This window comes from Euprymna scolopes, chromosome 34 (genome assembly GCF_053919585.1).
Source record: "Euprymna scolopes isolate OS-2025 chromosome 34, ASM5391958v1, whole genome shotgun sequence".
Taxonomy (NCBI): domain Eukaryota; kingdom Metazoa; phylum Mollusca; class Cephalopoda; order Sepiida; family Sepiolidae; genus Euprymna; species Euprymna scolopes.
The window spans coordinates 15,108,791-15,180,879 of record NC_136515.1 but is presented as its reverse complement, the minus strand read 5'-3'; positions in this window follow the sequence as shown (position 1 = coordinate 15,180,879).

Here is a 72,089-nt window from a genome sequence, read left to right as displayed (position 1 = left end):
GATGGTGGTGGTGGTGGTGGTGGTGGTGGTGGTGGTGGTGGTGGGAGAGTCATTACTTAATAATGATCGAAAAGAGACAGTTCTTTTAAGCTTAGAGACAAAAACACATTTATATCTTCCTTTTTGTGGAATGACGACAGACGAAGACAACAGATTACAAATATAGATCATTATTCATTCATACCATCTGGATGATTGATGATGGTCAGAGATTCAAGGCTTTACGAGTACATAGTCTCCTATTCCTCTATTCGCTTCCCAGGGATACCAGCTCTCACTAAGTCGCTCTCTGACCTTTTCCCACCAATTGACCCGAACCCATCTAAATATATGGTGAATCTCCTTTCTTAATGACGTTAGAGGTGTGTCCAAACAATGTGGCTCCTTCACGTTTCAAATTACACGCGCACTTTGAACATGCATCTACACACCTCTGGTTAACAAAGATATTCCTAAATAGAAGTGTATCTTTTTTGACCTATTTTGTAAATCATTATTTCTAAACTTGTATTGCCCTTTCTTTTAAATGAAATATTTAATAGCCAGTTATTTCTAAAAGAATGAATAATCAACTACATTCCTAAATTAAAGACCTATTTTATTTTAACATTTACCTAGTTAGCTCTATTCTAATGTTTTCCAAATATCATTTTGAAACTTATCCAGTCTGCCCCTTTTTACATACCAATGATAGTTTTACAAACTTGTTATTTTTTTTTCCTTTTCTGTACTACACAGGTTTGCATTGATTAATCGTGTACCACTCGACGATCAAAAGACAAAACACCAACAAAAAGAAAACATTTCCTGTTGATCAATGACAGCTGTCATTACTGTCCGTTTTCACTCTCATCTCACAAAATATAGAATAATTAAAGATCCCGGCCGCTTTTATTTAAAACTAGCCATTGTGCCCGGCGTTGCCCGGGTGTTGTAAGGTGTGTGTTTAGCCAAAGAAAAAAAAATGTTAGTATGCAGGCAGGCTCGAACCCGTGCCGCGAATGAGGAGAAGAACGTGAAAAATATGTGACGTCTTTGCTGTTTCGTCTATCGCCAAACCGAAAGTGGCGAATGTAAAAATTAAGGCTAGGCAATCGAAAAGGGGAGATAACTTTGGGAAATATCGGCGAAGAAAGCGACCTATCATTGTAGAAAAATGCCTTGTTGACTGCGAAGAGATTAATGTTTTAGCTAATTTCCAATATTTGGCTTCAAAACGATGCCAACCTACTAAAAATCTGTTGTCTATCTCAAAATCTGAAGGCAGACATGCATAATACATACACACATCCGTACATACATTTAAACAGACAGGTGCCATTTATATTATAGAAGGCATACATTTCAATAGCTTCCTCTTCTCGAATTATAGGATAATAAAAAAATCCAGACCGTGCTGATATAATAACGCTTTTATTTCAACAAAAGGCATACTTAAAAACAAATCAGTTGTTTTCAAACTCCTGTTCTCTTACATAATAATTTAATTTATAAAGGTAACCGTTAAATGTAATTTCACTATCCCAAAATTATAAACCCGTATGTATTCTGCATAAGTATATTCTGTGTCGTATTAAAGTTAAAATCAATTAATTGTTAGGAAAGCTGCAAGAGAGAGAGATATATATATAGAGAGAGAGCGAGAGAGAGAGAGAGAGGAGGCCTAAATCGTAAATTTAAAACCATTTTTTTTTTCAATTTAACTTGAAAAATACTTGAAATTAGCAGGAGTATCTGGCGTTGCCAAGTCATAAAATAAGCTTTAATATAAATATACACAACTTTCGAATTTTTATCATAGAATCGATTATATCATATTACATTATACCCAATATATAGTCAAAAGTTGAAAAAAAAAAGAATATTTCAGTGCTATCAGCGAAAAATGAAATCGAAAGCACAATCCAACAAAACATCTTTTCATGATCGCAGCAATGTGTTCAACTTACGCACAGACTGCGGTTTATTTGTCTTCAGTATAGTCGGGCACTTGTAAGAGGTTTGAAGTTTATTAAATATAAGCTGGTTTCCATGACAACAATGTTTTCGATAGACAAGATGCAACAAAGGTGGTTGGGTGGTCAAGATTTTTTTAAAATAATATTACAGAGTAGTTGGTTGAAAATACAAGCATAGAATAGACATAGGTTTACTCTCTTAGTATAATAACTTTAAAAAAAGGTAGGATCTTCGGATCCAATTGAGTTGCTTTTAAAACAAATATTGCCCACATTGTTATTCACGCATTTGCCCCTCTTGCTGCTCCTTCTTTCGCCCTGCACTGGAGAATTATCTTCATCAGAACACTAGCCCTCGTAACATGCCGATGTCTTTGAAATGTTGCTTCTTGATTACTAGCGGGGGTTCCCGGCGTTGCCCGGGTGTTTGCAGGTGGCTGTGGTTTTGGGTAAATCAAAACACCCGGGTGTTTGTGTCGGGAGGGGGTACATTTAAAAAAAAGTTGGTAGGTACGTGGGAGGGTCAAACCCGAACTGTTGAGGCGAAGTTGGAAAGTAAAGTGTGAAAGAAAACGTGCGACGTTAACCATTGGACCATCGCGAAATACTAACAGAAACACGTTGGAATTTATTTAACTATTTAGAAATTGCAGGTGCATGTTTTAATGACTTCATGAGGTCAACTTTGACCGCGGCACAGTATTTTATTTACTACGGGAACGCTTTTTTATTTTAATTTTCCAAGACATTGGGAGGGGGGAGCTCCCCATATCAAGGAGATTGACAACATTGAATAGTAATTGTCTGATATAAGGAAAATTTCACGATTGATCAAAGCTGATCGCTTTCGGACATTTCCGGCTATCGCGACCGGAAAAAATACCGCCACCATTAGTGTCGCTTTTATTATACTAAAAAGCCTAATCCACAAGCAGCGACCGAAAATGTTGAATATTTATCTTTTCAAAATCGAGAAAATTAAATAGACAGGCGACCTTCGTTGTAAACTTGTAGATATTATGATTTATATGTGATATAAAAAGTTTTAAGAAGTTGTGAGCCGACCGACCGCTTCTCGGAAAAAAAAAACAACCTTTCTTAGACATACACAAAAAGCGAACATACATGCAAGCATTTTCGCTTTTATACATATATATATATATATATATATATATATATATATATATATATATATATATATATATATATATATATGTGTGTGTGTGTGTGTGTGTGTGTGTGTGTGTAGCTGGTCGGCAGTTTATTAAAACGTTGAAGAGCTACGAAAACAGGAGATATATCATAAAAACGCAGCTAATTGTTTGCAAAATGATCGGTTGCACGACGTCAGGATAACACACATGTCTCTCTTTAGTCTTAAAGGATACCTCATGTAAGGGCAGCTGTGTGTGTAATTGTGCGGCAAGGGTTGCGCAATCCCCAATCTCACGTCTCCTGAATCGGCTCTGTTTGAGTCCAGTGCCGAGGAGAAGTCCAGGACGACTGGGTACAATGCCGAGATTAGCGGAGAGTACATACAGCGCCTGCAAGTACCAAATGGGGTACCTATCTGGTAATGGTCAGGTTCCTCGTTGCTTAACTTCAGTAATATGATGATAACCGGTGTGTTAAACGGTATTATGTCCTATTATGTGGTTCATATATGAGGCGCAAACCATTGTAAAATGGACACGAGAGAGCTTTTATATGAGCCAAGACCTTGTCCATGACAATAGTGACAGAGAGCAACTGATGCGACGTTCAGCAATGCAACGCCCCTACGATCTCTAAGGATTAAATAGTAATACATAATTAGAATATATAATTAAAATAATGATTAATAATGTAAATGCATAGTGTTAATACAAATGTGTCAGCTTCGGAATTTTCCCGCCAAAATTTAAAATTTCGTAGTTGATAAAACAAATGACATTTTTTTTTAAATAAATAGGAACGTATATTTATAATAGCTATGTTCAAAGATCTGTGTGGTGTTAAACTAATACATTTTTTACTAAAAAAAAATAACTGCCTAATTAAGGCCCTATGGCATATCAGAACAATAGCTAATGGGTTGCCTTAAATGAGGGTAAGAGAACCACATTCATCACTGCAGACCATGATTGGATTCTTTTCGAAAATTAATGAGCTGTATCCGAAGGAATTGAACACAAATGCGTTATAGTCAACCTGGAAGCAGCCCCAAAATAATTCATAACCCAGACGAACACTTCTTGGAATGAAAGTCTTCTTATGATAGTTCCGTAGCTGGACGGGTTTACCTGTAGATGTTGTATTATAGTGGGAAGAGAACGATTAAAGAATAAAGATTAGCGCTCGTCTGATCACATCTCCTGCATATAATGATGCCTTCAAAATAAACAAAAGCTTCAAACACTTTGCAATAAGAATATAAAAAGAAAACAATGTTGAAAAAATAATTGGAGCCAGCATTGTCTTAAAATATATTTTTTAAACTAGCGGGGGTACCCGGCGTTGCCCGAGTGTTTGTTTCCGGGACGGGGGGAGTTTTAAAAAATGTTATGGTAGGTAAGTAGGAAGGATCAAACCCGGAGTCATGAGTAAAAGTAGGAAAATAAAGTGTGAAAAAAACAAACATCTGCAACGTTAACAGTTCGGCCACCAAGAAAAGTCCATTCCAGTTGTTTAGGAAAAAAAAAACCCGACTACGGTAGGTCGGCGCGAACGTGAAAATATAATGTGAATTGTCCAGCACGCTAACCACTACGCCACAGAGCACTGCAGCTTAGTTTAGTGATTTTAAATAACTTCACATGAAAGAACTACGAAGCCAAACCGGTGTTCTCTTCTCAACTGTTCCTTGTGAACGATCCCCAAACGGTGTTAAGTGGTGGCAGGGGGAGGAGGAATTTATTAGAGAGAAAATATTTTACCACTTCCATTGATCTTAACCGATTTTGGCCGTGAGTTCTGAGCAGAAAAAAGTATAGAAATCTAAGATTATCGAGGAATTTGAGAAATAATAAGCCTATAATACACCTCAGATATTGTTCTGCCGTTTGTGCATATTATATTTGCATGAAATATCTTGATTTTAATCCTATTAATGCCAAAATCAGACGGGGAAAAATGAGTTCATTTTATTTATATAGATAGAAGAAGATAGATAGAAGAAGATAGAGAAAGAAGAAGAGAAGAGACAAAGTGTAATTCATTAGATATTTCTGTTAGTCGACAATGCACCTAATAACCTTGAAACTCACGTGAAGATTCTGAGAGAGATAAACGTTGCATCTATTATACAGCTAATTTGTCAAGCATGAATTTTTACTTTGAAGCTCCGACATTTAATAGATGTATTTCACTGTGGTAAAGATCATCCTGTAGGCCATTGAAAATTGGCAGAATTACAAAGATAGTTATCTTTAACGGGAAAGTTAATTCAGTTTTCTTATACAATACCGAAAAGGAAAAGTACATATCAAAATGTTTTACATATAAGACTATTGCTAGTAAAGTTAGTAACAAAGATTTCCCACAAAGCGGGTAATTTTTTTCCTTTCGCTGGATATAGAACTGGTAAAAATGCTCGGGTCGTTCAAAAAGTAAGACCATCTATGTTTAAACTAAAACAAAAAAACAAGAAAGGCTTATAAATGCTATGAAGACAAAAGTGAGACCATTTACACAACCGAACTTGTATATATTATCTAATTGGATTTCATTATTGATATGAGTATTATTTATCAATTTATTCATCGCGGACTATTAACCTCATTTTTCTTAGTTGTTGTTTCACGGCGTTTCGGCCAACTATTCCTCTGGCCTTCGTCAGGAGGTGACCGCGACGGGATAGGAACTCCGAATCTCTTAACTGCATTCTCAGCAATTACTGCCATCCATAGTTGTTGTCGTCTGACTACTATTTGGCCAGTAAACCTGTGTACGGCTGTGTATAGGATTGAAACCACTATCTTCAGACAATTATCACCTGATACCGTAGTGATTCAACGTCTCTATTCACTGCGCCACGGGTCCCGAAGGGCGATCAATGTTGAATCACTTATAAATCCAGGTATCTTTATTCTCTGATCTTCCATGGTCATGTCCGTCCCGAATGGTGTATACATTATTCAATTGGAATTCATTATTGAGATGAGTATTATTTATTAATTTATTTATTGCGGACTATTATCATCATCTTTATTAGTTGTTGTTTCAATACGTTTTGGCCAACTATTCCTCTGGCCTTCGTCACGTAATAACCGCGACGGGACAGAAACTCTGAATCTTCTAACTGCATTCTCAGCAATTTCTGCCATACATAGTTATTGTTGTTTCACTACCTTTGGCTAAGTAAACCTCTGCCGGCCTTGGGTAGGATTGAAACAATTACCTTCAGACAACTCTCACATGGAGCCGTAGTGATTCACAAAAATTGACCGAGTTTTTGTTCTACTGAATTCATATTTCTACATAGTCACTACCATATTCAAGGCACCTTTGCCAACGATAAAAGATTTCTCGGTTGTAAAAGTCCGACTACCTTTTTGTCAATTACATCTCTTTCGTCACTCTGAAATAGACGAACCCATCTCCAAACTGAGATAAGATCAACGGCATCAGTGTCATAGGCGTTAAACAGCCACTGATAAATGTTTATTAGTTCATTTTTTATGCCTACAGGAATTCATTGACACATCTCTGATTCTAAAGCACGTTAATGACAGATGTTATAGTCCTGCACTGGCAAAATATAGAAATTGGGGAACATTTCGTTTTAATTGTTATCATTATTGAGCTCACGTATTAATAACCAGAATGTGTCATTTCTCTGTTACAGATATTGAGGTGTAAGACCCCTGTAATAAAACCGCTGCCATGTATGGGTGCAAAGGTGTGTACTAGAATTCTTAAGGTAGGTGTATCGAGAATGGTGGTGACTATGTAGAAAATTATATGTGAAGCACTAAATGTCCCATGTTTTAGTACTCTACAGTTCTTGCCGTACTTAGATTCCATGAACAAATCTTCTTTCTTAGAACTGCACGCCTGTGGAATTGTCTTCCATTTTCCTGCTTTCCGGCTAACTACAATATGTTTGTCATCAAGTCTAACGTAAATAAGTTCTTCATAAGCCGTTCCATATAAGTTATCAAATTTACCAAATTTTAATTACTAATGATTACTATATTGTCCACTTTCTACTGCACACTCTTTAACCCTTATCCTTGAGTGGCCTCTTGGCCTTGATAATGTGGTGATGTCTATGTAAAAAAAAACCTTAAAAATATTGAGAAAGTATAAAACGGGTTTTTACTTGTTGGAACGAACATTGTATGGAAATATAAAATGTAAAATAAGTAGTAAAAAAAGATGTGTTTTCAATTCTAAATGTATTTAAATTTTTCTTTTTTATGCATAGCATGTTGGCATAACGGGAAAGAAGTACAGAATTGGAAAAAAAATTCTGGAGCAATTGTAATCGATGCACATGCCGTCGTACCGGACTATTTAGTTGCACCAACAAATACTGTCCGTTAATCGGTAAATAAACTTTTTTTTCCATATATTGACAAAAAAAAAAAAGAAAAAAAGAAACGTATTTCTAATGTTGTACTACAAGATAGTTTAGATTATAAAAGTCTGCGATTAATTGTCGAGTTTTTAATATTATAATATTTTAAAAATGATATTTACAGAAAAAAAAATACTCATGGAGTTACACTATTTATTAAACTAAAAAAAAAAAACGAAACGTATTCATTATTTCCCCATTGTTTTCTACGCATATATTGAGAAAGAATAACACGGGCGGTTTTCTTGTTGGAACGAACCTACGTTGTACGTTGGAAATGAAAGTGACTTAATAGTAGCAAAATAAACTCTGGAGCACACCATATCGCTCGTTATAATAGTAATACTCTTGTCTTTGCATATCTTCAACTGTTGAGCTTAAAATAGAAGAATTTGCTGCTTTTTTCATATATTGTAATCTCTCATTCGTATTCTTACATTTAATCGGACTATCATCTCATCTTGGGTTTCGTTTTTACAACGTTTCGGTCGATGTAACCACCAATCCTCTTAAGGTTAATCTGGATGAACTCGGAACTGTCAACTTTTTATTCGCCCACACTGACAAGATAACCTGGCGCAGTTGGAAAAAATCAATTGTAAAAATGATATTCTCCGAAAGGTTGAAGCTTCAATTCTTACCATGGCCGAACGAAAAGTGCAATTGTGTATTACGTATGAGCTTTATCCGTCATGGCTGACGGAACAATAACACGCTAGCATCATGAAGTAAATAAAAGGTTCCGTAAGAAAATCCGTTCAAATACACAAGTTCTAGAGAAACATTCCCTAGTTTGAAAGATACGCCTGAAGAAGGTCGGAGGTTACATCGAACGAAGCGGTGTGAAATTGAGACTCAAAATTAGAACAGTTGTGCGATGAATCCAAATAATAAGAATAACTAATCCTCATCTAACAAAAAATGAGAAAAGTATATTTTTACGCTGGGATCACCACTTATCAAGACCCGAAGGCCACTTGAGGATAAGGGGGTAATGGGTATAAATTATTCAGTGTGATCATTGCGTAATAAGCATAAGTAATGAGAATTTTGTAAATTGTATTACTTAGGGGGATGGTTCATCCAGAATTGTTTACATTGGACTTGAAGATCATCAGACTGTAGTCAGCTGCAAATGCAGGCAATCGAAAGAGAGTTCCACAATCGTGCAGTTCTAAGAAAGAAGCTTTATCATGGAATCTACATTTAGGCTTAGGCACAGATAAAGTGTGTGGGAAATTATTGATAGTAGTTTTGGTTAGACGTGAAAGTTTTGCGAGGGGGGACATATATTGAAACTCAGACAAGCACTTGCTATGAAAATAAAAATAAGACAGAGACAGGCTCGCAACATCTCTTCTGTGCGAAAGAGGTTGCAGAGAAGAGAAAAGGACATCACCCACTAAGTTACGAAATCTATTTTGAACTTTGTCAAGACAGGATAAGCTGCGTCTGGCAGCTCCTACCCAGATGTGGTAACAGTACTCCATCGTTGGCAGAACCTTGCTTTTATATAGATAGAGAATTGCATAAGGAGTGAGATATCTCCTGGAGCGGTAGAAGGATCCCACCATTTTTCCAGCGACCTTGGCAATGGATTAGATATACGTGTTTCATTTCAGGTCAGGATTAAAGGTCAAGTCCAGAAGCTTGTCTAAACATAAAGCCTCCCCAAGACTGGAGTCATTCATGTCAACCGATGCTAGATTAGCATCAGAGCGTGGATGATGTAGAGATAGAAGCTTGGTTTTAGAGGCATTAAAGGTAACCAGCCCCGAATGCTCATTTCTTTAATAAGTGGAGTGTGGATGGCTGTGTATGCTCATGGATAACCTGGAGGATACAAATATAAGCCTGGGAAATATTATGAGAAATGTAAATAAGTTTAATGTGATTAAATTGTTTTAAGATTTTCAGCTGATCCAAGGATTTGGATGGAATTTTGATTTTACGGCTTATACTCGTGTTTGATTTGCTACCTTTCTGGAGCAGCCTTTTCAGGAATTCTTGTTCCCTCTTTGTATATGCGGTGCTAAAAGCTCAACAATTTTGCTTTTACAACTGTAACTTTGTTTGTGGATCAAGACAAGCTGTGTGCAGTTTAAGTCGAAAATAAGACCAAAACAGATAGTAGAAAATACTGCAATCCAAACAACCACAGATGAATTTTTATTTTATGTTCATTTTTTTTTCTACCTAGAGGAATTCAATGACGCATCTCTGCTTCTGAAGCACGTTAATGACAGATGTTTATAACATCAATTTTTGTAGTAAAACTATGTATTTCCTCACTCTCTCTCAGGTGATCTTCTTCTTGAATGTCTTTTCTACCTCGCACCTGGTTCCGAACATTAGTCACGTCTCTCAAAAGATCTCGAACGTTATCTCGCCTCCTTTGTGCTCGTTCTATTCCTCTTTCTTTATAGTTTATTTCCCCAACGATGACGTCACTTTGCATACATTTACATTCGCGTTTCTGCATTATATACACGAGGATGGACAGAACGTTTTATGCTTCTCTAGAAACATTATATAAACTATTAATACCTTCAGTAAATTTCTTAATTTTTTGTTACGGAATTTACAATAGTCGCCGCCCCTTAAAAATGTAGTATATTATTGCTATACATCTTATAAGATGACTGACTAACTTTTATGATTTCAGGTTGAAAAGAACAGCTACAGCAGGAATAAGAATTCACCCTATTACATTCTGATTGTCACCGCTGGTTAATTTTAAAAAATGCAACGTGAGGACACTATAAGAGAATGATATGTAATGAAATCATGTTTTATATTTAAAAAATTGAAATGCATGGAATGCATGGAATGCTTTAGGCTGGTTTTGGACCATCTTGCATGAATCGATCATCGTTTGAGTAGCGTAAGAGATTAAAAGAAGACAGCAATATGTGAGAGATGATGAAAGGTGTGGGAAAAGTAAGGAAGATGGAACACCAGAGTTGATCGAGTAATTATGGAATTTCATGGATATAAACCGCCGTATGTCACTAGAGACAATATGTGCACAGTTTGATGTGCGTGGTGGAAATGTATACCCATTTATTCCCAAGGAACTAAATATATTGAAGATTTGCGTGAAGTTTGTCTCTGGATTGCTCATAAAAGATGTTGTGATGATCAACGTACGTACTGTCTTGGGTCATATAATATCCATCCCTCAGCAGAACTTTAGAATTGGATGTCAGTTAGCTCACCCACTCTACTTCTGTGTAGCTAAACATGCACTTGTTGTCATTGTTTAGGCTACTCAGTTATTATAAAGCACTGGGCTTCTGAGTGTATAACTATGTGTTCAGTTAAAAGTCAAAGACTACATAATGAACACTTACAAACTCTACATCATTGGTTCAGTATGACGTCACTCCAGTAATGGACGAGCCTTCAATATAAATAAGCATTTAAGAAAATCATTGCATATTTTGTTGACTTTGCTCTGGTTAGAACATTATAGTAACAGATAGTACGAACGCCTAATATATGCATAATTATGAAACTGACAGAAATAGAAAGTTAAAAGCTGACTTCTCGGTCCGTGTTGTTAAGCAGGATTTTTTTTAAATTAGTTTTACTCACCTTCACTCCTTACTTTGCATATCAATACTTAGATGTAATGGATTACTAAAGTAAAGGGCATGCATAAGAAATATTAACAAGCTGTTTCTGTATGTTACATTTAAACTTCTGCACATCAGTGCAGTCAGAGAATCAGGTAACATGAAGGGAATTCCAAAGTCTAGCTTTAGAAAGCGTTTTGACATTTAGGGGCCTTAATATTTACGGTCTGTGATTTTGTTGCTAAGCGAGGTTGTCGGGGATATTACCTCGGGGCACAGATACTTGTAAAACAGACACAGAGATGCAACATGGCATCAATAGGAAAAGGGGTCATTGTAATCTATTATAACATTTTGTATCAGAAAATCCTTCACAATGCTAACTATCCCAAATATATCAATCCGATCTAAGGATAAAAAGACCTATAGAAAGTTCCATGAACAAACAAATGTCACAATATAAACAGCAGTATATATTCATTACAAGGGATGTTACAAAATTAATGACTCCCATTTTTATTACTCCCGAATAGATCAGAAGGGGCTGCTTGTTGCATGGTTCTGATGACTGAACTTGTGCATTCATGACATGAAAGTTTCATGGCTTTTTCGGAGATAAGATATTAGCGGTGACATACGGTTGATAAATAATGCGAGGAAGCGCCATGCGCCTGCTCTCGGCCTGCCAGCAAGACGTATGATATAATTTCCTTATACTGTCATTTGTTTCGAAATTAAATAATATCAGTAAACTTATATTTTTTTATATTCCTTAATTGTTATAATCAGTAGACATTCCCCCTTTTGTTGTCGGAAATGCTTGGGATTAAGTCGAGCGCTTTCTTTTCATTGGGTAATACATCAGTTGATTGTTAATAGTAATCCACATACCTTTGCCTCCATCAAGTTTCGAGTATTTACCAAGGCAGTGTAAAGTACTATTTTTTGATGGTATGATCCGGTTATAGATAAAACATTGGTTTCTCAAGGAGATACATAAACATTTAGACGAGTCCGCTAAATAGTAAAATTAAAATATACTGGGTGTGTTTCAAAACAACGCCATTAATTTTTTTTATTTCTTCTCTCAAATGTATCGAATGTATCAAAAATTGAAATATGATGATTACATAACTTATGCATTCATGGCTTGAAAATTTCATCATTCTGTTGCAAGTATTTACGTTGTGAGCTTATCAAGAAACCCCGGTCATTGACTTTCAGTTAGAAGAAGAGAAGCACCACTCAAATCCTCTATGCAGAAAAAAAAATGATCCGATCACCATTCATCGGTGCCTGTTGTTTTACAAAGGTGTGCAGTTGATGACATCACACTCAGGTTATGATTTCGTTGATTTCAGAGTAACGAGGGAGATATATGGCTGACAAAGACCAGTGCACATCATAGTTTCTTGTAAAAACAGTACGTTGCAATTTTTTGTCCGTGCAGTGCCCATACTGGGCTATTGTCCTGACCATCAAATAAACTTCTGCTTACCACAACGAGGTATGAAACCATGAACAAAATTTTTCTGGTTGATTTCATATTACATCAGTAATCTGCTTTCTATCTTACATGACCTACATCTAAGGAGGCAGGCTTAAGTGGGTACTCGAACTTGCCTAGGGGGTTATCTACAAAGGAATATAAACGCCTAACATTTCCTGTGACAGTAGTGCTGTCTCGCCACCATATACAATACCAATTATTTAAATGTTCGCCCACCTCGTATTAGCCAGGTTCATAGTTGCTTTACTTCGGAAATATGGCGGGGACCTTTGTGCCAACGCGATGCTGCCGTATATAAAGAAATCATGTAAGATGATTAAAACTATGAAATGTGTAAATAAATACGTGTTTTTTTATGTTCTTTAGAAATCGTTATGTAATCCCAACATATTGGAATTCTGTTTGTCCCGTGCAGAAATTAATCAAACAAGCCGGTGTATGTAAACTCCACTTTGAAAATTCCGTGTCTTTGAAGGGAATCTATTAAATGATTCATCGAAAATGGGCACACTGGCAGACAAAACGTTTCGACAGAATTGCTCATGGAGAAAGATTCAAAGCATTCAGGTAAATCTTGCCTCTTGTTCCAAACTCGGAGAGAGAGAGAGAGAGAGAGAGAGAGGGACCCACACGTACTCACAAATACGCGATAAGTATAACTATGGCTGAGAGGCAGGCAATGTTAACTGTAAATAACTTCTAGGATAGAGTTTTTAATCAAGTGTAATTGAACAGGTGTAGATAGTTTTATTGTAAATTTTACTATCGGTTAACACTTCCCTTTGGTTCACACGTACACACCTGCTTACCGATACATACATGTCACATTAAAATAAACATCGCTGGGCGATAGACAATGTTAATATCTCCGCAATAGTTTGTAGATTATTTTGAACTAGCCAGCATTGCCCAAACGTTTATATGTGTGTTGGGCAAAATTTAAAAAAAAAAAACAATTGTAGGCAAGTAGGCTCGAACCCGTGACGCGAATCGGAAACAAAAGAAAATGATAACCCCACGTCTTACCGCTATCCAATGATGGTATTCCCTACGCAGAATGTTCAACTTAGAGAAAGTTAATCCAACCGATACGATGAATTTCAAAAATGGGTCGCAAACTTAGACCCCTCCTAGTAGACTACTCCCCAGTTGAGGGTGAAGAAATTAATGTATTTAGCTAATTTTTCGATATTTGTCGTCCGAACAGTCAGACTTCAAACTGATACCGATAGCCTGAAAATCTATTTCCTCTGTCCAAAGTTTTAGGCAGCCATACAAACATACATATAAACATACATACATACATAAAAAGGGCAGGTGAGATTTATATAATAGATTTTGAAGGCTATAATCTGTTTAGTATAATTTATCGTTGTCGTTAGCTCAATATTCTATGAGTCATATGCACACATACGTGCCCACAAATGCATGTTTCACCATCAATTCGTTATACAGGGTAGAACAATAACATTGCCGTCACAAAAGAGACGACACAATTCTATTTCCGTTTGATGAAAACCGATATTCTTTTTATTTTGTTGCAGACTATATACTAGTTGGCTTGCTCTGTACTAATCTTTAGCGCAATCGGAGCCTGTGATGTCTGAAAGTGAAACAATGTTCATCGAGCGAAATCGGAGATACACTGTTATACAACCCATGATCTCTTCCGACCCAAGTTATAAGAACGAGACCCTTGCCAGCACCTTAGAATGCATTGCTTGATTGTCAGGAATGAGGGGGACGTTCCCAGGATGGTGCAAACAATGTTTCTGCCACGGTTATGGTCTTTGATTTGGTTTTAAGTTAGTGAAACATCATTCCACCTCGCATCTTCGAAATCAGCTTGAAAGTCAACACCAAAGTGTACCTAAATATGTTCCGGATAATAGTAGTGATAATTGAGGTTTAAAGCGGCTATCTATATATATAAATGCGAACAGGTATGTTCACTTTTTGTGTATGTTCAAGAAAGGCTTTTTTTCAGAGAAGCGGTCGGTCGCCTAACAAGCAGGTTAGGCCTTTTCCTATAATGTTGCTCCCTACCCCCAACGTATTGGGGGGGGGGAAAGCATTCCCGCACTAAATGAAATGCTACCCCGCAGTCAAAAGTTGACCTCATTAAGTCATTAAAACGTGCCCCTGCCAAATCCAAGTAATTAAATAAATTCAAACGTCTTTCCGTTCGCATCTCGCGGTGGCCCAATGGTTAAAACCGTCGCACTCTTTTTTTTTTCACACTTTAATTTGCAACTGTGCCTCAAGGCTTCGTGTTCGATTCTCATACTTACCTACCAAAACATTTTTTATTTTACCCCCCCGGAGTTTTGATTTACTCAAAATCACACACACCTCAAAACACCCGGGCAACGCCGGGTACCCCTCGCTAGTCTTTAATAAATATAAGCTCTACTACGTAATCAAGTTTCCTGTAATGCTTTTTACAATAAAAGTTTTTTTTAATGAAACTGTAGGTCCTTTTCTTTTATAATTTCACTCTCTTACTTGATTTCGTTGTTTTCGTTGTTTTCGGTGGTCATAATGCATTTACCTAAGGTTATCAGCTTGATAATAGTTTATTATATGAATAATTCCAAAGGGAATTTGACCCACGTGAGTTTATTTTTATTTCATGGTTTCCACAGAATGATATCCTAGAAAATTACTCCCTATAGAATAATTAATAAATTTACAATTTATTCCGTCACATATTGTAAGTTAAAGCTGGTTCAATATCGTTTCAATCATTGATGCGTCACAATCTTCGTTTTATCGACACTCCATATGTATCTTAAGCAAACTATGTAACCTATATTCAAAAATGAAACAAACATATTACTTGTTTGGTATCAACTGGAATCGAAAGCGGAACCAACATTTATAACGCTCCAGACTGAAATATCAACGATTCAGCCATCGTCAGTTGGATTAGAAATACGTAAATTACACTTAGATTAACGTAATATACGATTATATAAGCCCGCGTTGAAGTGCACTATATTTTAAATCGATTTACGTTTGCCAAGTTCTTTGTTTATTTTATTGTGACCTGGAAGAGGTTATTGTAACTGAGTAAGGACCCCTAAAGCTCGTCCATGAAAGATGCAATTAGTCGAAACGCCTTGCGCTGATGTGCGACGTTTCGTCTCGGTGGTAATACTGTTTGAATAAATAGAGAAAGAAAGACAGGGAGACAGATACATGTATGATATGAAAAGAAACTAGAATCTTAGGGAGATATAAATCATACCAGTTATTATAGGTGCTACAGGGCTTATGAAGAAGAACCTGGTCCTACCTAACTAATATTCCTGGTGAACCAAGTGCAAAAGAGATCCAGACAATTTCACTAAAGGGAACAATTAGGGGGCTAAAAAGAATTATCGGTTGGTTTCAATAAAAAGCAATACAATGTTGGTACAATGATAGATAGACGTAGATAGATAGACGTAGATATATAGATGTAGATAGATAGATGTAGAAAGGTAGAGGTAGATAGATAGTGTTAGATAGAGGTAGATAGATAGAGGTAGATAGATAGATGTAGATAGATAGAGGTAGACAAATATGTAGATAGATAGAGGTAAATAGATAGTGTTAGATAGATAGAGGTAGATAGATAGAGGTAAATAGTTAGAGGTAGATAGATAGAGGCAGATAGATATAGTAGATAGTTAAAGGTAGATAGATAGAAGTAGATAGATAGATGTAGATAGATTGATGTAGATAGATAGAGGTAGATAGAGGTAGATAGATAGATGTAGATAGTTACATGTAGATAGATAGATGTAGATAGATGGAGGTAGATAGATAGATGTACATAGGTAGACGTATATAGATATATGTAGATAGATAGAAAAATAGAAAGCAAAAATAAATGATAAATATATATATAAACATATATATATGTGTGTGTGGGTGTGTATGTGTGTGTGTGTGTTTGAATAGCAGAGTTAGGAAAAAAGACAGATAAAAATTTCGACTCAAATACACATAGACTACGAAGGTGAATAGATGCATAGATAAACAGACGACTAGAAGGGCATACAAATAGAGAGACGGTCAGATTAAAATAAACTTCTTTTGTTTTCTCAACGCCTGTTATAACTCATTCACGAAATCGAGATCCTCGGGCAATAGACAAGGACCTCTCATAAAAGTAATTCTAAGTATTGACTCTATTTATATGCCCGAAGCAAAGTTAGATACAAACTCGGTTTAAAATGTATGGAGAATACGCTTCTCCAAAAAAAAAAAACGTGCGTTTTATTAAATCAATAATAGCTGTCAAAAACTGTCGACACCAAAGCTCGAATGAAATTGACCCAGGCAATTAATTTCTCGTGCCGAAAAGCACGATATATTCCATATCGACGAGGTGCGTTGAATAAGTTTCCAGACTGTTTTTCGTATAGGCACAGTAATTACATACACACATGAAAACATAGCCACTTTTTAAGTAATCTCCTCTGGCTGCAATGCTCTTATTGTACAGCTCCAAATAATTCTGGAATAGTGTTTTCTAGTGTGAACGTGTCAATGACCTTCGTCATACTTTTTACTCCTTTTGAATCTCTTGTGCAACTCAAAAACGATTTATGCAAGATGGTCAAAATGAAGTTTGAATCATTCCATACGTTTCCTTGACCTTTTCCCAAGTGTAAAACATAATTTAATTAAATATCGTTTTTCTAAACTGTCTTCACGTCCAGATTGCAGTTTTGAAATTCGCCAGCTGCGAAAATCAGGCTTTAGTATTCTAATTCCTACTGGGACTGTACATTTTAACATGGAAGCAAAAAAAAAAAAAAAAAAAAAAGAAGGTCAGTCATCTCATAAGATGTATAACAATAACGCACTGAATTTTCAAAAGTGTACGATGATTTATAATGCTTATACAAAATATCTGGAAACGTATTCCAGGCAACTTCTATTTGCCTGACAGCGAGGGTACAGTAACAACAAAGTTATCTTTCTTACATGGAAACATTTCAATAAAGACGAACACCAGAGCTAAACTCTAATTGAAGACTTGATTTGACGAAAGTATTAGCCCCTTTATCATTTATGATGTTTTTGCCCATTGATTTCCAATGTAATATCTAATCTCCATATAATATAATTGATTCCAGAAATTCCCCTCTTGACAAAAGTACCCTAGGTTTGCAACACCAGATGTCACATACAAGTTTATTATGTCTAAACTATTAGCAACTATCACATGTAACATTAACACGACCTTTTAGACACATTTAGTCGATAAAATTATATCTTATATTTTATACTAGGAGCAACACCATCAAAATCTTAAAAGGACGTTTCTCCTATTGTTCCTTCTTTAATATAATCTCTCCCTATCGCCCAGAGTAATCAGCGAGAGGAAATATACACATTCCACATATGTTTTGCTTGCAGTCTTATTAAAAGAACTATAAACTCCTGAACATAACATAATATTTCCCTTTCCTATACATAAATAATAATGTCTCCCAGATTAACTACGCTTATTTTGATTGGTAGAACTCTGATACTTTTTATATTCCGGATTAACAGTGTTTGCATGCTAAAAGAACGATTATGTACCATTGAAATATGGCGATGCAATGGTAACTACTTTTTTTATTCTGAGTAAATTGCTGCGATCATTCTCTTACATTTGACGGCGTCAACAATATCTACACTAATTTTTATTTCTTCTCTCACACCTTCTCTCTTTCTGTACATATTGTTCCCAACTCTCGCTATCTCTCTCTCCCTCTCGCTCTCTATTTAACTTGCTTTTTAATTTCTTTTATGCCGAACATTTTATGGTGTCAACATTACCTATAACAATGCTCATTTCATTTCTCTCTCTATATCTCTCTCTTTTCTATCCCGTCTAGTTCTCTCTCTCTCTCCATATATATATATATATATATATATATATATATATATATATATATATGAAATAAAATGGAGGTTAAAGGACCTGGATACTCAACGTTTCGCCCGATTTATGCCGGCTTCTTCAAGAGGGATGGTCATTGACGAGAGTCGGAGGATTGGGGCTATATATAATGATGGGGGAGAGCAGCGTGTTTTCCTTATGTAAATTAGATGTGATATATACATGTATATACATTTTATGAGAGAAGAACTAATTAGAGTAAACTAGTGTAGTGGATTACGTCTAAAAGATAAAATATCGTAGAGATTAAAAATTGTGTTTGGAAATATAGCGGTGATAGATTAAATAAATAAAATGACACGAGATTACGAAAGAATCTTTTTTTTTTTAATTAGAAATAATTGAATTGGGATAAAATAGCGCAGTAACTTAAAAGATGGTATCTAAAAATCAGATTAGGGGGTGATAAAATGGAGTCTAAAAATAGATAATGATAAAATACAGTAAATAAGTAAAATAAAAATAAAATTATGTGAAATTACGAATTTTTTTTTCGCGTTTAACCGGTGTCTAAGTTGTTTTCTTTAATAATTATTTTCGACAGAAAGGGAGCAACGTGGAAAAAAAACCTTTTCTTTGCTTAATTATATTGCTGGAATGGGAGATTATAGCTGACTCAATTAAACGTCGTGTGGATCTGTTATGTATGTGTTTAAGGAAAGTTGCTTTGTTAAAATCAAAATGGTGGTCGTTTTCCATGATGTAACAAAATATGGCGTTGAGTGTATTGTTGTTTTTTACATCTCTTTTGTGTTCATATATTCTTTTATTTAAATTACGTTGAGTTTCTCCTACGTATATTCTTCCACAATCAAGGCAGGGTATGGAATATATTCCGGCTTTGGTGTTTATGTTGGTATTAGTTATAATTTTACGTGTTAGATCCCTAATTGTTAAAGAGTTTAGTTTTGTTATTTGAATGCCTGTCTTATTTAGGTTCTTATAGATTGTGTCGTTGTTTTTATTAGTTGGTAATGTTAATTGTCTGTTGTGTGTCTGGCTATTTAAGGAATGGTCTTTTTAAAGTCCATCGGAAAGTCACGAATAAAAATTATTACATACACTTTTACTCTCATCACGATGATAAAGCAAAAAGAGGTATTCTAATAGGATTTTTTCTTAGGACCCTGAGAATATGTAGTGAAGAATACATCGTGGAAGAATTTGAGTATATCGAACGTACATTCATGAACTTGCAATACCCTCAACATTTTTTGACAAATACAAAAAGAAAAGCACTAAAAATTTACCATAACCGAAACCGAGACCATTCCTTAAATAGCCAGACACATAAGGAAAACACGCTGCTCTCCCCCATCATTATATATAGCCCCAATCCTCCGACTCTCTCGTCAATGACCATCCCTCTTGAAGAAGCCCGCATAAATCGGGCGAAACGTTGAGTATCCAGGTCCTTCCACCTCTATTTTATTTCATATCGTCGGATTTAATCCAGCTCAACAATCATATATATATATATACATATATACAAATATATATATATATATATATATATATATATGTATATGAGCAAACAGTGAATAAAACATGTTAAAAACACTTTGAAAAAGAGTTAAAAACATATTAAATCAGAAAAGGAAACACTTAATTAATGGATAGTGCTTAATCCGCGGAGTTTCGAAGAAATAATTTCCTTCTCATCAGAGAGCAGTAATTAGCAAAATCAGGGATCGGATTTGGAATACAATAGTATTTGATAAGTACAAAAAAGTAAGTCAAAGATCTTACTTGATAACAAAAAGTGAAGCAGAGGGTATATGGCGAAGAAAACGGTGATTACACGTGAATGAATCGTCTGGTGAAGGGTAAATAATCCAAAAATCTTACTCCAAGGAAGTTAATTGAGTTTCCATTTGCACAAGTAAAATCCAAGGAAATCACGTAATTGGGAGATGGGCCAAAATAATCCAAAAGGCCGAAATCCATGGCATAATTCACAAATATATACAAAGAAAAAAAAGGGGAAAATTCCAAGACATAAGAAAGATCAGGGTAGAAGAAGAGGACAAAAATTAAATGGTGATAGAATTAAATATAAGATAGAAAAACAAATGTCAAAATGACCCAGACAAAACGATGTAAAAAGGCGCGAAAAAATATAGGGCAAAAAATATAGGTCAACTGAAATGTATAGGATATTACTTAAGAAAATGTCAGCAGTTGTTAAAAGACACTTAATGGAAAAAATAAATTAATTAATAAATAAATAAAAAATAGATAATAAATAAATAAATAAAAAATAAAATATAAAAAATATTTTTTTAAGGGGAGAGGATGGCCGATATCTGAAAATTCAGTATAACACAAGTAAGTATTAAGTAAATGCATATAGTAAAATAAAAGTAAATATACATGCAGGATATAGATGTGTGGGTAGATAGAAATATTAAGACTAAGACGGGATTTGCAGATAGAAAACCGGCCAAACAAAGAAGAAATAAAGACGTAAAATAAAGGATTATAAAGTTATGAAGTATTAAGAAAGTATCTAGAAAAAACGATAATGTTAAAGAAGAATTATATATCTATCTGAAAGGTTAAAGTAATAACTATGTAATTTCAAAATTACCATAATTAAATTTGGACTTATGTTTACAGAAAGAGATCAGTTCGTTTTTAGAAATTATTATATTGTTACTTTGAGAGGAAGCAATTATAGTTATATCTTCGGTTGTGCAGAGGCGGCATGAATTAGAGCCTGGAGTATAAGACAACTTTTTTATGATACTCGATTTGATTGAGAAGGGGGTATTTTTAGAGTTAAGTTGTTTTTAATTAAAGTGGTTAGAGAAGTTCCTTGTTTATTAGAATTATGGTTGTTAAATGAAGAAATTTGGTTTGATATTCTTTTCTTAATTAATGTTAAGTAGCGCCGATATATGTATGTACTTTATTAAAAGTTCGCGGTCCGGTATTAATATTAATTTGCTGATTTGTATTAGTTAAATAGTTTGAATTTTGTTCAAAGTGTTCAACAAATTGTAGGGCAATGATTGTATGAGGACTATTTTGGAGGGGATAATGAGTTGTTTGAGATTACTTCATAAATATTAATTCTTTAATATTTATAATATACTTTAGTTTTACCATTTGTGATTATTTTGGTAAATTTAATTGTAATATTTATTTAATATATATATATCTATATATATCTATATCTATCTATCTATCTATCTATATATATATATATATATATATATATATATATATATATATATGAGCAAACAGTTAATGAAATAGGTTAAAAACACTTTGAAATGAGTTAAAAACATATTTAATCTGAAAAGGAAACACTAGATAAATGGATAGTCCTAAATCCGTGGAGTTTCGAATAAATACTCTCCTTCTCATCAGAGGGTAGGAATTAGTAAAATGCGGGATCGGATTTTGCATGCAGAAGTATTTGATGAAACAACGTATACGTCAAAGATCTTACTTGAAAACAAAATAAGTTAAGCAGAGGGAATATGGTAAAGAAAAAGGTAATTACACATTAATGGATAGTCTAGTGGAAGATAAAAAAATCCAGTGACGGTAAAATCCAAATGTAAAACTTCAGGAAAGTTAAAAGAATTTCCATTTGTACAAGTAAAATCCAAGGAAATTCCGTAATTGGAAGATGGGCCATAATAATCCAAAGGCAGAAATCCATGGAATAATGCACAAAATTGTGTGTGTATATATATATATATATATATATATATATATATATATATATATATATATATACATATATATACATGCATATATATATATATATTTCTCTCTTACTCTCTCTCTCTCTCTCTCGATCCCTTTTTACATTTCTTTTTCTGATGAAAAAGAGCATTATACGGCGTCAAAGTATATTCCCCTTTCTCTCTTTCTTTCTCTCCCCTCCCTCTCTGACTCTCTCTCTCTCTCTCTTACTCTCTCTCTCTCTCTCTGACTCTCTCTCTCTATCTCTCTCTATCTCATTTGCGAGTACGCTTTTTATATTGCTTCTTATGCGGAAAAAGAAAAATTTTACAACAGTTTTTATTTTTCTTCTCTATTATTCTATGCCTCATTTTCCCTCACTCTGTATATATTTTCCCAACTCTGCTTCTCTCTTTCTTTCTCTCTCTCTCTCCATCACTCTCTCGATTACTTTCTCCCTCGCATTTCTTTCACTCCTATTATTTTTCTCTTTCATTTTTCTGTGTCCGTGTGTTCGTTTAATCATGCGGCTGGCTACGATAAATTTCTATTAAAGAGACAAACATCCACGTGCCAACCTTATACGAACGTAATTACGGATTGTCGTACAACAACTGTAGGGGATAAAGATTACAGTCCGAAAATAAATACATGCATAAACTATTTTCTTTTTAAAAAACTTACGGATATTTTATATAATGAAAAATAAACTAAAACAGATTTATTTAAAAGAAAATACAGCTTTGTTATATATGTGTCGTTTAATTGCATTTGCATATGTGTAAACATTCATTTTGATTAATTCTTTATTTGTTTCTTTTATTTTTCTGATTGAATGATCATATTTAGTTAACTATTACGTGTAATTATCTTCATGCAACTATTCTACATCATTAATTTAATTTGAATTCATTGAAATGTATATTATTTATTAATTATATATTATTGCGGACTATTATCCTCATCTTTTCTTAGATGTTTTTCCGACGTTTCGGCAAACTATTACTCTGGCCTTCGACAGGTGGTAACCGCGACGGATAGGAACTCTGAATCCCCTACTGCATTCACTGCGGAAGGCAGTAATTGCAGTGGGTGCAGTCAGGAGATTTAGAGTTCCAATCCATCGCGGTTACCTGCAGACCAGAAGAATAGTTGGCCGAAACCTCGTGAAATAACTAAGAAAAGATTAAGATAGTTGTCCGCAATAAATAAAATTAATCATTAATACTTGCGAAATCTTAGTCTAAAAAAGCTTATAAGTAACACAAGCCTCTTTCTTTATATACTTATGTATGCGTATATATATATATATATACATATATATATATATATATATATATATATATGTGTATGTATGTATACTCTTCAGAATAGTTTTTATTTAACAATCAGTTGTTATGGATACGTGAGAGTGTAGGTTTACGAAACATTACTGGCAGTAATATTCAATACGTTATCCCATCTAAACGTCTCACTAACTTTAGCAAATAGGGTGCACACCTTTATAAATATGTGCTAATATTTTCTCTCCTCTGATGAGATGGTAGACATTGAAACCCTATCGGTTAAGGAGATTAATTTTCTAAAGCATTCTTTGTCTTGCTTAGAATAATAAAAATTCTTTGATATGAAACTCAACCACTTCATTTCATTTCAATGAGAGCTTTTTAAATAATTGAATTACAATTTAATATATATATATATATATATATATGTGTATATATATACATTTGTTTTAAACAATTTGTCTATCTCTATCAGTGTTTTTGGTTTACAGACACGAGATGTAATATATAGGCTATTCGAACACATGCGAAAGTTTCTATAAGAGTATAACCTGGAAAATCGGTGCAAAGGTGTTAAAATTTAAAAATAATGAGTTTTTAAGGTAAAGGTCCAAATACGGCATTAAGGAATGCTTACCGTCGTAACAATGGGTTCATGTTTTTTTTTTATTTATTTTTAGCCTTGTAGCAAATATGTCTTCATAGAACAAACGAACACATTAACCTGCTGTCATACATCGCAAACATTACTGACATCACCTCCTACAAAACCAAAGCAAGCCTAATCGCAGCCATAACGAAGTATTCGTCAAGCTCCGGCCAGTGTTTTGGAAAAGGCTTGCTTCCAGTTCCGGACCCATATTTATGTGATGATTGAAGCTGAAGGCGGCTGTATTGAACAAATGTCAGCTCTATTACATAATACTGTTACCTGCATTGATTTGCGGCTTTTGTACGCATAAGGGAAATTACCCCGGTTCTTATTTTATATATAGTGCCAGTAATGCCTACACCGGTGTGAAGAAACGACGGTACTCCAGTGCCTATCTGAGCGCTAGTCAGTCATACCCGTATTTCTACTTTCGTCCCTCTGATGTCATTAAACTTTGTTTGTTAAACCAAACTCGATTTGAGTTTACTATTGTATTACGACATAACAATTTACCATAAAAGTTTTAAAATAAAGCTGTAGTACTGTTTTATTTGACGCGACACTTTTATGGTTCCACTTTGTATATATCGCTAGGTAGACAAACTGCCTCGTAGAAAAAAAGTTAGTAAGCTTCTGGGCTGGACGTGTACTCATGATCTGAAATGAAACAGATGCATCAAATCTCTTGCCAAGGCCGCTGGAAAAATTGTGGGATCCTTCTATCGATCCAGTAGATATCTCATTGATGATCCAAACTCTCTATCTAGATAAGAGTCAAGTACGTCCAATGATGGAGTACTGCTGCCACATCTGGGCAGGAGCTGCTAGAAAGGACCTATTCAGCCTTGATAGGTTTAAAATAGACTTCGTAGGCCCGTAGGCGATGCCCTTTTCTCTTCCCTTCAACATCTTTCTCACAGAAGAGATCTGGATGGCTGTTTCTGGTTTATCGTCATTTTCATGGAAAGTGCTGATGTGAGCTCTAATCTATAGACCCCCTTTCGCCAAACTTTCACGAGAAACACTCCTCTAGCTTAAAACGCTCTCAATAATTTCCCCACTCTTTATGTGTGTCTAAACCTAAACGTAGATTCCATTAACAAAGTTTCTTTCTTTGAAATGCACGCTTGTGGAACACTCTGACTACAATAAGGTTGTCTTCAAATCCAGCGTAAATAAGTTCTTGATGAGCCGTTTCACTTAATTTTAAAATATTACCGAATTTCAATTATTAACGATAACTATCTTGTCTAATTGTCTACTGTAAACACTTTAACACTAATCCTCGAGTGGCGACCGGGTCTTGATAAGTTATGATGCCCTTTTTCTCTACCCTGCAGCCTCTTTCTCCCAAAGAGACGTTGCGTGTCTGTCTCTGCTTTATCGTTATTTTCATGGCAAGTGCTCGCCTCAGCTCAAATCTGTGGTCCCCGTCGCCAAACTTTAACGAGAAACACTCGTCTAGCAAAAACCCCTATCAATTATTTCTCCCACTCTTGATATGTGTCTACATCTAAATATATATTCCATGAACAAATTTTCTTTCTTAAAATGGCATTGTGGCACTGTTTTCCGTGTGCCTGCTTTCCAGCTGGCTACAATATGATTGTCTTCAAGTCTAACGTAAACAAGTTCTTGATGAGCCGTTCCACCTAAGTTAAGAAATTTACCGAATTTCCATTACTAACTATTACTATATTGTCCAATTTCTACTGTAATCTCTTTAACATTATCCTCTAGTATCGTACGTGCCTTTATAATTGATGATGCCTATGTAAAAAAAATGCGGCACAAATTTCGTCAGTTCAATAAACCTTACGTAAAAGACGGCGTCAAAGGCAAATTTAAGTTTTTATTTGGCAAAAATGTTTCCTATGTAATCATTTTTCTCTGATTAACTCTTCTTTAGCTGAACTCATAATAAATCAAGCGAATTTATTTTCTAAATAATGCCCCCCCCCTCTGTTTGTTTAAAACTGCGATGCTTTGCAAAATGACCTTACATCATATAAAAACTCAACTGCTCTGATTCCTCTACCAACACCACACCGCTGCATTCTCTTCTGCCACGTTGCCAGATACTTCTGCTGTGTCAGCTGTTTGTTTTACAGGAGTCAAACTGGTAACCGATGGCCACTACAAGAAGGCTGATGAAACTTTGCCAGATCACTGTCAGTCGGAAAATAAAAGAGAAAATAGGTTGCGAAAAATTGTAATAAAAATAGATATTAACATTCAGGGAAGTAATAAATTGTTTACATATAGTAAACACTTACAAAATAAATTGGCATGAAAATTAGTCAACTATATATATATATATATATATATATATATATATATATATATATATATATATATATACATACATGTATTTATATAGTTGGCTAATTTATATATATATATATATATATATATATATATATATATATATATAGTTGACTAATTTTCAAGTGTTTATTATGTGTAAACAATTTATTACTTCCCTGAATGTTAATATCTATTTGTTATTACAATTTTTCGCAACCTATTTTCTCTGTTTTATATATATATATATATATATATATATATATATATATATATATATATATATATATATATATATATATTCTCTTTTCTCTGTCTTTCTCCTATCTCTCTCTCAAAATAGTTCAATATATTCGAAGGGAATTCAAGTGCGTCTCCCTGGGAAGGCTCCTTCATTTCTGAGAACTTTGGGTTATTAAAATGAAAACTTATACACACATTATATATATATATATATATATATATATATATATATATATATATATATATGTGTGTGTGTGTGTGTGTGTGCGTGTGTGTGTGTATGCGTGTGTGTGTGTGTGTGTTTGTGGGTACACCTACATAAATATATGTATGCCTTCATATATATATATATATATATATATATATATATGCGAAGACTATTGGATATATATAAATAAATATTTACATATAAAATTTAATTTTCCGCAGAAGTATAACTAATTACATAGTATTTATTCATTATGTTTGTTTCAGGTATTCTGTTAAAACAGTAAAATATTGGCGTTTGGGTCAAAGTTTAGTATCCGTTCTTCAGATGCTGCACTTCAATTTCTTGTTCTGTGTCAGTGGAGGAGAAATCATTCACGACTGAGACAATTTTAATTTTTGTTCCATTTCTCCACATTAAAAAAAAACACCCTGGTGTAAATAGGAACAATAAAATCTTGGCTTTCGAGTTGGGTTCAAAGTGTAGTATCTCTTCCGTTAGATACTGCAAGCAAAGACCATATGTGCGGACAACCCCACATATAAGACCATGGTCAATGTAGTGGCAACCCTCCATACCAATTGTCATTATCCAGCTGCTCTACTCCCCGGGGAGTTGGTCCCCATTTCCCCTTCACTCCTCATATTAAAAATCGGCCTTGTGCCAAATTTGCTCGGTGGGGGTCCAAATAAATACACTGTTAAAACAATAAAATCATGGCCTTCGGGCCGGTATCAAAGTGTTCTATCTGTCCGGGCAGATACTGGAAGCAAATACCATATGTGGCGGCAACCCCACATATAAGACCTTGGTCAATGTAGGGGAAACCCTTCCTACCAATTTTACTATCCAGCTGCCCTACTCCCAGGGAAGTTGTTCCCCTTTTCCACTTCACTCCTCAAATTAAAAATCGGCCTTGTTAAAATAATAAAATCTTGACCTCCGGGCCGGGATGTAAGTGTAGAATCTGTTCTGCAAATGCTGCTCTTAAGATAATTTGTACCAATCAAGTGAGGGGAAACCCTCTATACTGGGTCACTTATTATTTTTTTGTAACCAGAGTACCCCCTTTTTCTCCTATTTTTAGGGAAGCTGCTTTTTACCCGCATTAAAAACGGTCTTGTGCCTAATTTGCTTTGGAGGGTAAGGAAATAAATACACTAAAATTTAATTGCATATTTAATTTACGGTCTTCAATTATATCTACTGTGTCAAGCTCTACTTTGTATGTTCTTCGAATTATCTTTTTTCAAATTTGATTCAGATTATTCAAAGTAGTTGAAGTGTACAGTTGCTGATGAGCTGTAAGAAACTGAAACATTACTGCACGTGGATTAATATATATATATATATATATATATATATATATATATATATATATATATATATATATATATATATATATATATAATATAAGTGAACGTGCCTGTGTGTCTGTGTGCATTTCCCTACGCAAAAACTCTGTCAATTTTACGTCTAAAGATACGAAATTTTATATACAGGTTACAGGCTACAGGCTACTGAGATTTGGGAAAATCGATGTAATCGGTTTCCGCCGAGAAATTTGTCGATTACGGAGTCAAAGTTCAACGAGGTCGCCTTTGAGAAGTCTACCAAACTCCTCTGACAATTTTGGTCTAAGAACTTGAAATTTTAAATAGAGGTTCCTTGGAGATCGATCTAACTTAATAACTTAAGTTGAGCCCTAAACAATAAATTTAAAGGGGGCATAATCGGGGTCAAAGTTTAAAAAAATTACATTTTTTTTCTTGCTCAGCATACACCTCCAAACACCTGGGCAACGTCGGGAACCCATTGCTAGTCTCCCTCTCTCTTTCTCTGTCCGTCTGTCTGTATGTCTGTCTCTCTCTCTCTCTCTCTCTGTCTCTCTCTCTCTCTCTCTCTCTCTCTCTCTCTCTCGAAGTGAACGTGTCTGTGTGTCTGTGTAGGCATTTTCTACAGTGGGGAGCACTTTTCGCCGATATTTTTTAAAGTTATCCTCTCGTTTAGATTGTCTGGCCTTAATTTTAAAAAATGTCGCTTCCGGTTTGGCGGTGGTCGTAACAGCATAAACGTTAGATTTTACCCCGTTATTTTCCTCCTTTGCGGTACGGGTTCGCGCCTGCCTTCCTACTACCATTTTTCTTTTTTTTTTGCTCAACATACACATCCAAACACCCGGGAAACGCCGGGCGACCTTGCGAGTATATCTATAAAAGTGAACGTGTCTGTGTGTCTTTGTGTCTGTGTACATTTCCCTACGAAATAACTCTGTCAATGTTAAGTCTACAGACTCGACATTTGAGATACAGCGTACTGAGATTTGGCAAAATCGATGTGATCCGTTTTTGGCCAGATATTTGGCGATTAAGGGGTCAAAGTTCAACGATTTGACCTTTGATAACTCTACCAAATTCCTCCGACAATTATGGGTCTACGCACTTGAAATTTTAGACATAGGTTCGTTAGACATGGATCTAATTAATAACATGGTTTGAGCCCAGAACAATCAATTTTAAGAGGTCATAATGGGGGCCAAAGTTATAAAAAGAATTTCCCTCTGCGGTCGCTTCCAAATTACTCAGACAATTTCTAGTCTAAATATTGGAAATTTTACATAAAGGGTATTCAGAGATAGGGCAACCTTTTTCATCAGTGTCGGTCGACAATTTTTAGTTACAATATATAAATGTATGTATCTCTTTTTGCCTTGAACTTTCAATCTAACGACGGATTTTACAAAGATCAGTATCATTTTAAAGTTCGATCTTACATACGACAAATATCGAAACATTTGCTAAAAACATTAATAACTTCCCCTTCAACTACGCCCTTTTCTACTGGGGGGGTAGCACTTTTTTAGCCGATATTTTTTAAAGTTATCATCTCATTTAGATTGTCTAGCCTTAATTAAAAAAAATGTCGCTTCCGGTTTGGCGGTGGTCGTAACAGCATAAACGTTAGGTTTTACCCCGTTCTGTACCTCCTTTGCGCTACGAGTTCGAGCCTGCCTTCCTACTACCACTTTTTTTTGCTCAACATACACATCCAAAACCCGGGCAAAACCGGGCTGAAATGCTAGTATATATATACATATATATATATATATATATTTATATATATATATATATATATATAAATATATATATATATATATATATATATATATATATATATAATGAATGAATGACAAAAGTCTTTATTCCAAATGTCATCATGTTGACCATCTTATAATGTATTCCTTTATGTCAGTTTACACAAGGGTAAACATCATGTAATTCTGAATATAGACTCTTGTCATTCATTCATTGTATCATCTGAATTTATATTGAGCTGAAATAATTATTGGTATGTAAAAAAGGGAATATAAGTGAATCAGGAATATTTCCATATACATACATATATATATATATATATATATATATATATATATATATATATATATATATATATATATATAGTAGAAATGGTAATAAATAAAAACCTGAAGAAAGTGCTCAATACTGTTATAGAGCAAATATGCGTTTTATTTTTTATTACCGTATTTTTCTGTTAAGTTACATTATTGTTTCATCTACCCGGCCGTTTTTTTGGCCGTCTGTAGCTTCCTCACACTTTTACGGAAATGTTCGTTATGATTGAATGATGTAATGGGAGGGGTGCGAGAAGAGCGGAAAAAGAGGAAAGGAACAAGGGGGAAAGGTGGGAGGGGTTGCTTGGTATGTCGGTTATATTTCAGTTTTGGAGTTTGAGGATCTTAGGTGGTTGTGCGGCAGGGTCTGGGAAGTTCATTTCTTGTGTGGCTTTGCAGGCCAGGGCGGAGATGTATTTTCACGCCAGGGCGGAGATGTATGTGTACATGTGAACGTGTCATTAAGTATATATGTGGTTACGTGTGCATGTGTGTGCTCGCGCGCACAGCCGCTAGGTAACCCTCTCCGAGTACTAAACAACAAATAAAAACTAAATAAATAAACCGCATTATAGCCCCCCCCCCGCCTCCGAACCTTAGCGAACACCCAACAGGTCAAGACATACTTATCAAGAAATCATCTCACCAACGAGACGTCAAAAACTTAAACATTAAGACTCGAATTTTAAAGTAACATCCTTCCTCCTACCCCACATATCCCGCTCCCCCCTCCATGTATCCCTATGCCCTCAGCCACACCAGTAATTAACTTATCAGACCCTCCCCCACAACCACCAATTGTCCTTTTTACAGCTGAACCAAAACGCAACAGTCCAAGAGCAACGATTCCTGATTGTGGATTAGAAGTTGTTCCTCATCCACCTTATTCGCCAGACTTGGCCCCCTCTTACCTTCATCTCTTCCCCCAAATGAAAACACCTTGGGTGGTCGCCATTTTGTTAATGCTTTTGACGTTATTGCTGCAGTTGAGGAGTTTCTTGAGTCCCAAACAAAGGCATACTTCTACACGGGGATAAAAGGGCTTCAACAGCGTTGGAGCAAGGGTTCAGCCAATAAGGGGGACTATGTTGAAAAATAAATTATCCAAACTCTCTCATTCTTTTTTGTTTTTCTGATGCTTAAAACTTTTCATACACCTCTCGTACTCCGATCCCGCTGTGACATTACGCTCGTGCAATGGCTTGGTGATTTACATACGTGTCCATGGCTTAGTTATATAATAATGTATGTGTTGTCTTTTATCTAAGGATGTTATTTAAGAAGAGTAACTTGACTTAGCTCCCATCGATTTATTCTGGCAAATGTTTAAGGACAAGTTCTCTTCGATTTTGCATAACTATGTAACTGCTTTCTGAGCTTGAACAATTGCTTATGTCACTCTTCAAAAGGCATGAACTCTGCTGTCTATTTAATGTAATTTTGTTTTATCTCTCTGACCCGAATCGTTATTTAGAGTAGACAATTTAATAATATCATTAAGTGGCCAAAACATGATAAAGAAGCCGACATAAAACAGGATGGGGGAAAGGCAAAAGGAACGAAACAAAACAAGAAATGAATAGAATACATTTTTTTTTATTTATTTATTTTTATTTCCATATATTTGTTTTATCTCGTTTGGGGGGGGCGGTTAGTATCAAAAGCGAAGCGGCAACACCACCACCACCATCAACGAAGACGAGGACAACAATTCTGGAAATAAATCTCGTGTAATTTTCGGTCTTTTGGAAAGATTTACGGCTGATTTTATTGAACGGCGCCGGCAAAGATATTTTGCTGAATAAGCAAAACAAAAGAAAGACTAAAAAAAAAAAATAATAATAACGGAAGGGAGAAATGTGAATGAACAGAAAATGTTGGCAAAAGGAACGAGTTCAAAGGTTAAGTAAATTGGGATAATAAAATAAAACGTAAACACAAAATGTAATATATATATATATATATATATATATATATATATATATATATTATATATATATTATATATATATATATTTCTGAGTAAATATGTACGCATAACTTCCACCCCCCATATATATATATATATATATATATATATATATATATATATATATATATATATATAGTATGTTTATTATACAAACATTATTGGTTACATATATGCATACATGTTTCAGTAAAACCCGAATTAAAAATACAACCTCATCAGACCAAAAAAGGGGCGATATTGAGAAGTGAGTCAAGAGCACATTCGATATTTATACGATATTTTGTGTGGTGTCCGCTTTAGAAGTAAATGTGGCGTATAGTTTGTTAATGTGATCAGTGAGGTTTTTTGAATTTAAGTTTCGGTGAAGGAATAAGTATGGTGTGAGGTTGAGGGAAGGATGGGAATGTACGACTTGGTGTGGTCAAGCCGCAGCAGCGGAAGCTATTGATATTATTTTTACTTGGCGGTTGTTTATTGGCCTAAGTTTTCCCTTTGATCTGAAGTTATAGTATGCTCTCATCTATTAACTTCTCTATTATTAGTTTTGATGTTTGTTTTCTTTTACTGGCGGCGACTAGATTTTCTATATGTTTTGTTGTAAAGTTATGTTTATTTATTTAATTCCTTACTTTATTTAATCAATTCGTTTGCTTGCCGTTTCGAATTGTTTATTTAGTAATTGATTTATGTATTTGTTTTTATAAGATATGTCCTCATGGGTAAATTTACAGTTAGAGTATTATATATACGAGCCTATTTATAGGATTTTAATAAAGTGGTATAATTGAAGTTATATTTTCTACTCTACCGTGGTATCTGAAGTATTTACAACGGCAAATATTTTCAAATCTATATATGAACTGGATTTCGATTGTTGTTATCCTTTCATTTGGGTTGTTTATCTTTTCCTTCATCTTAGAGTATAAATATGCTTCGTAATAGAGATAGGTTTTCAAGACCATATGCATGTCAATGCATAAATAACAGCATGTTCTTGTCTATATTGATCGGGTATTCCGCTCCAAAAGCTCACTAGCCAGAATAGTTATCGTCATGCTTATTGCTCTTATTCTACGTTGCTTTACGCTAATATTTAACTAATTAACAGACATTTTTACACGAGGAACGAAATAATGATGACACCGTATTATTACGATGACGTAAGCCCATTGTTATTTAGCAGTTGCTTTTTCTATTTAAATAATTTGACGTTTAAATCGTGTTTTTCCTATTTGCAAGAACAAAATAATGATTTCACCATTCTAAGATTACCTAAATGTATATAGTTCATCTTTTGAATGAATTATACACAAAAAGTGAAATTTACTAAAGAAATCTCAACAAACCTTAAACACTGACAAACCTAATCTAAGCTTGATAGGAGGGAAATAATTAAAACTTGACAGGAAAACAATTCAGCACATTTAACTAATGAACGGATATTTTTTCACGCGGAACGAAATAAAGATTACACCGTGTTATTACGATGACCTTAATTCATTGTTCTTCAGAAGTTAATTTTCTCTTTAACTAATTTCACGTTTAAAGTGTGTTTTTAATCTTTTAATTTGGATTCTTTTATATTTTATTATATTTTATTTCTTAATGAATTGGACACACAAAACAAAAGTTGTATCAATTTACTAAAGAAATCTTAACAAACAAAACAATTAAAAGCGTGCTAGCCCGTTATATTATTTTTTAAATATTTTTTGGGTTTAAAATTGTTAAGTACGCATTATCCATTTGGTTGCAAGAGGGTCGTTATTTCCTTAACTTAACTAAGTTATTTATGCTAACCTATTTTTCGAAGCTTTTCGGAGGGTGTAGTTATGAATTATTTAGCGGTATGTCGGTTTCTAAAAAGTATAGTTTTTATTTGCAGTGTATCGGGTATAGCTGCTATGGTTTAAACACTTCCTTTGGTTTATTTAATTATTTATTAAGATACTGGAAGTAAGAATCTCTGATTTGTAATATTACTGATATGATGGGACTACTATTCGTTTTCATGTGTTTTTTACATCATATTTAAAGCGAAGCCTCCAAAGTGATTGCCGCTTTTAGTCGATTCTTATTTTACATTTAATAGTTTTTCACATTCCTTAAATATAATAATATATTGTTTCTCAGCTAAACACAGATAACAGGGTGAAATTAATGAACTACATGCTTTAGCTTTCCTACGTATTTTCGATTCCACCAAAAGGATTTTGCTCACCTGGATTAACATTCAGTAATGTACCGAGAGTGAGGTATCTGTAACCTATGATTTGTTATCCATTCATATTGTATAAGCAAAAGAACCTGTTTTAAAGGCCATTGTTAAAATTACCCTCCGCTGCTACAGCACAACCATATCTTACTTTCTCAGATCTCACTTTCACTCACTTCCATCAAGAACTTTCCGTCACTACACCTCCCTCCAAAATGCCTACCGTTCATGTAAACAAAGTATACACCCCATTTTCTTTAAAATGTGAAACCATACCCGAATAACTCATGAAAATGAGTGTAATCTCGACTCTATTTTCTATATTGTTTGTATGGAAGACATACTATATACCATCTCTGTTTTCCATTGCTCACTCTCTAATAACTACACAGGGTTTATTAGAGATAAGTATTGGCTGACGAGAGCTTGATATCGATATCTTAAACGGTCCTAATAATCGGGCCTTTAACCGACGGTACCAATGAATTTTCTCATCTAACAACGTTTTGTACACAAAATCAATATATATATATATATGTGTATATATATATATATATATATATATATATATATATATATATATATATATATATATATCGATTTAGGAACTACTGAGTGTTCCTGCCACCTGAAACTGATGTCCACACTATCCTACAGCGTTGTTTGCCAGGCTTCGGATACAAGTGTTTGAGAATCGGGACCTACAGAGCAGGGTCAAACTTTATAAAGCAATTGTGCTGTTCCCTCTTGTCTTTGGGGTCGACAGCTGTACCACCATAAGTAGACATCTGAGGGTCCTGGAGCAGTATCACCAGCGTTGTCTCCGCAAGATCCTCAAGATTGGATGGAGGGATCGCCCAACAAATGAAGGAGGACAACATACTTACTATCATCACCCCCATCATCCGACACCAGCTGCGATGCACGGACCATGCTATTCGCATGCCTGATAACCGCCTTCCAAATCAAATGCTCTACGGTCAGCTAAAAGAGGTAAATTTGTCTCAAGGATGAAAGAAAATATATAAGGACAACAGAAATTGTCTGAGTAATTTGATAGAGACAGCAGAGTCATTTTTTTTAATTTGACCCCTATTATGACCCTTTAACATTGGTGGTTTTAGGCCCAAATCAAGTTATTAAGTTAGCATTATGTCCAAAATTGGCGGAGAAGTTTGGTAGAGTTCTCAAAGATCTAATCGTTGACCTTTGAGCCCTTAACAGACTAATTTCTGACCGAAAACGGATTACACAGATTTTCCCAAATCACAGTACCTGTATATCTATTTTAGCGTCTGTACACTGAAAACTGATAGCGTTATAGCTTAGGGAAATGTGCACAGCAGACACACTGACATACACACAGACAAACAGACACTTTCACTTTTATAGATATATAGATTTGTAAAAGATTTACGTCAACAGTGCTCATGAAAAAACAAAATGTTTTAATTTTTTCTATTAAACTGTTTATAAGATGAAAGATTATTTTTCTTAGCAACAACAAAAAAGATGGCAATCTATCTATCTATCTATACTCCTATAAATTGGTTTTCCTTTTGTGTGTATTAATATTTATATTAAAAACCCCTCTTTTTTATTTCTTTAAAAAGAAAATTACGTGTAATTATATGCATGCAGATATTCTACATGCTTTTTACTTGCATGATATTTGCGTAAAATGTTTACAGGAAACACAAATATGTTTCCATGTATATTTATGAATACGTATATATTTTTGTTTAATCTATCTATCTATATATCTATCTATCTATCTTTCTATCTATGTCTCTCTCTCTCTCTCTCTCTCTCTCTATATATATATATATATATATATATATATATATATATATATATATATAGGTGAACGTGTCTGTCTGTCTGTCAATAAATTTTAAGGCGTCATAATAGTGGTCAAATTAAAAAAAAAATACCTTTTTTTGCTCAACATACACCTCCAGCACCCTGGTAACCCCGGGCGTAAATGCTAGTAAGGCACTATATTAAACAGACAAGACATATATAGATGAGAACATTGTTTTACGATTTTTTTACTTTGCATTTTTTTATGTTTGAATTTTTATCAAAGCATGGAATGCATTAAAAAAAATGCCTTTCCATGATGAATCGGCAACTTCAAATTTTGAGATTTTGAAATAAGGAAAAAAAAACGAACTTTTAAACACTTTCAATTTACGCTTAAATATGCTCTCCATATTATTTAGATTTCGTATTAATTCAATTATTTATTGATGATTGTATTATACCCAATATATACTAGTGACTGTTGGCTCTTGATGCGTGAGGAAAAACCTCAAAAGTATGTGCCCCACGAAGTTCTTGCATCTTTGTCTATGCAATTTAACACGATTAATTCAACAACTCTAAGAGACATTGCTCTCGAATATAGCAGCTCCCAGATTGCGGAATATTTGTTAAATATAGTAATTGATTTTCTTTAGATCTATCGCCCTGTTTCTTGTTTGCTGAAGTGTACGAACATGCTGCTGCTTAACTCCCAACTCATGTACCCCTATACATGTGGCCGTCTCATTAACTGCCTGTGTTTTGTTTAAGTTAAGTGAACGTATAAACAACTACCTTTGAGAGAAACCTGTAGGATATTAATTTACTAATTTTTTATTTATTTATTTTTGCAATTCAATTAGGTTGCACGAAACAAACCGGTATTGGAACCAACCGTACCCCGGAATCAGTTATTACGTCGTTCAGAATCAGTTATTAAGACGTTCGCAACGCTATTTCTCGTCCTTCCATTAACATCGGATCGCTTATTTGGCTTCATGTTACGCCGGTAATTTGTTTCAGATCACTAAATGGATTCTCCAAAACCCCATTGCCACAAATATCCAACACCACCATAACGCAACACCACGGCATCCCCTAATACCACCACATCCCAACCCCACCACAACTTAACCCCACCACAACTAAACTAAATATTGAATAACGATATCAATTTTGTTCTGCCTCGGGCAGCAGGGATATATTTCATGCGAGGCGGAAACCATTTTGTACGAGGCGGCACGGGGGAGGCTTATATCTTATAGGCAAGTAAACTTATCAACATTAAGATCTGTAAACACATACCCAGTCCACGGGCGAGTTGTGTGTGATCAGCCATTGCGGAGCAATTTCAATGGATCAAAAGGTGCACGCAATACCTGATTAATATTAATTTAGCGAACTGATCAATTTCATAGAAATGAAATTTGGCTTTCGTGTTTTTAATATTTCATATAACGCGGTTCTGGGTTCTTGTTTAAGGTATGCGTGTAGGCAATAAAAAAATGTGAACATCACTTTTAGAGTGAAATACAATTCACTCGCGAAGAATCTTAAAGGCTATTTGAAAAGAAAAAAAATAATTGGTAGTCACGTTCCCTCAGTAAAGCAACAACGTAGGTCCATCATCATCATCATCATCATCATCATCGTTATCATCATATCATTACCCCCCGATCATCATCATCATCATCATCATCAGCATCATCATCATCATCATCGTCGTCGTCGCCATCGTCTCTTCCTCCTCCCCTTCATCATCATCAGCATTATCATCATAGCCACCACAATTACTATCACACATATCATCATCGTCATCATTATGATTATCATCATCATCATCGTCACAATCGTTGGGATCATCATAACCACCAATATGATATTGATCATGACGATCATGATCACAAACAGCACCAGCCGTACCATCACCAACAACAACACCGCCACCACCACCACCATTATCATCATCATCGTCATCGATGCCTCAGTTCAGTCTCCAAAGACAAAGGGTACTCCTTGTACGGGCAGCTGCACGGGTAATTGTGGGGCAAAACGGGCTCAATCTCAACCACACCTCTCCTGAATCGGCACTGTTTGAGTCCAATGGCGGGAAGAAGTCCAGGACGAATGGAAACAATGCCGAGATAAGCGGAGAACATATGCAACAGCTGGAAGTCCCAAATGGTAACCCATTTAGTACTGAACAGGTTCAACGTTGCTTAACTTTTGTGATCTAGCGGGAACCCAAGGTGGCAATGTGATATGCCCTATGGGCATGCACATCATCATAATCACGATCATCACCATTATCAACGTCTTAATCTTCATTATCGGTTCAACGTTTGTTTTGCATTCTACTCTGTAACGGTTTCTTTTCTATCTCATCATCATAAGCATCATCATCATCATCATCATCATCATGAAGTGTAAGCCATGTGTTGTTTCAGAAACGTTTCAGATGGTCCGTTGTTCTAAACAAGTATTGAGAGATGACTGGTTTGCAGTAGACAGAACAGTTTTCGATAGTTCGTTATTACACACAAGTCCTGAGAGGTGACTTGTTTGCAGTAGACAGTTCCACAGAGCAAAATATTCTTACCGTGTCGAGACGGAAAAAAAAACAAAACATGTGAACTTGCTCCAGAAAAAGTTTAATATTTATAAAGCAATTGCGGTTTCTGATTGGTTGGTAGCAGAACGTGAATTACTTCGATTCGTCAGTTCCTAGTAGCATCGTTTATAAATAGAATCGTCCGACTGTGTGGGATCATACCCCATTCTTGTTCCATAGCCCCATTACAACTCTGCTGTGATGGGATGTGTCTTCTAGCGGCTTCGGCTGCAGGGAGACAGGGTAGTACACGTCAAGGATTCGTCACTTGACACTCAGCCCAACAGGTAAGGGGCCGGGAACCGGCCCAGCACCTGTTGGACTGAGGTACACCGCCTGGGTAATACCTAGGAAGTCCACCCTCCCAGGCCTTGCCACCGGGCTTTCCGGTGGGGCAAGTTTATTGCTTGCTGCCCGAGGCGCCCCGACCGGGGAATGCCGACGGGGTTACTCAGGCAATTTTTAAAATTGCAGGCGTGCCTTTCTTTAGGGGAGCCTGCGGGGTTCCCACTTTCCGGCCTTGTTTCACATATTGCTGATGTGGGAAGCAATTTAATATATACTCCATTCTTGTTCCATACCCCCATCACAAGTCCATTGTGATGGGATGTAACCTATAGCGACTTCGGCTGCAGGGAGACAGGGTAGTACACGTCAAGGATTCGTAATTTGACACTCAGCCAAACAGGTGAGGGGCCAGGAACCGGCCCAGTAACTGTTGGACTATATATATAGATCATTCCGAAAGACGTTAAAAGATTAATTAAGAATAAATGTTTATTTTCAACTATATCTCTCGCGATGGACGCTAGCTGAATGGGTCGGCTCTTTGCTAATGAAGCTAGCCATGATTTCTGTTGCCGGGGTTCGACTCTCTCCACTGGCCTTAATAGGGACACCCTGCACTGATGATTCACGAATCTTCGTCGGCATCTTTGTTATTAAGAATTACTCAATATTCGAGATTGTGACTGCATTGGTTCTGCGGTCGACATCTGTGTTATTAAGAATTACTCAATATTCGAGATTGTGACTGCATTGATTCTTCGTCGACATCTTTGTTATTAAGAATTACTTAATATTCGAGATTGTGACTGCATTGATTCTTCGTCGACATCTTTGTTATTAAGAATTACTCAATATTCGAGATTGTGACTGCATTGATTCTTCGTCGACATCTTTGTTATTAAGAATTACTCAATATTCGAGATTGAGACTGCATTGATTCTTCGTCGACATCTTTGTTATTAAGAATTACTTAATATTCGAGATTGTGACTGCATTGATTCTTCGTCGACATCTTTGTTATTAAGAATTACTCAATATTCGAAATTGTGACTGCATTGTTTCTTCGTCGACATCTTTGTTATTAAGAATTACTTAATATTCGAGATTGTGACTGCATTGATTCTTCGTCGACATCTTTGTTATTAAGAATTACTCAACATTCGAGATTGTGACTGCATTGTTTCTTCGTCGACATCTTTGTTATTAAGAATTACTCAATATTCGAGATTGTGACTGCATTGTTTCTTCGTCGACATCTTTGTTATTAAGAATTACTCAACATTCGAGATTGTGACTGCATTGTTTCTTCGTCGACATCTTTGTTATTAAGAATTACTCAATATTCGAGATTGTGACTGCATTGATTCTTCGTCGACATCTTTGTTATTAAGAATTACTCAACATTCGAGATTGTGACTGCATTGTTACTTCGTCGACATCTTTGTTATTAAGAATTACTCAATATTCGAGATTGTGACTGCATTGATTCTTCGTCGACATCTTTGTTATTAAGAATTACTCAATATTCGAGATTGTGACTGCATTGATTCTTCATCGACATCTTTGTTATTAAGAATTACTCAACATTCGAGATTGTGACTGCATTGTTTCTTCGTCGACATCTTTGTTATTAAGAATTACTCAATATTCGACATTGTGACTGCATTGATTCTTCGTCGACATCTTTGTTATTAAGAATTACTCAATATTCGAGATTGTGACTGCATTGTTTCTTCGTCGACATCTTCGTTATTTAGAATTACTCAATATTCGAGATTGTGACTGCATTGATTCTTCGTCGACATCTTTGTTATTAAGAATTACTCAATATTCGAGATTGAGACTGCATTGATTCTTCGTCGACATCTTTGTTATTTAGAATTACTTAATATTCGAGATTGTGACTGCATTGATTCTTCGTCGACATCTTTGTTATTAAGAATTACTCAATATTCGAGATTGAGACTGCATTGATTCTTCGTCGACATCTTTGTTATTAAGAATTACTTAATATTCGAGATTGTGACTGCATTGATTCTTCGTCGACATCTTTGTTATTAAGAATTACTCAATATTCGAGATTGTGACTGCATTGATTCTTCGTCGACATCTTTGTTATTAAGAATTACTCAACATTCGAGATTGTGACTGCATTGTTTCTTCGTCGACATCTTTGTTATTAAGAATTACTCAATATTCGAGATTGTGACTGCATTGATTCTTCGTCGACATCTTTGTTATTAAGAATTACTCAACATTCGAGATTGTGACTGCATTGTTTCTTCGTCGACATCTTTGTTATTAAGAATTACTCAATATTCGAGATTGAGACTGCATTGATTCTTCGTCGACATCTTTGTTATTAAGAATTACTCAATATTCGAGATTGTGACTGCATTGTTTCTTCGTCGACATCTTTGTTATTAAGAATTACTCAATATTCGAGATTGTGACTGCATTGATTCTTCGTCGACATCTTTGTTATTAAGAATTACTCAACATTCGAGATTGTGACTGTATTGATTCTTCGTCGACATCTTTTTTATTAAGAATTACTCAATATTCGAGATTGTGACTGCATTGATTCTTCGTCGACATCTTTGTTATTAAGAATTACTAAACATTCGAGATTGTGACTGCATTGTTTCTTCGTCGACATCTTTGTTATTAAGAATTACTCAATATTCGAGATTATGACTGCATTGTTTCTTCGTCGACATCTTTGTTATTAAGAATTACTCAACATTCGAGATTGTGACTGCATTGTTTCTTCGTCGACATCTTTGTTATTAAGAATTACTCAATATTCGAGATTGTGACTGCATTGATTCTTCGTCGACATCTTTGTTATTAAGAATTACTCAACATTCGAGATTGTGACTGCATTGTTTCTTCGTCGACATCTTTGTTATTAAGAATTACTCAATATTCGAGATTGTGACTGCATTGTTTCTTCGTCGACATCTTTGTTATTAAGAATTACTCAACATTCGAGATTGTGACTGCATTGTTTCTTCGTCGACATCTTTGTTATTAAGAATTACTCAATATTCGAGATTGTGACTGCATTGATTCTTCGTCGACATCTTTGTTATTAAGAATTACTCAACATTCGAGATTGTGACTGCATTGTTACTTCGTCGACATCTTTGTTATTAAGAATTACTCAATATTCGAGATTGTTACTGCATTGATTCTTCGTCGACATCTTTGTTATTAAGAATTACTCAATATTCGAGATTGTGACTGCATTGATTCTTCATCGACATCTTTGTTATTAAGAATTACTCAACATTCGAGATTGTGACTGCATTGATTCTTCGTCGACATCTTTGTTATTAAGAATTACTCAATATTCGACATTGTGACTGCATTGATTCTTCGTCGACATCTTTGTTATTAAGAATTACTCAATATTCGAGATTGTGACTGCATTGTTTCTTCGTCGACATCTTCGTTATTTAGAATTACTCAATATTCGAGATTGTGACTGCATTGATTCTTCGTCGACATCTTTGTTATAAAGAATTACTCAATATTCGAGATTGAGACTGCATTGATTCTTCGTCGACATCTTTGTTATTTAGAATTACTTAATATTCGAGATTGTGACTGCATTGATTCTTCGTCGACATCTTTGTTATTAAGAATTACTCAATATTGGAGATTGAGACTGCATTGATTCTTCGTCGACATCTTTGTTATTAAGAATTACTTAATATTCGAGATTGTGACTGCATTGATTCTTCGTCGACATCTTTGTTATTAAGAATTACTCAATATTCGAGATTGGGACTGCATTGATTCTTCGTCGACATCTTTGTTATTAAGAATTACTCAACATTCGAGATTGTGACTGCATTGTTTCTTCGTCGACATCTTTGTTATTAAGAATTACTCAATATTCGAGATTGTGACTGCATTGATTCTTCGTCGACATCTTTGTTATTAAGAATTACTCAATATTCGAGATTGAGACTGCATTGATTCTTCGTCGACATCTTTGTTGTTAAGAATTACTTAATATTCGAGATTGTGACTGCATTGATTCTTCGTCGACATCTTTGTTATTAAGAATTACTCAATATTCGAAATTGTGACTGCATTGATTCTTCGTCGACATCTTTGTTATTAAGAATTACTCAACATTCGAGATTGTGACTGCATTGTTTCTTCCTCGACATCTTTGTTATTAAGAATTACTCAATATTCGAGATTTTGACTGCATTGATTCTTCGTCGACATCTTTGTTATTAAGAATTACTCAATATTCGAGATTGTGACTGCATTGATTCTTCGTCCACATCTTTGTTATTAAGAATTACTCAATATTCGAGATTGTGACTGCATTGATTCTTCGTCGACATCTTTGTTATTAAGAATTACTCAATATTCGAGATTGAGACTGCATTGATTCTTCGTCGACATCTTTGTTATTAAGAATTACTCAATATTCGAGATTGTGACTGCATTGTTTCTTCGTCGACATCTTTGTTATTAAGAATTACTCAATATTCGAGATTGTGACTGCATTGATTCTTCGTCGACATCTTTGTTATTAAGAATTACTCAATATTCGAGATTGAGACTGCATTGATTCTTCGTCGACATCTTTGTTATTTAGAATTACTTGATATTCGAGATTGTGACTGCATTGATTCTTCGTCGACATCTTTGTTATTAAGAATTACTCAATATTCGAGATTGAGACTGCATTGATTCTTCGTCGACATCTTTGTTATTAAGAATTACTTAATATTCGAGATTGTGACTGCATTGTTTCTTCGTCGACATCTTTGTTATTAAGAATTACTCAATATTCGAGATTGAGACTGCATTGATTCTTCGTCGACATCTTTGTTATTTAGAATTACTTAATATTCGAGATTGTGACTGCATTGATTCTTCGTCGACATCTTTGTTATTAAGAATTACTCAATATTCGAAATTGTGACTGCATTGTTTCTTCGTCGACATCTTTGTTATTAAGAATTACTTAATATTCGAGATTGTGACTGCATTGATTCTTCGTCGACATCTTTGTTATTAAGAATTACTCAATATTCGAAATTGTGACTGCATTGTTTCTTCGTCGACATCTTTGTTATTAAGAATTACTCAATATTCGAAATTGTGACTGAATTGATTCTTCGTCGACATCTTTGTTATTAAGAATTACTCAACATTCGAGATCGTGACTGCATTGTTTCTTCGTCGACATCGTTGTTATTAAGAATTACTCAATATTCGAGATTGAGACTGCATTGATTCTTCGTCGACATCTTTGTTATTAAGAATTACTCAATATTCGAGATTGAGACTGCATTGATTCTTCGTCGACATCTTTGTTATTAAGAATTACTCAATATTCGAAATTGTGACTGCATTGATTCTTCGTCGACATCTTTGTTATTAAGAATTACTCAACATTCGAGATTGTGACTGCATTGATTCTTCGTCGACATCTTTGTTATTAAGAATTACTCAATATTCGAGATTGTGACTGCATTGATTCTTCGTCCACATCTTTGTTATTAAGAATTACTCAATATTCGAGATTGAGACTGCATTGATTCTTCGTCGACATCTTTGTTATTAAGAATTACTCAATATTCGAGATTGTGACTGCATTGTTTCTTCGTCGACATCTTTGTTATTAAGAATTACTCAATATTCGAGATTGTGACTGCATTGATTCTTCGTCGACATCTTTGTTATTAAGAATTACTCAATATTCGAGATTGAGACTGCATTGATTCTTCGTCGACATCTTTGTTATTAAGAATTACTTAATATTCGAGATTGTGACTGCATTGATTCTTTGTCGACATCTTTGTTATTAAGAATTACTCAATATTCGAGATTGAGACTGCATTGATTCTTCGTCGACATCTTTGTTATTAAGAATTACTTAATATTCGAGATTGTGACTGCATTGATTCTTCGTCGACATCTTTGTTATTAAGAATTACTCAATATTCGAGATTGAGACTGCATTGATTCTTCGTCGACATCTTTGTTATTTAGAATTACTTAATATTCGAGATTGTGACTGCATTGATTCTTCGTCGACATCTTTGTTATTAAGAATTACTCAATATTCGAGATTGTGAGTGCATTGTTTCTTCGTCGACATCTTTGTTATTAAGAATTACTTAATATTCGAGATTGTGACTGAATTGATTCTTCGTCGACATCTTTGTTATTAAGAATTACTCAATATTCGAAATTGTGACTGCATTGTTTCTTCGTCCACATCTTTGTTATTAAGAATTACTCAATATTCGAAATTGTGACTGAATTGTTTCTTCGTCGACATCTTTGTTATTAAGAATTACTCAACATTCGAGATTGTGACTGCATTGTTTCTTCGTCGACATCTTTGTTATTAAGAATTACTTAATATTCGAGATTGTGACTGCATTGATTCTTCGTCGACATCTTTGTTATTTAGAATTACTTAATATTCGAGATTGAGACTGCATTGATTCTTCGTCGACATCTTTATTATTAAGAATTACTTAATATTCGAGATTGTGACTGCATTGTTTCTTCGTCGACATCTTTGTTGTTAAGAATTACTCAATATTCGAGATTGAGACTGCATTGATTCTTCGTCGACATCTTTGTTATTAAGATTTACTTAATATTCGAGATTGAGACTGCATTGATTCTTCGTCGACATCTTTGTTATTAAGAATTACTCAATATTCGAGATTGTGAGTGCATTGTTTCTTCGTCGACATCTTTGTTATTAAGAATTACTTAATATTCGAGATTGTGACTGCATTGATTCTTCGTCGACATCTTTGTTATTAAGAATTACTTAATATTCGAGATTGTGACTGCATTGATTCTTCGTCGACATCTTTGTTATTAAGAATTACTCAATATTCGAGATTGTGACTGCATTGATTCTTCGTCGACATCTTTGTTATTAAGAATTACTTAATATTCGAGATTGAGACTGCATTGATTCTTCGTCGACATCTTTGTTATTAAGAATTACTTAATATTCGAGATTGTGACTGCATTGATTGTTCGTCGACATCTTTGTTATTAAGAATTACTCAATATTCGAGATTGAGACTGCATTGATTCTTCGTCGACATCTTTGTTATTAAGAATTACTTAATATTCGAGATTGTGACTGCATTGATTCTTCGTCGACATCTTTGTTATTAAGAATTACTCAATATTCGAGATTGAGACTGCATTGATTCTTCGTCGACATCTTTGTTATTAAGAATTACTTAATATTCGAGATTGTGACTGCATTGATTCTTCGTCGACATCTTTGTTATTAAGAATTACTTAATATTCGAGATTGTGACTGCATTGATTCTTCGTCGACATCTTTGTTATTAAGAATTACTTAATATTCGAGATTGTGACTGCATTGATTCTTCGTCGACATCTTTGTTATTAAGAATTACTCAATATTCGAGATTGTGACTGCATTGATTCTTCGTCGACATCTTTGTTATTAAGAATTACTCAATATTCGAGATTGAGACTGCATTGATTCTTCGTCGACATCTTTGTTATTAAGGATTACTCAATATTCGAGATTGTGACTGCATTGTTTCTTCGTCGACATCTTTGTTATTAAGAATTACTCAATATTCGAGATTGTGACTGCATTGATTCTTCGTCGACATCTTTGTTATTAAGAATTACTCAATATTCGAGATTGAGACTGCATTGAGTCTTCATTCACATCTTTGTTATTAAGAATTACTTAATATTCGAGATTGTGACTGCATTGATTCTTCGTCGACATCTTTGTTATTAAGAATTACTCAATATTCGAAATTGTGACTGCATTGATTCTTCGTCGACATCTTTGTTATAAAGAATTACTCAACATTCGAGATTGTGACTGCATTGTTTCTTCGTCGACATCTTTGTTATTAAGAATTACTCAATATTCGAGATCGTGGATGCATTGCTTTTTACACGATTTGTTTTACTATCGCCATCCTTTGTCTAAACACTTAACAGTTGACGATTACTATTGTCTTTTAATTAACGTGTTATTTGACAATAATGTGTCACAGTTTATTAGTTAAATATATAAACACAGGTACGCATACGTGTATCCCTTTTTTATTTGTATAGAGTAATGTTTATGCATTTAAAAGCAACACCGTTTTACTTCAAGTATAAGGAGCTGGCATGTTACAATGTAACATACGAATCTCCGAAAATGATAGTCTGTTAAGTATTTATAAAAATAGTTAAACAATTCTGATCCCAGTTGTGCCCTCATTCCGATTTCATAAACACCAGAAGATTACCTGTTGTGTCAGTAAAGCAGCTATTATCGATCCTTAATTTAAAACAAACACAATTATAAAACATTAGCATTTTATCACTTTAATTTGATTGTGTTCATTAAACGATGCTAGCTTTCTTTTCGTATTTTCATTAAGCATTTTAATTAGAATTAATCGAACGGTTATCTTGAGAAAAATAAATCGCGTTTAAAGAGCGTCTTCCGCGTAAACCCGTATTTAATCAACTCAACTTTTTTTCCGTACTTTCTTCTACTTTCGCCGTGGGGATTTCATTTCGCTTTCCGATGCTCTTCCTGTCAGTAACCTTGCAAACTGTTAAATACTTAAAGAGAAACGCCTTAAAGCGATTGAAGGGAAATCAGATAGAACAATAACTCGACTTGCCGATTCTATAGTCCACATCAAAAACGGGTATGCAGCACACACGTTATTTGCTGATATAACCGCGCTCTTCGTTTATCAGAGACATCATGAATTACCCTTATCTTAATTATTTCTTCACCGAAGCAGACTGAAACATGTATAGTCATTAAATAAAAGAGTACACTCTTGGTTTCTCAGAGTTTAATACAATAAAATCCTAATCACTCCTAATTAGTGTTATTATTTACGATATATATTAAGTGAACAGAGTATTTCAACTATTAGTACTACTACTAATAATAATACCTAAACTGTCGTACGACTACTATATAATAGTTACGGCGAAGTTGACAGATTTGGGCCAATATTGGTTTTCCAATATATATATATATAAATACATATATATATATGTATATGTATATATATGTATATATATATATATGTATATATATATATATATATATATATATATATATATATATATATATATATGTATATACTTCAGAATAGTTTTTATTTAACAATCAGTTGTTATGGAAACGTGAGATTGTAGGTTTACAAAAATATTACTGGTAGTAATATTCTATAAGTTATCCCGTCTAAACAGGAATTACTCGATATGCTAAATAGAGCAAATGAATTAAATTTATTTAATTTAAATATATATATATATATATATATATATATATATATATACGTATATATATATATATATAAGAACAAGTAGTAAATAAAACTTTGAAAAAGAGTTAAAAACATATTTAATTTTAAAAAGGAAGCACAAAATAAGTGGATAGTCCTTAATTCCGCAGAAATATTTTCCTTCTCATCAGAGGGTAGGGATTAGCAAAATGCTTGCAAACGTATTTAATGAAACTACAATAAGTCATATATATTACTTGGTAAAAAATAGTGCAGCAAAGGGAATAGCTGGAATATATATATATATATATATATATATATATATATATATATATATATATATATATATATATATGTACTAGCAAACCAGCCTGCATTGCCTGGCCATAAAATACGTTTGAATGTGATATTTTGATTAATTAGGTTTTAATTATTATATTATACTGCAGCCAATATATAGTTACTTGTCTAGCGTTGCTTGGGTGTTTGGAGGTGTGTGTTGAGCAAAAATGTAGTAATAGGCAGATAGGCTCGAATCAGTAGCGCGAAGGATCTTTGTGTATATAATAATATTTACACACACACATATATGCATATATATATATATATATATATATATATAACGAGAGAGAGATTGAGAGAAAGAGAGAAGGCAGACAAAGAAAGAGAGATTAGCTATGTTAAATATATGGATATATAAATATGATATATACATGTACACGCAGCTATATATAGGGATTATTCGCTTTGTCTGCCTTTTCTCTCGCTTCTATCTCTCTCTCTCTCTCTCTCTCTCTCTCTATATATATATATATATATATATATATATATACATGGAGTTCACCATTATCAAGGCCCAAAGGCTACTCGGGGCTAAGGGTTATTGTGTGTACAGTAATCAAAGGGATAGTGTAGCAATAGTATTGGAGAATTGGTAAGGTGTCATTACATTGATCAGGAATTTGTTTGTGTTGGACTTGAAGACATCCACGTTGAAGTCGGGAGGGAAACAGGCAAGCGGACCAGAGTTCCACAGGCGTGCAGTTCTACATTTTGATTTAGGCACAGATAGGGAGTGGGGAAAATTATTGACGATGGTTTCAGCTAGTCGGGTGTTTTGTGAGAAAGATTGGCGAGAGGGGACCACAGAATGGAGCTCAGGCGAGCACCTGCCATAGAATTAAGATAGAACAATGACAGGCTCGCTACGTCTCTTCTGTGGGAAAGAGGTGTCAGGGTAGAGAAAAGGGCATCCCCCACTAAGCCACAGATTTTTTTTTGTATTCCGTCAAGGCAGGATCGGCTGTTTTTTGCAGCCCCCGCCGAGATGTGGCAGCAGTACTCCATCTTTGGACCTACTTTGCTCTTATATACATAGAGAATTGCATCATTAGTGAGATATCTTCTGGCCACAGACTTGATGTATGTGTTCGATTTAAGATTAGGTGTAAAGGTCAATCCCAGGAGCTTATCAAATCCTGGGGCCTCCCTTAGACGAGAGCTATCCATTTCAATTGATGCCAGATGGGGATCAGAGCGTTTATTATGTAGAGATAGGAGCTTGGTATTTGATACATTAAAGGTAACCAGCCACGTCTTTCCCCACTGTACCACGCGCTCAAGATCAGAGGAGAGAGAATCAGAGAGAAAATCATCATTTACGGCCTTTGATGTGTTGCCATAGATTATCGTGTCATTAGCATAGATGTCAACGAAAGATTTTAGTATGTGTTTTTGGAGATCATTGATGTAGATCAGGAAGAGAGTTGGGCCCAGTATGGACCTCTGAGTGACTCCAGCATTAATACTGTAGGCCTCTGATTTCTGCCCATCATCAACTACTCTTATGAGCCCATCTGAAAGAAATGATTAATGATAGAGACAACATTTCCAGTTATACCGTAGCTGGAAATCTTGTGTAGTAGGCCTTTATGCCAAACCTTATCAAATTGATATGTCGAGAGCAATTGCCCTAGAAATGAAGACTTTGTCGAGAGATTCGCTAATCCTATGAGATATTACCGTTAGCACATCTGCTGTAGATCGAGCGGAAACCATATTGCGTGTCGCTAAGAAGGTTATTTCTGCTGAGGTGGTTGACTACTTCTCTATTTATTGTGGATTCCAGCATCTTACTCATGCCACACAGGAGACTTATTGGTCTGTACTGAGAGGGAGATGACTAATCATCTGAATTCTTAAATACAGGGCATACTGATGAGGTTTTCCAGAGTGTTGGAAAACACTTCTCCTTAAGGCAACGCTTAAAAAGTTTGGAAAGTATGAGGCAAGTTCTGGTTGTAATGTTTTTAACACTATGATTGGAATACCGTCGGGATCAGTTACTTTACTGGAGTCAAGGTTCTTGATTATTTGGCGACCTCACCCACAGATATTTGTATGTTGCATAGCGTGTTGTCTCTTATAGCAGCGAATATAAGCCCAATAAAAGAGTAATAAAAATTGAATATGCCAATGAATAATAAACACTTACACGCCTCCACCCCTTGGAAACACTTCAAATGAACTACGAAAATGCCATTTTTACATCTCCGACAAATTTGAAAATAATTTCTGACGAGGACGCTTCCCAGAACGTCTGAAACGCGTAAAAATGATTCCAATGATTTAAAAACATTATAACAATGATCCAAACATAATTCCCAATGAAAAACCAAGACACGGAATAATAAAATAATGTTAAAAAATACACATTGTTGGTGACTACCCCCTTATTTAAATATACATCTTTCTTTCGTTGGAATTTCTTAACACATTAGGTAAATATATATATATATATATATATATATATATATATATATATATATATATATATATATTGCGTGTGTCATCCTCTCTAGGGTTCTTCAGCCTGAAGACTCCTAGAATTGATGAAACGCGGAATATTCAGTGTAGCTTAATCGCAAAATATATGTTTTATAACTTACTAACTAGCTCTACCTACGTAGTGATTACTTTTGAAGTAAATACTTAATGTTTATGAATTAATTTATACTTTCGTATATTAATTTTATGTGAGTAAATGAAGTAGTTATATATATATATATATATATATATATATATATATATATATATATATATACACCCAATGACATGCAAAAGTATTGGATACATTACATGTTTGTTCATAACTTTAATTAGGCTTCAACATTTTACCTGAAATTTGGTCAGTATATTCCTATTACTAGTCTAACTAATATTTGGAGTAGTAATTACAAAATTAAAGTGTAGAAAGTTTATATTAAAGGAAAAATATAAATCAACTAACGACAAAGTAATAGATACATTAATCTAATATTCTGTTGCATAGTCTTTATTGCGTTCAACAGCTTCCAATCATTTCTATAATTGAACACATGTTTTTTTGCAAAAATATGCAATAATTTTGCGCCAGTTTTTGGTGGAGTCCTCTTGTGAACATTGATCTTCAATATTTTCCACAAATTTTAAATTGTAGACATACTGGGCCAAATAAGAACGTCAATTCTGTTATTTCTAAACCATTCTTTGGTTAGTTTAGCAGTATGTTTGGGATCATTCTCCTGCTGAAACACGAAATTGCTCTTATGACCCGACAAATCTGCAGATTTCTGGAGGTGTTTCTCCAAATCTCGCTATACATACGGCCATTGCTTCTACCATTGATGATTTCTAGTCATCCAGTACATTTTGACGAAAAACACCTCCATACTATAATCGAACCACCACCAAACTCTCACGTAGGAATGTTATTCTTTTTTCTGATAGGCTGTGCCATTTTTACGTCATACATGTGTTTTCGTTTCGTCTGACAAGATTACCTTATTCCACAATTCTTGGGGTTGTTCCCATATGTTTTAATATAATTCTAACGTGATCTGACGTGTTTAAGCTTCAATAATGGAACTCTTCTTGAGGACCTTGATACAACACCTGCACATTTTAGAACTTTACTGATTTTATCCTTGCTCACATTAATCCCAGCTTCTCTGAGGTCGGTTTGAATTTCACCTCGAGTAAGAAACGTGTTTATTGTACCTTTCTGCTTACCAACCTTGTTTTTGCTTTTGTTTCATTTTCCTAGTCGATCACAATTTTGATGATTTGCAATAGCTTCACCAGGGTTTTAAAACTTTCTAATAACGTTTCCAACTATACTAAGTGGTAGATTAAGTTCCCTTGATATTATTCGATACCCTTTCCCTTCTTTGTGCTTATCAATGATTTCTTGACGAATTTCCATTTACAACTCTTTAGTCTAAGGCATTTTTTTAAATAAACTGCTTGATTTTGAAGGAGTGGGCCCAAACTGGAAGAATTTTATAAATTTATTTTAATATAAAGCTCTCTGATTTGTCTGTGATAAATCGTTTGCATTATTGCAACGCGCTAGACAAAATTCACTTAAATTTATTTTTGAAAAAGAATTTTTAAAAAGTGTATCCAATAATTTTGCGTTAATTAATTCATATTTGCCCTAAAATATAAACATTCTAAACTTTTTATTTGTAATTAGTACTCAAATATAATTTAGAATAATAAATATAGGGATATACTGACCAAATTTTAAGGTATAATCTTGAACCCTAATTAAAGTTATCAAGAAAAATGTAATGTATCCAATACTTTTCCGTTGCAATATATATATATATATATATATATATATATATATATATATATATATATATATAACATTTAATGAAATAATTTTAGCTAGTCAGTTTTGTTTAATTTCAATAAGCAATATCTGTTCTGTAGTTTATTATGTAATATACAAGTCGATGTGTAATCTATGATTTGTTCTGAAAATTTGGGCAATGATTTTCAGTTAAAAATGTCGGGAAAATCTTTCGAATGTAAGTATTGTTTTTCATTTCTTAATGCTAGATTTGATTCATTTCGATGGATGATATATCATGAGTGGTTTATAATGTGTGTATTTTGTATGACACATGACACCAAATGCTTTAGTGCTCAGTTTTTCTAATATTAACTCCGAATTATAGCGCATACTATAAAAATTGAAACACTTTTTATTTTATTTTTATAAATAACACGTGTACGTAAATCTTCATCCCCACTCGTTAACTGTGAGACACGACACAATACACACACTATCTTAAATGCAAAACCCGGAGATGCACACGCGTGTCGCCCAGTTTACTTACACACGCATTTCGTGAAAACATCCTTTGATAGGCAGAACAAGCACACTTTTTTATACCGACATATCATCCTGCCTATTTCGTTGACACACGCATAAACACATACGGCACCAGCCGAATTAAACTTTTTGGTCCAATGTATTCTGTAAACGATGACAGCCGCAATAAACGTTGCGGTGTATTATTTTAACACATTGTACACCTAGACTATTACTTGGGAACGTAAGAAGTAGGATCTGTATTAACCGAAAAAATTAATCGATCTGTCATTTCATTTACACCCTATCCAGGAATTTTGACAGGATGTCGTGTATGGGTATGATGAAATGGTTTCTGAAAAACAAACTAGATTGCAATTTTGCACACGCAATGACCCCAAATTAATCTCAGATACATGAGGGTGACATAGGGTCCGGTGTTGGTTTGATAAAAAAAATATTTATGTAGAAAGATCTGATGTTAAACTTGGCACACGCATGTCGTCAGTCCAGGTCTTGAACCATTTAACGCCAATCACTCCTAACCATAAATATTTTTATTAGGATTTGATTGACGAAATTAGCGCAACAGCAATTTTGTTAGGTTTTTAGCCCGTGTCGTTAAACATTTAGCTACCGTCAACCACGAAATATTCATTATTTCATGTATATAATAGTTTTATCGTAGAGATTGCTATTTTTGATTAACTACGTTCTTCATTTTATAACAAAAAATTATATGCAATAGTCATCGAAAGAAGTGAAGAATGTGGGACATTTTAGATTACTTATTGACACTCATTTCATACAGAAAACTGCACGGCAATCCCTCGTGTTAAACATGTAAACCGTTAGTAATAATAATAATAATAATAATAATAATAATAATAATAATAATAATAATAATAATAATAACAACAATAACAATAATAATAATAACAATAACAATAACAATAATAATAATAAAAATAATAATAACAATTGTAATAAGTATAATAATAACAATAATAATAACGATAATAATAACAATAATAATAACAATAATAATAATAAAATAATAATAACAATAACAATAACAATAACAATAATAATAACAATAATAATAATAACAATAATAATAATAAAAATAATAATAATAATAACAATTACAATAACAATAAAAATAATAATAATAATAACAATAACAATAATAATACCAATAAATATAATAATAATAATAATAATAATACTAATAATAATTATAATAATAAAAATAACAATAATAATAATTATAACAATAATAATAATAATAATAATAACAATAACAATAACAACAACAATACTACTACTAGTACTACTACTACTACTACTACTACTACTACTACTAATAATAATAATAATAATCGAGAAGTGGAAACCAGGATGGAAAGACAGAGGAGAGAAAGCACTACCCAGACCTCAACTGAACGAGTTTGATTACAACTCATACTTTGGGAAGATTTATTGACACTTACCTTCCAGTGAGAAATCGAGGAATAACGGCTTTTATGATAATGCAAGCTTATTTGCAAAAGTTATCCGAAGAGGCGGTGAGTACTGGAATTCTGGAAGTGACTCTTACTAAGACTCCAAGGAGTGCCACACGCTATTCACCAAGGGAGTTCTTTTATGATGGCTAGTGTGAAAAGTTACAGTGAGTTATATTTATTATTATTATTATTATTATTATTATTATTATTATTATTATTATTATTATTGCCTCACATGGAGCTTTCACACAAGTCAACAAACGATCGGTTTCGAGACCTGTGGTGTTCTCTTGAAGCTGAGTGACAACAAGTCTCCATAGACGTCCAGCTCTCTCCACCTCCTTCGATAGCACTGGCAGATAAATCTGCGTCATCGCAACAGCCTTATACCGTTGATTTCTCGCTCGTAGTGGCCATTGGTTTATACTGGAATTTGAGTGGCACTAAGCCTCCCCACGATCTCAGTTCTCTTCGCGCTTGTCCAGCGGATGTCTGGCCAGTGCTCTCTCCTCGGTCTTTCTCTCCTCCTTGACCCTTCTCGCCTCTTTGGTATCACTTTTCTATTGAGGGTGGGGACGGTGATGAAACAATGGGGGGATGAATGATGGTGGTGTAGAACTTGTTGATATGCAGCTTCGGCGTTCTTCATTCCCTGTAACGCTTCATTGTCATATTGTATTATTATTATTATTATTATTATTATTATTATTGTTGTTGTTGTTGTTGTTGTTGTTGTTGTTGTGGATTTGTTGGTAAGATAGTAGGGTGATAGTGCCAAAAATGATACAGAAAAATAACCATATTAGAGAAGGAGACCAAAAGGTGACCTTAAGTGATTTAGAAAAAAATCTAGGCCAAATTGGGACATTGTTAAAATGTCAGTGAAAAAAATGCGAACAAGGAGAGAAACAAGAACGTCATAGACGATACAAACTGAAGACTAATGTGTTTCATAACAATATTGCAGAGATAAAGAAACATATTATAGCGAAGTCTTCCAAGATTAGAAGGTATAATAACAGATTGCAGCAGTTATACGACAACAAACAGTTTACTGATAAGTTATTCAAAACAAACCTGGAAAGCTTCTTTAGAAATCTGGACTTGGGTGAAACCAAAACAGTAATTCATAACTCTCAAGAGGCTACAATTTTTCCGTCAAGTACACAGCCAACAGAGACTTCGCACAAGGTTGATGCTGACTGGGTTGCTAGAGTAAGTGAAAGACGGGAAGGTATAAATAAGATGATATCCATATTTCTGCTGAATATTTGAGAAAAACAAATGAAGTCCATGTCTAAATGGAAAGTTCTCGGATCTGATGAAATTCATGGGTACCGGGTGCGGTTTTCACTGGAATCGATGAGAGGCTTGCCGTTTCCCTGGATAATTGTGCTAGATACCAGAACGCTTGTTACGGGAAATACTATTTTAATAACAAAACATCCTCGTAAAGAGCAAGATAGACCAATTGAAATCTTGAACTTGCTTTGGAAGACAGAGATAATCAACTAAATAGTTTATAACCACCGAGATGTAAATAATTTACTAAACAAATTAGGCGGGAGAAAAATGTTTAGAAAATCATAGCCACTATGACAAATAACCTATGACATTCCTTGGAGTCTTAGTAACAGTCTCTTTCAGAATTCCAGTACTCAAATCCTCTTCGGATAACTTTTGCAAATTAACCTCTTTAGTTTATTATTACGTTATTATTTTATTCATGCATACATACTACATGATTTATATATTGCGTAAGGTTATAATAAACCAACTATCGATTGATAAATGTATTTTAAAGAACTGAAAAAGGAGAACAACACATTTGAATGCAGTCTGTGTAGATAACAGGGAAGCTTTTGATATGATGGCGCATTCGTGAGTACTCTGGACGTTGAACCTGGTAAGGTGGCGTAAAATATAATTAATTTTATATGGACATTTTTTAGCTGTTTAAAAACCTACCTTTTTCAGATGAAAGTGTATTAGAGACAGTCAGCATCAGATGCAGTATGTTCCAAAGAATTCCCTTTTGCCAGTTTAATTTATAATAATACTCATACCATTAACACATGTACTAAGAGGGACTAAGATGGAGTACCAACACAACAAGAATAGGCCGACGATCAGCCATATGTTATTCATGGACGATCTAAAATTGTTTGTGAAAACAGAAATTAGAAATTACCTATGTGCTTCAAACAGTCCAGCAATGGAGTAAAAACTGAAATATGGAGTTTGGCATCTCAATGTGAAATAGTTAGCCTTAAACGAGAAAAGGGGTGAAGCCACTAAGAGAGACTAAGATGGAGTACCGACGCAACAAGAATAGGCCGACGATCAGACATATGTTATTCATGGACGATCTAAAATTGTTTGGGAAAACAGAAATTAGAAATTACCTATGTGCTTCAAACAGTCCAGCAATGGAGTAAAAACTGAAATATGGAGTTTGGCATCTCAATGTGAAATAGTTAGCCTTAAACGAGAAAAGGGGTGAAGCCACTAAGAGAGACTAAGATGGAGTACCCACACAACAAGAATAGGCCGACGATCAGTCATATGTTATTCATGGTCGATCTAAAATTATTTGGGAAAACAGAAATTAGAAATTACCTATGTGCTTCAAACAGTCCAGCAATTGAGTGAAAACTGAAATATGGAGTTTGGCATCTCAATGTGAAATAGTTAGCCTTAAACGAGAAAAGGGGTGAAGCCACTAAGAGAGACTAAGATGGAGTACCAACACAACAAGAATAGGCCGACGATCAGTCATATGTTATTCATGGTCGATCTAAAATTATTTGGGAAAACAGAAATTAGAAATTACCTATGTGCTTCAAACAGTCCAGCAATTGAGTGAAAACTGAAATATGGAGTTTGGCATCTCAATGTGAAATAGTTAGCCTTAAACGAGAAAAGGGGTGAAGCCACTAAGAGAGACTAAGATGGAGTACCCACACAACAAGAATAGGCCGACGATCAGTCATATGTTATTCATGGTCGATCTAAAATTATTTGGGAAAACAGAAATTAGAAATTACCTATGTGCTTCAAACAGTCCAGCAATTGAGTGAAAACTGAAATATGGAGTTTGGCATCTCAATGTGAAATAGTTAGCCTTAAACGAGAAAAGGGGTGAAGCCATGAAAGGCATCATTTTGCCAAATAGGACTTGATACCATGCTTTGCAAACTAAATAAAAGAGAGGATGAAGCAGGTGTACATGAGTAAACTAAACTGCTCCTTAAATCTGGACTGAATAGTAAGAAACCTCTTCTCACTCATCAATTGGTAATTGCTGTGATCCGATACAAGGCAAGTTTTTTAGAATACACAGAAAGAAATAAAGAAATTGAGTAGAGACATAATGAAACTGTCGGTCATGGATCGAGCATATCACCCAAATTCTAAGGTGCTTAGGCTGTATATCTCAAGGAAAACAGGAAGAAGAGCGCTCATTGAAATTGAAGAATGTGTCGGTGGGCAGCATAGAAGTATTAATAAAGTATTACTTGCAGCAGTGACGAAAGAGGAAGAGCTAGATAAAGATTCATTGGAAGATACTCACAAGTACAAGGAAAGAACCGAAGCAGAAAAGTTGACTAATCGACTAAAAGTGAAACTTCATGGTCAGTTTAAGCGAGATGCTAAAATGCAAAAATGTCAGGACACGTAGAATATTCTGTCTTAATGTGGCTCGAAAAGTGTTGTGGGGGGACCACCCTCCAAATAGACTAATCCATCGTCCATATAAACTTTACGCATGACGGTCCCAGGGACGGATATAATTCTAGAGCGATTCTCGCATGCTCGGTGAATTACATAGATTGTTCGTTTGTAACCTTTCCTTTGTAACCTTTTCAGTTTTTCATGTAATACATGTTGAAACTATTCTCCATTGTTTTGTTCTTTGTGGCTACTTGCGAACAATAACAAAAAGAGAAACAAAAAACTTATATTTTCTGTCCAAGCACATACACTAAATACTAATGCAATAAATAAAAAATGGATATGGGAAGAACTGTTTTGGTAAGTGCAGGATGTGTGGTATGTACCTTGAAACAGTGTCACACATTGTTAGTGCGTGTTCTATACTTGTTCAAAAAGATTGCAAACGTAGCCATTACAAAATGCGTACACAACTGCACTAGAAGCTGTTCCAAAAGTTCTGAATAAAAGTGACGGAGGAATGGTATCAGCATAACCCAGAATGTGGCAGTGAAAAACCACGATAGTGATATTCACTTGGAGTTCATTATTCAGTATGACCAAAAAAGAAACTTACAGAAACAGGAAGTTTAGGTGTGAACAAAGGTACCAATGGGTGCCAGGTTGTTGATATGCCTTTCCCAGACGACATCGCTGATGCAGGCAGGAAGAGTGAGAAATACGGGACCATTGGATGCCGAGGGTGGACATTGCATAACTAGGAAGTAGGAGAACTACCAATAATCATCTTATCAAATAACGGAACTACTTGGGGATCAAATACAACATTACCGTACTCCAGAGGCCAGTTCCGCTTCTGCAGCAACATCCTACGCCGGGTGTTTTATTTTCTGACGATCCTACCTAGCTTTGCTGTATGAGCCCACTCCAGAGAGAAAAAACAACTGGTAAAATACCACAACACATTGAAAATAATAATAATAACATTAATAATAATAATAATAATAATAATAATAATACATTTAATAATGCAAAAGGAGATATAATGATAAATAATACCTGCTTATGTTTCCTTGGTAACCGTATCAGATGCACCGATTTGCACTCAGTTGAAAAAATAGAATGCAACTTTCCTTGAAAATTCAATATAAAATCAACCTTTTTTGTGGCTCTTAAGCTAAAGCAAATCTCATAAAAGATAGCGCCCATTGAACTATAAATGAACAAATCAATATATATATATATATATATATATATATATATATATATATACATATATATATATATAACACTCATAAAAAGGAACCGTGGGAAACTCCCAGTAAATAAGTATAATCAATACTCTTATATACTATTTTTGTGTGTATTGATATTCATATTAAAACCCTTTTTTATTTATTTAAAAAAAACAACTTTGTTATATATGAGACATGTGATTGCATTCATTTGGAAAAGATCTAGTTAATTTGCATATTCTTTCAAAGATTCATTTTAATTAATTCCCTATTAATATTTTGTTTCGTTTTTTTTATGAGATGATCATTAGTTTATTATTAAGTATAATTATATTCATGCATATATACTACATGGGTTATATATTGCGTAAGATTATAGTAAACACCACCGTCTTTCTACATATGTTTATGCATGCGTATATATATATATATATATATATATATATATATATATATATATATATATATATATGTATATATTTGTTTTAAAAACTTTGCCTAATAAAGTCGTCTGTCAGTTTTCGGTCTAAAAGAATGAAACTTTATAAATAGAGGATTCGAATCCATGCGAAATTTTATATTTGTGTTTTAGCCCGGAGAAATAGGTGCAAAATTGTAAAATTTTAAGAAATAGAATTTATTAGGTCAAGGTCGTACGACGGCGATACGAATATGCATGTGTAACGTAAGAGCTATTCGGCTATGTTTTAATCTTTAGCTTGGCAGCAAACATGTTTCCATAACTCAGGCATTAATGCCAAGGAGGACGTAAATCGTAAGCTAAACGTTTTGGTTTCGATTTTCGGTGGTGGTGGACGAGACATTTTTTCTTTTAAAATGTTTAACTCTTTTCTTTATATTGCGATTAAAATAATATATATATATATGTATATATATATATATATATATATATATATATATATATATATATATATATATATACAAATATATATAATAAATATGAAATCTGCATTAATCAAAATATCATATTTAAACGTATTTTACGACCCGGCCATGACGGGATGCCTGCTAGTTAGACAATGGAAGCAGCTTGGTTCAAAGTAGCAGCGATAATAAATGCTGATGTTGTAAATTCTGTACATTCATGCGATTAAACTATTCTTTTAACCACTTATAGTGCAATACATGTCCACTATAAACCGAAACATATTTGTCTTTTCCTATAGCACACAACAGACCGACATATGTCACAATCTTTCTTGGTACATGTTTAGGCCTTAAACCGGGTATTACATTACAAGAAACGTATATATATATATATATATATATATATATATATATATATATATATTTATATATATATATATATTTCTATATACAACACCTAGCAAAACCACATGCATGTCCTACATATCTTTTCTCGCCAACATAAAGTTGATAAATAGTATTTCGACTTAAATTAGGCACTTCAAGTGCATTACGTCTCCTTGTAACGTACTTTGTAAAAAAAACACACATTTAACATCAGGAAACGTTATCTTACACGTACACACTGTGTAACGTTATCCGGGACCCAAAACATTGTTGCCTCAGTCTGAAAGCAAAAAATAGAAAAAAAAAAGTACTCGTGTGTTTTGTTGCACAGCGACCTTTCTTTCCCGATTCTCTCGTTATCGATGTAGCGTTTTATACCTGATTTACTCCCGAACGTAATCAACTCCCTTCCCGTCATCTCGAACGTTCTCTTCGTCTTTAAATTGATCTTATTTTAATCAGTTATTTTTCCCTAGCAGTGACGTAGTTTCGCATGCATTTGCATGTAGCCATTTGTGCTATGTTACATTTGACGAAATATTCAAAAATATACAGTCTCTTAGTCAAATAAAATCCACTCGACGCAGCAATACACTGGCTTCTACGAATGAATATGAAGCTGTTATTAGTGGTGCTGCCTTAAGTAAAAGCAGTTATATACTACACCAGATTTGATGGCGGATATTTAGCATCCTCGCAGGGCGGGATGATGTTAGACAAGAGTCAGAAAGTGGGGTTGACGAGTCTGTTTCTTATAGGAAGAGCAGTTTAACTGCAAAAAATGCATGGAATGTCCCGTCAGTAGGAGCGTTTTATACGATTAGCAATAAACTAACTTCTTCTCAAGAAAGAACGCAAACCAGGTAGGATTAATAGCAACATACAGTAGAAAACAGAAATGACGTAAATGCCGTTTGCTTTGATGGCAATGCAAAAAAAAAAAAAAGGGAATTCTGTTTCTGGAATCCTTTAATATAAATAGATTACAAGTAGATATACGACGTGCCTTCAATATATTTCCAGACTTTTTATGTAGACATTTTAAACTGTTATAGACTTTTGAAAATTACTTATGTTATTGTTATACAACTTATACGATTACTGTCCAATATATATGATTGAGGATTCAAACAAACACTTCCAGCAGGAATTGGAAAATACTCTACTAAAGCCTGATGGACTAATCTAGTGATTTTCTAAAGATGCAATCTGGAAGTGGGGATACGTTTGGAGAAAGATATTCAACAAAAGTGTTTAAAACTTAGAGAAATGCCACAAAAATGTACTGAGTGCTTCAGGCTATGTTCGGAGCATCTTGAATTAATCGTGCATCATATTCTGAGTGACATAAGTTATTTAAGGCCACAGGGAGTTAGTGAGAGATGATGAGAAGTCTGGGAGGAGTAAAGAAGTTTAAACATCAGAGGTGATTGGCCAAATAAAGAACTTCATGGATAAGCATGGCCGTATGTCTATAAGAGACATTAAGTGCACAGTTTGATGTCAGTCTTGGAAATATACAAACGCTTATTCGCGATGAATAGAATATGCGGATCATTTGCTCATAGTTTGTCCCATGGGTGCCCAGAGAAGATCGGTAAGATGTTTTCATGACAGCGTGGAGATGGTCAGGTTGATCACTTAAGATCTCTCAGTTTAGACGCTTTGCCCTGTGACTTTTGGTTATTCTCTAAACCCAAAAAACATTGTAGGGAATGTCCTTTTTAGACAATTGAGGAAATGAAATAGGTTTTGCCAAGGGTCATTGACACGCTTAAGCAAGATGACTTCCATTGAGCCTTTCAGAATTTTGTGGAATTGTACAATACGGGATTCAGTGAAACTTTTTTACTTTTTATGTTTTATTTCTGTTTTCAAATGTGTTTCAAATGTGTTTTACATTTTGTTATGGAGTCATATGACATCCTCCTTTTAGTGATAATTTTACTTACACAGATAAAGTAAATGCAACAACAACTAAACACCATGCCATTCTTTTGCTACTTAAAGAGTGATTATAGAAACTAGAGATGGATAGCTTAGTTAGCATTTGTTTTCCAAGCGCAGCCTTCCCAATTTTTCAGCCTTTTGCCAATTTTTTAAAAATACAAATAGTTTTGTAAATTTATGGAAATACATCAATTGAGTTAGTACTTGACCGTGATCTAGAATATGTACCAGCTGAGATTAAAAAAAATCGGCCTTTCATGTAGAGTCCAAAGTATCTCTATGTGGTCCCGCCTCTCATATTATGCTTTCTATCTTTCGGATGGAGCAAGGTTATGATTTACTGCCGGAGGTACCGCGACCCATAAAAGACAGTGGGGCTTCCCATGCATTTTTTATAGGTCCGAATACTTCTCATTTAGAGGCGCTGGCTCGATTTTCCACAGCTTCCAAGCTTGTGTCACATCTTGTTCAGATAAGAAGGAAGGAAAGACTACGATCTACCCCTTATATTCGGCGTCACATAGAAATTGCAGACATGTTGTTGAGATGCGTTTCTGGATAATCACCGAAACGGGCACTAGATTATTGAGACATTCAATCTGGGTAGATCCAATAAATCTACCACCTCAGACTTTGCCTCCTTATATTGCGGTTGACGAAGTTTATTGCTTGCTATATTAGGTACGCTAACTTGGGAGTATCCACGAGTCTGGCCAAGCAATATTCATAAGCTACTTTTTTAGAAGAGCTGACATGACTTTTCGCAGTTTCTAACCTTGTGTCACATCTTTCTGCAAGAGTAAGAAATTAAATACCAGCGATTTGTGATAGCTATTACACATAATCATGTTACCTTCATTTGCTAATACACATTTCTTTTAATAATAGAATTATGGTCACTAAATTGTTCCCGCATACAGGATCAGAACAATCTCTAAAAGTGTATTTCTGGATCCAATTGTCTTGGATAGCCACGTACTTTACCACGATTAAGAATACTATTTTTGTTTTGTTAAGTGTCATATTGTCATATGTTGGGCGACATCAAAATTACATTATTTAATAAAATTGCGAAGAAGTGCCGCAAAAAGAAAATATTCTCTCTCTCTCGCTCTCTCTCTCTCTCTATCTATATCTCTCTCTCTCTCTCTGTTTCAATCTACGAGTTCGAAAATGCAATGGTGTCGTATACTAACTCACATCTTACAAAAGTGTAATTCATACTTGCAAGAATAAAAGAAAATAATGAACATCTACCAAAGTCGAAAAACCATGCCTTTTCCCTCAAACTTTCATCTTAACGATAGTTTCCTTGTATTCACTGAAATGAAGGCTTTTGTTATGTAACTAAACTTGATTAATTCTACAGTTTTTTTTTTTATCCTGGAAAGCTTTTATCATCAGCATGTGTAACTCGAAACTTCCTGTCCACCGAAACATCCTGACATTGCCCAATAATTTTGCGTTTTAAATTTTTAATAGAATGTTCCACGCTTGTAAACTTATGTAGACAATACTATTTGCCGATGATTTTCACCCCTATAGAAATAATCTTGCTACACAAGCATCTTACTATATGAATTGGCTGCGTGAACATAATAATTCCTTAAATGTACCCGGATAATTTGTGAGATTAGGGGGGTATGGGCTTATCTAATATTTATAAACTTACACGTATATTTTATCGCACTTTTCAAGACACTGTACGTCTAGAACTTCTGGTATCCTTTTCACACTACATGTAAAACAGCTGGTTCTGCTATATCTTTGATTATGTCTATTCTAAAAAAAGGCTAAATCTGTTTTCCTTGATTTAGTAAAATTTTCACATCGCGTATTCACTCTATAATTTCACATTTAAATTCCCCGCTATTCCCTCAAGAACATAAACATAGCTTTTTCACTGCGTTCGGTTTCTCTTTTCTCAAATATCTCCCAACAGACCTTAATATTATAGCGCATTTTGTGTACCTTTTGACCTAACGTCATCACCATTGATGATGTGCAGTTTAAATCGTTACTTTGATCCCCAAACATGGGGCTTTTATATATGTAATACCTTACTTATTTTTTGGTTTAGTTCTGCGCGATTGCTCCTGTAGAATTCTATCTAATATTCCAGCCAAGTTTATTACGAATCAAATAGACTTTGTCTCAGGCACAAAATAAACTGTTTGCCCACTTTTTGAACCCCTCGACTTTACCCTAGTATCCCGAAAATAAATATGCCTTACCTTTTCAGCGTTAGTCTTCTCTTTTCTATTAAAAACTACGCGAAACCACCTCGATTCTTTTGAAAGAAAATTATGCGAAATTCAGTTATCAGAATATTGCGTCAGAATAGAAACAGCTAGTTACAGATAAGCTGAGCAATGCTTCCTCTCTTTTACAAACCGGTAGAAGAAGAGTAATGCATTGAAACTAATCTTATAACCTGTGGTTTAGAGGTATAACGAACCAGTATGGATATAACGCACAAACTTAGCCACCATTAAAGTGTTTATATGAAAAAAATACAAGGATACATCTTTGGGACAAGGAGACCAGAATTAGAGCAAAGTAGAAAGTGTGAGAGTTATTAGATCAGAGATACTTTACTGTATTCTGTAGAGAAAGATGTGTGATTAATGTGCATGCTTCAATGAAGAAATAATAATTTACGCCTAGACAAATTGTCGATTAGAAGAAATACGAACTACTGGATTATATATAAAGATTGTACGTCTTATGAAAGAAGTTTTCCTTTTATGCAGCAGACTTGAAAGTATATTGTATATGTTTATTCGAATTCATTTCAACTGCAAATGCCATAATAAAAGATAAAGATAGGGAAATCTCCTGGAATCGGTAGTTTTAAAGGATTCTTATAACTGTTAAATAAAAAAGGGGCATTAAATGTAACTCGTTATTAATAGTCCAGTTTTACGTCAAAGGGAGCAATTTGGTAAGGAGTCATCCACTGCGATCAGTATGCCTGAATACAAGAGGTATTCCAAAAGTTATACCCCCATATTTTTCATTTCACTCGACTAGATCACAGAGCATTAAAAATTGTCATTGTTACGATTGAATCAATAACTTAATGAGCTTTAATCTCTCTGTTGCATATATTAACTGTTTACGACTATAAAATAACTACCGCTATAATCCGCGTCCAAAGCAAAGCTCCGTCATTTAATTGCAGGCAAAGGTGCATTGAGAACGGTGATGACGATGTATGAAAACAAATCTGAACCACAAAAAGTGTGTCAGTTTAATGCTACTACTCCCGTCTTTGTAGCTCTTCAACGTTCTGAGTTAAGAATATATATGTGATTTTGGAACGACACCCATGCATAAAGGATGTACAAGTTCCGTAAGGAAATAAGAAAGTGATGATATATATATATATATATATATATATATATATATATATATATATATATATATATATATGTATATATATTGTAAAACTCATTATAATGTATTACTATATTGAGGTGCAAAAATTTTGTTTATTTTTCTCTAAATCGCAGGCGATAGGGAAATAGGAAGATAAATCCGTAAACAAAAACATCAGTAAATTCTTTCTCGATTTAGAATAAAAATTGAAACAAATATTCTTTGTACGTTTAATTTAGCTTCATGTACTATCAATATATATATAGTATATATATATATATATATATATATATATATATATATATATATATAGTAAGTTATGATAATATATATAGCATATATACATTTATACATATATACAAATATATATGTATACATATATATATATATATTTCTATATATATTATATATACACACATATATAAATATATATATATATATATATATATATATATATATATATATTTCTTCTCGAGACTATGCCAATTTTTATCAATAAATAAACTCCATATATATATATGTATATATATATACACATATATATATATATGGATTTTATTTATTTATATATGTGTGTATATATATGTATATATATATATATATATATACACCCATATATATATATATATATATATATATATATATATATATATATATATATATATATATGGATTTTATTTATTGATAAAAATTGGCATAGTCTCGAGAAGAAATGACGAAATCAGATAAGGATATTTTCCTTTGAACTGTTTCGCTATTCTCGCCATTTCTTTAAATCAAAAATAGGCATAAAACGTGCATTTCAGAATTCTATGAAAAAATATGTCCTACAATAGATAACTGTTGATGAAGCTTAAATTCCTCTGGCAAGAGGCCATTTTCGTCTAGTACTTGTGTACTACACATACGAAAATTACTTTCTATGAACACTCAAACCTGTTTCCTAGCAATTTCCTAAAAAACTGCAATTTTCTTTTAGTTATTAAAGCTACAATAATAAAGTCAATTTTAAGGCTGTGACAACAGCATATTCTTTTTATTGCTTTTACTTCGAGTATATATCCGTTAATTTTTTATGTTTTTTTTTTATTGGAAACTGATGTAGTCCTCAGTAGATTGACTGTGGTTTACTCTTTCGAATCTATACTTGAGAGTCCAAAGAATGAAAACAATATTCTGTTGTAATTACAACAGTCCTCATACAAAAGCTTTAAAATAAAATAGTCACATATTTTCTAATAGTGATTTGGTATCTGCTAGTTTAAATCTGTAGGTGTACTAATAATTCCTTTACTATTATAAATGTAGTATAATTCTGTTTGAACCAGAACGTATATTAATATTAGAGATATGTCTGTTCTGAACAGGGACGTTTATTAATATTATAGATATGTCCGTTTATTAATATTAGATATGTGTCTTTACTATTATAAGTGTAATATATGTTTGTTTGAACCAGAACGTTTATTAATATTAGATATATGTCTGTTCTTAACCGGAACGTTTATTAATGTTATAGATATGTCCGTTTATTAATATTAGATATATGTCTTTACTATTATAAGTGTAGTATATGTCTGTTTGAACCAGAACGTTTATTAATATTAGAGATATGTCCATTCTGAACCGGAACGTTTACTAATATTAGAGATATGCCCGTTTATTAATATTAGATATATGTCTTTACTATTATAAGTGTAGTATATGTCTGTTTGAACCAGAACGTTTATTAATATTAGAGATATGTCCGTTCTGAACCGGAACGTTTACTAATATTAGAGATATACCCGTTTATTAATATTAGATATATGTCTTTACTATTATAAGTGTAGTATATGTCTGTTTGAACCAGAACGTTTATTAATATTAGAGATATGTCCGTTCTGAACCGGAACGTTTACTAATATTAGAGATATGCCCGTTTATTAATATTAGATATATGTCTTTACTATTATAAGTGTAGTATATGTCTGTTTGAACCAGAACGTTTATTAATATTAGAGATATGTCCGTTCTGAACCGGAACGTTTACTAATATTAGAGATATACCCGTTTATTAATATTAGATATATGTCTTTACTATTATAAGTGTAGTATATGTCTGTTTGAACCAGAACGTTTATTAATATTAGAGATATGTCCGTTCTGAACCGGAACGTTTACTAATATTAGAGATATGCCCGTTTATTAATATTAGATATATGTCTTTACTATTATAAGTGTAGTATATGTGTTTGAACCAGAACGTTTATTAATATTAGAGATATGTCCGTTCTGAACCGGCACGTTTACTAATATTAGAGATATGCCCGTTTATTATTATTAGATATATGTCTTTACTATTATAAGTGTAGTATATATCTGTTTCAACCAGAACGTTTATTAATATTAGTATATGTTATTTTGAACCAGAACGCCGACGATTAATATTAGAGATAAAGTATCCGCCCGTCTCATGCCGGCACCATATTATTACGTCTGTCTACCTGAAACCACCTTCAACAATTTACTCTACTCTTTACCTGTGACTAAACCTTAACGTGGATTCCATGAACAGATCTTCTTTCTGGGAACTGCGCGCCTGTGGAACATTGTTCTGTTTACATGCTTTTCAACTGATTACAATATAGTCAACCTCATATCCAACGTAAACAAACCCTTGATGAGCCGTCCCCTTAAGTAATCTAATTTACCAAATGCTCACTATTAGGATGTATTACGACATGCTCCGATTGGATATCGTACACTCATTAACACATTTGCTTGAGTGGCCTCCTGGTCTTTATAAGTGCTGATACCTTTGTAAAAAATGAGCAGTTTTTATGTATGTCTGCGGTCGAAACTATATTATCACTTACGTGATTTGGGATAGTTGGTATCTGTTTTGTGTTTTATTTTACTTCAGTTGAAGTTCTCAGAAATCAAGGAGGCCACAACCTGGGGCTAACACTTGAAGTCTATATGACATACATAGATATTCGAATGTTCCACTTAAGTTCTTTATTTCCCAAACACTGAATTAATAAAGAAGTTGAGATAAATAATTTTCCTCTCCCCAATTAACCATTTTCATATATTGTATTATATCTTTTATTTTGGTCTCTTGGTCTTACTGAATTCCAGGGCAAGAATTTATCTCGTCTGGTGGAGTATCCAGTTTCGTGCTGTTACTTGAGATAACATCACTTGGAGAAGGTGCATCATTCCTCGTAAAAACTAATATGCGTTAGCCATAGCGAGATCTTATTTGGGCAGTGAATACTATGTGATTTTGAATATTTGGTCAAGGTTTACTTCTATGGAAAAAGTATCCCTATGCCAGATTGTTCTGACAAACCCCTATACAGAGAGACCTTAGACACTCGATGATAGTGTCTAGTAGGCATTCAAGTTCTCCCCTATCTGTCAGTGTAAAGCCTGTTGTGTCGTGGAACAACAGTGAAAATAAAAACAATCAAGTCGAGGTTCGGTTAAGGAACAAGTGTATTAACAATAATGTACAAAGATAGGAAAGCGTGTATATCTGCTAGAAACTGGGCAGTTTAACCCTAGTAACATCTCTCTCACCGGTGTTAGCATATTTATAGTGCTAATCGGTGTAAATTCCTCTGTTCAAGGAAGGCCGGTATAACACCCCCTTTGAAAATATCCCGTTTGGGATTGATACCGTTTCTGTTTTGGGTTCACCCTAATCAATTCTGTTGATTTCCGTTTTCTGTTTTATCTTCTGTTCTCCGGAGCGGTCTCTGGTATGGACACCTGAAAAGTATCACCACTGTGTCAATGATGTCCTCCTCGGGCGTTCTGGTCACCTCCTTGTTCGAGTATCTTTTCTGAATTTGGTTAGTATGACGTTTGTGCACGAAGTCTGGTCCCTTAATCATGTAGATCATGTTGTCCATTTGTTTCTCAACAATGGCGGGCTCCCAGAAAGTCTTATTATTTTTGTGAATCTTGTAGAAGATTCTTTTGCCAACTTTATACCGCTTTTTGTTATCGCATTTTTAGGTGGGCTTATCCTGGTTTGGTAACAACTTGTGAAAAATCGATCTAACCTTGCGTCTGAACATAACATCAGTAGGTGTCTTCGACATTTCGATGTTTGCATTCGAAGTGACTCTGTAGACTTGTAAAAACGGTTGGATTGACTCATCCATCGGCGACCCACTAGCTTTTTTCAGAGCACTCTTGAATGTGTCAACGAATTTCTTTGATCATCCATTACTTCTTGGGTTGTATCGCGGAATAGTTATATGCTCGATTAGATGTTTAAATTCGGTAGACGTAAACAGCATTCCTTGTCTGTAACAAATCAGTCTACTATTCCAAACCTAGCGATAGTTCAAAAGTAAGTTGATAGTTACCTCGGATGTGGGATTCTTACATTTTAATACTTCCGGCAAATTAGATAGGCTCTCTACAATAATGAGGTAGTAGAACCCATCTAGCGGTCCTGACAAAATCTAAATGAATTCTAGGCCAAGATCGGTCCGGTTTTGCCCACGATCCGAATTGAATCGGGGGAGCTTTCATAGCTAATGCGCATCCTCTACCTCGCTGATTTTTCCTTCTATATTCTTATCGAGGTTTGCCCCATAACCGAAAGAGCGCATACGGTGTTTCATTCTTGATATACCTGCATGTTCTACAGGAAATTCCGTGAGCATTCTTCTCTGTAATGTCGCAGGAATTACGACCCTGTCGCTATATAACAGGACGTTATATAATTCATGGATATTTTATATTTGCCAGTTTGTAAGTTGAACCTATATTATTACTTATATACTTCATAGATATTTGATATTTGTCAGTTTGTGAATCCAAACTATATTATTACTTATACAATTCATGCGTATTATGTATTTGTCAGTTAGTAAGTTGTCACTGTATTATTACTGATATAACTCATGGATAGTAGTAATTTTTTAGTTATTACAAATTAAATAAATTTCTTCATCCAGTTCGTCATTGTTGATCCTTTCTTTCGTGCATATAATACATTTGCCCACCTCTACCTTACTCTTAATCTCAATAAGCGTTACTGCAAGTTCTCTTATTGTGTTACATACCGCATTTTTTACTTCAACTTCCGCTTGAATGGCTGCTATTACCATATCTTCCAATGGTTATGTCTGCTTAGGTATTAACCTCGATAACCCGTCTGCATGACCAAATTTATTGGATGGTGTATACTCCATTTGAAAATTGTAATGCAGAAGTATGGTACCTCATCGTTGAAGTCTATTCGCCGTACGTTGTGGTAGTCCCTTTTTCCATCCGAACATCGTTAATAATGGTTTGTGGTCTGTTTGTAACAGAAATTGCCTACCGTCCTATTGGTTTCACTTTCCCATCATCTATTTTGTGTA